Here is a 72,089-nt window from a genome sequence, read left to right on the forward strand (position 1 = left end):
TGCTCCTCCTATTTTTCAGACCGTTTCATGCTCCTCAAATATTAGACACCTTTTGAGTCTCTTCATATTTTTCACACCTTTTCAGGCTCTTCATGTTTTTCAACACCGCTTCATGCTCCTCCTATTTTTGAGACCGTTTCTGCTCCTCATATATTTGATACATTTTGAAGCTCTTTATGTTTTTCACACCTTTTCAAGCTGTTCATGTTTTTCAACACCGCTTCATGCTCCTCCTTTTTTTCAGCCCGTATCATTCTCCTCATATTTTTCACATCTTTTGAAGCTCTTCATATATTACACAACTTTTCAGGCTCTTCATGTTTTTCAACCCCACTTCATGCTCCACCTATTTTTCAGACCGTTTCATGTTGCTCATATTTTTGACACCTTTTGAAGCTCTTCATATATTTCACTCTTTTCAGGCTCTTCATGTTTTTCAACACCGCTTCATGCTCCTCCAATTTTTCAGACCGTTTCATGCTCCTAAAATTTTTGACGCCTTTTTAAGCTCTTCATATATTTCACACCTTTTCAGGCTCTTCATATTTTTCAACACCGCTTCATGCTCCTCCAATTTTTCAGACCGTTTCATGCTCCTAAAATTTTTGACACCTTTTGAAGCTCTTCATATATTTCACAACTTTTCAGGCTCTTCATATTTTTCAACACCGCTTCATTCTCCTGTTTTTCAGAGCGTTTCAGGTTCCTCATATATTTCACGCCTTTTTAAGCTCTTCATATATTTCACACCTTTTCAGGCTCTTCCTGTTTTTCAACACCGCTTCATGCTCCTCCTATTTTTGAGACCGTTTCTGCTCCTCATATATTTGATACATTTTGAAGCTCTTAATATATTTAACACCTTTTCAGGCTCTTCATGTTTTTGAACACCGCTTCATGCACCTCCTATTTTTCAGACTGTTTCATGCTCCTCATATTTTTGAAACATTTTGAAAGTCTTTATATTTTTCACACCTTTTCAGACTCTTCATGTTTTTCAACACCGCTTCTTGCTCCTCCTATTTTCCAGACCGTTTCATGCTCCTCATATTTTTGACACCTTTTGAAGCTCTTCATATTTTTCACACCTTTTCGGGCTCTTCATATTTTTGAACACCGTTTCATGCTCCTTCTATTTTTAAGACCGTTTCATACACCTCATATTTTTGACACCTTTTGAAGCTCTTCATGTTTTTCACACCTTTTAGGGCTCTTCATGTTTTTGAGCACCGCTTCATGCTTCTCCTTTTTTTCAGACCGTTTCATGCTCCTCATATTTTTCACACTCTTTGAAGCTCTTCATATTTTTCACACCTGTCAGGCTCTTCATGTTTTTGAACACCGCTTCATGCACCACCTATTTTTCAGACCGTATCATGCTCCTCATATTTCCCCCACCTTTTCAGACTCTTCATATTTTTGAACACCGCTTCATGCTCCTCCTATTTGTCAGGCCGTTTCATGCTCCTCATATTTTTGACACTTCTTGAAGCTCTTCATGTTTTTCACACCTTTTCAGGCTTTTCAAGTTTTTCAACACCGCTTCATGCGCCTCCTATTTTTCAGACTGTTTCAGGCTCCTAATATTGTTAACACCTTTTCAGGCTCTTCATATTTTTCAACACCGCTTCATTCTCCTCCTGTTTCTCAGAGCGTTTCAGGTTCCTCATATATTTCACGCCTTTTTAAGCTCGTCATATATTTCACACCTTTTCAGGCTCTTCATATTTTTCAACACCGCTTCATTCTCCTCCTGTTTCTCAGAGCGTTTCAGGTTCCTCATATATTTCACGCCTTTTTAAGCTCTTCATATATTTCACACCTTTTCAGGCTCTTCATATTTTTCAACACCGCTTCATGCTCCTCCAATTTTTCAGACCGTTTCATGCTCCTAAAATTTTTGACACCTTTTGAAGCTCTTCATATATTTCACAACTTTTCAGCCTCTTCATATTTTTCAACACCGCTTCATTCTCCTCCTGTTTTTCAGAGCGTTTCAGGTTCCTCATATATTTCACGCCTTTTTAAGCTCTTCATATATTTCACACCTTTTCAGGCTCTTCATGTTTTTCAACACCGCTTCATGCTCCTCCTATTTTTGAGACCGTTTCTGCTCCTCATATATTTGATACATTTTGAAGCTCTTTATGTTTTTCATACCTTTTCAGGCTGTTCATGTTTTTCAACACCGCTTCATGCTCCTCCTTTTTTTCAGCCCGTATCATTCTCCTCATATTTTTCACATCTTTTGAAGCTCTTCATATATTACACAACTTTTCAGGCTCTTCATGTTTTTCAACCCCACTTCATGCTCCACCTATTTTTCAGACCGTTTCATGTTGCTCATATTTTTGACACCTTTTGAAGCTCTTCATATATTTCACTCTTTTCAGGCTCTTCATGTTTTTCAACACTGTTTCATGCTCCTCCTATTTTTCAGACCGTTTCATGCTCCTCATATTTTTGACACTTCTTGAAGCTCTTCATGTTTTTCACACCTTTTAAGGCTTTTCAAGTTTTTCAACACCGCTTCATGCGCCTCCTATTCATTCTCCTCCTGTTTTTCAGAGCGTTTCAGGTTCCTCATATATTTCACGCCTTTTTAAGCTCTTCATATATTTCACACCTTTTCAGGCTCTTCATGTTTTTCAACACCGCTTCATGCTCCTCCTATTTTTGAGACCGTTTCTGCTCCTCATATATTTGATACATTTTGAAGCTCTTAATATATTTAACACCTTTTCAGGCTCTTCATGTTTTTCAACACCGCTTCATGCTCCTCCTATTTTTCAGACCGTTTCATGCTCCTCATATTTTTGACAATTTTTGAAGCTCTTCATATTTTTCACACCTTTTCAGACTCTTCATGTTTTTCAACACCGCTTCATGCTCCTCCTATTTTTGAGACCGTTTCTGCTCCTCATATATTTGATACATTTTGAAGCTCTTAATATATTTAACACCTTTTCAGGCTCTTCATGTTTTTGAACACCGCTTCATGCACCTCCTATTTTTCAGACTGTTTCATGCTCCTCATATTTTTGAAACATTTTGAAACTCTTCATAATTTTCACACATTTTCGGGCTCTTCATATTTTTGAACACCGTTTCATGCTCCTTCTATTTTTAAGACCGTTTCATACACCTCATATTTTTGACACCTTTTGAAGCTCTTCATGTTTTTCACACCTTTTAGGGCTCTTCATGTTTTTGAGCACCGCTTCATGCTTCTCCTTTTTTTCAGACCGTTTCATGCTCCTCATATTTTTCACACTCTTTGAAGCTCTTCATATTTTTCACACCTGTCAGGCTCTTCATGTTTTTGAACACCGCTTCATGCACCACCTATTTTTCAGACCGTATCATGCTCCTCATATTTTCCCCACCTTTTCAGACTCTTCATATTTTTGAACACCGCTTCATGCTCCTCCTATTTGTCAGGCCGTTTCATGCTCCTCATATTTTTGACACTTCTTGAAGCTCTTCATGTTTTTCACACCTTTTCAGGCTTTTCAAGTTTTTCAACACCGCTTCATGCGCCTCCTATTTTTCAGACTGTTTCAGGCTCCTAATATTGTTAACACCTTTTCAGGCTCTTCATATTTTTCAACACCGCTTCATTCTCCTCCTGTTTCTCAGAGCGTTTCAGGTTCCTCATATATTTCACGCCTTTTTAAGCTCTTCATATATTTCACACCTTTTCAGGCTCTTCATATTTTTCAACACCGCTTCATGCTCCTCCAATTTTTCAGACCGTTTCATGCTCCTAAAATTTTTGACACCTTTTGAAGCTCTTCATATATTTCACAACTTTTCAGGCTCTTCATATTTTTCAACACCGCTTCATTCTCCTCCTGTTTTTCAGAGCGTTTCAGGTTCCTCATATATTTCACGCCTTTTTAAGCTCTTCATATATTTCACACCTTTTCAGGCTCTTCATGTTTTTCAACACCGCTTCATGCTCCTCCTTTTTTTGAGACCGTTTCTGCTCCTCATATATTTGATACATTTTGAAGCTCTTTATGTTTTTCACACCTTTTCAAGCTGTTCATGTTTTTCAACACCGCTTCATGCTCCTCCTTTTTTTCAGCCCGTATCATTCTCCTCATATTTTTCACATCTTTTGAAGCTCTTCATATATTACACAACTTTTCAGGCTCTTCATGTTTTTCAACCCCACTTCATGCTCCACCTATTTTTCAGACCGTTTCATGTTGCTCATATTTTTGACACCTTTTGAAGCTCTTCATATATTTCACTCTTTTCAGGCTCTTCATGTTTTTCAACACCGCTTCATGCTCCTCCAATTTTTCAGACCGTTTCATGCTCCTAAAATTTTTGACGCCTTTTTAAGCTCTTCATATATTTCACACCTTTTCAGGCTCTTCATATTTTTCAACACCGCTTCATGCTCCTCCAATTTTTCAGACCGTTTCATGCTCCTAAAATTTTTGACACCTTTTGAAGCTCTTCATATATTTCACAACTTTTCAGGCTCTTCATATTTTTCAACACCGCTTCATTCTCCTGTTTTTCAGAGCGTTTCAGGTTCCTCATATATTTCACGCCTTTTTAAGCTCTTCATATATTTCACACCTTTTCAGGCTCTTCCTGTTTTTCAACACCGCTTCATGCTCCTCCTATTTTTGAGACCGTTTCTGCTCCTCATATATTTGATACATTTTGAAGCTCTTAATATATTTAACACCTTTTCAGGCTCTTCATGTTTTTGAACACCGCTTCATGCACCTCCTATTTTTCAGACTGTTTCATGCTCCTCATATTTTTGAAACATTTTGAAAGTCTTTATATTTTTCACACCTTTTCAGACTCTTCATGTTTTTCAACACCGCTTCTTGCTCCTCCTATTTTCCAGACCGTTTCATGCTCCTCATATTTTTGACACCTTTTGAAGCTCTTCATATTTTCACACCTTTTCGGGCTCTTCATATTTTTGAACACCGTTTCATGCTCCTTCTATTTTTAAGACCGTTTCATACACCTCATATTTTTGACACCTTTTGAAGCTCTTCATGTTTTTCACACCTTTTAGGGCTCTTCATGTTTTTGAGCACCGCTTCATGCTTCTCCTTTTTTTCAGACCGTTTCATGCTCCTCATATTTTTCACACTCTTTGAAGCTCTTCATATTTTTCACACCTGTCAGGCTCTTCATGTTTTTGAACACCGCTTCATGCACCACCTATTTTTCAGACCGTATCATGCTCCTCATATTTTCCCCACCTTTTCAGACTCTTCATATTTTTGAACACCGCTTCATGCTCCTCCTATTTGTCAGGCCGTTTCATGCTCCTCATGTTTTTGACACTTCTTGAAGCTCTTCATGTTTTTCACACCTTTTCAGGCTTTTCAAGTTTTTCAACACCGCTTCATGCGCCTCCTATTTTTCAGACTGTTTCAGGCTCCTAATATTGTTAACACCTTTTCAGGCTCTTCATATTTTTCAACACCGCTTCATTCTCCTCCTGTTTCTCAGAGCGTTTCAGGTTCCTCATATATTTCACGCCTTTTTAAGCTCGTCATATATTTCACACCTTTTCAGGCTCTTCATATTTTTCAACACCGCTTCATTCTCCTCCTGTTTCTCAGAGCGTTTCAGGTTCCTCATATATTTCACGCCTTTTTAAGCTCTTCATATATTTCACACCTTTTCAGGCTCTTCATATTTTTCAACACCGCTTCATGCTCCTCCAATTTTTCAGACCGTTTCATGCTCCTAAAATTTTTGACACCTTTTGAAGCTCTTCATATATTTCACAACTTTTCAGGCTCTTCATATTTTTCAACACTGCTTCATTCTCCTCCTGTTTTTCAGAGCGTTTCAGGTTCCTCATATATTTCACGCCTTTTTAAGCTCTTCATATATTTCACACCTTTTCAGGCTCTTCATGTTTTTCAACACCGCTTCATGCTCCTCCTATTTTTGAGACCGTTTCTGCTCCTCATATATTTGATACATTTTGAAGCTCTTTATGTTTTTCACACCTTTTCAGGCTGTTCATGTTTTTCAACACCGCTTCATGCTCCTCCTTTTTTTCAGCCCGTATCATTCTCCTCATATTTTTCACATCTTTTGAAGCTCTTCATATATTACACAACTTTTCAGGCTCTTCATGTTTTTCAACCCCACTTCATGCTCCACCTATTTTTCAGACCGTTTCATGTTGCTCATATTTTTGACACCTTTTGAAGCTCTTCATATATTTCACTCTTTTCAGGCTCTTCATGTTTTTCAACACCGTTTCATGCTCCTCCTATTTTTCAGACCGTTTCATGCTCCTCATATTTTTGACACCTTTTGAAGCTCTTCATGTTTTTCACACCTTTTCAGGCTTTTCAAGTTTTTCAACACCGCTTCATGCGCCTCCTATTTTTCAGACCGTTTCAGTCTCCTAATATTGTTAACACCTTTTCAGGCTCTTCATATTCTTCAACACCGCTTCATTCTCCTCCTGTTTCTCAGAGAGTTTTAGGTTCCTCATATATTTCACGCCTTTTTAAGCTCGTCATATATTTCACACCTTTTCAGGCTCTTCATATTTTTCAACACCGATTCATTCTCCTCCTGTTTCTCAGAGCGTTTTAGGTTCCTCATATATTTCCCGCCTTTTTAAGCTCTTCATATATTTCACACCTTTTCAGGCTCTTCATATTTTTCAACACTGCTTCATGCTCCTCCAATTTTTCAGACCGTTTCATGCTCCTAAAATTTTTGACACCTTTTGAAGCTCTTCATATATTTCACAACTTTTCAGGCTCTTCATATTTTTCAAAACCGCTTAATTCTCCACCTGTTTTTCAGAGCGTTTCAGGTTCCATATACATTTCACGCCTTTTTAAGCTCTTCATATACTTCACACCTTTTCAGGCTCTTCATGTTTTTCAACACCGCTTCATGCTCCTCCTATTTTTCAGACCGTTTCATGCTCCTCAAATATTAGACACCTTTTGAGTCTCTTCATATTTTTCACACCTTTTCAGGCTCTTCATGTTTTTCAACACCGCTTCATGCTCCTCCTATTTTTGAGACCGTTTCTGCTCCTCATATATTTGATACATTTTGAAGCTCTTTATGTTTTTCACACCTTTTCAAGCTGTTCATGTTTTTCAACACCGCTTCATGCTCCTCCTTTTTTTCAGCCCGTATCATTCTCCTCATATTTTTCACATCTTTTGAAGCTCTTCATATATTACACAACTTTTCAGGCTCTTCATGTTTTTCAACCCCACTTCATGCTCCACCTATTTTTCAGACCGTTTCATGTTGCTCATATTTTTGACACCTTTTGAAGCTCTTCATATATTTCACTCTTTTCAGGCTCTTCATGTTTTTCAACACCGCTTCATGCTCCTCCAATTTTTCAGACCGTTTCATGCTCCTAAAATTTTTGACGCCTTTTTAAGCTCTTCATATATTTCACACCTTTTCAGGCTCTTCATATTTTTCAACACCGCTTCATGCTCCTCCAATTTTTCAGACCGTTTCATGCTCCTAAAATTTTTGACACCTTTTGAAGCTCTTCATATATTTCACAACTTTTCAGGCTCTTCATATTTTTCAACACCGCTTCATTCTCCTGTTTTTCAGAGCGTTTCAGGTTCCTCATATATTTCACGCCTTTTTAAGCTCTTCATATATTTCACACCTTTTCAGGCTCTTCCTGTTTTTCAACACCGCTTCATGCTCCTCCTATTTTTGAGACCGTTTCTGCTCCTCATATATTTGATACATTTTGAAGCTCTTAATATATTTAACACCTTTTCAGGCTCTTCATGTTTTTGAACACCGCTTCATGCACCTCCTATTTTTCAGACTGTTTCATGCTCCTCATATTTTTGAAACATTTTGAAAGTCTTTATATTTTTCACACCTTTTCAGACTCTTCATGTTTTTCAACACCGCTTCTTGCTCCTCCTATTTTCCAGACCGTTTCATGCTCCTCATATTTTTGACACCTTTTGAAGCTCTTCATATTTTTCACACCTTTTCGGGCTCTTCATATTTTTGAACACCGTTTCATGCTCCTTCTATTTTTAAGACCGTTTCATACACCTCATATTTTTGACACCTTTTGAAGCTCTTCATGTTTTTCACACCTTTTAGGGCTCTTCATGTTTTTGAGCACTGCTTCATGCTTCTCCTTTTTTTCAGACCGTTTCATGCTCCTCATATTTTTCACACTCTTTGAAGCTCTTCATATTTTTCACACCTGTCAGGCTCTTCATGTTTTTGAACACCGCTTCATGCACCACCTATTTTTCAGACCGTATCATGCTCCTCATATTTTCCCCACCTTTTCAGACTCTTCATATTTTTGAACACCGCTTCATGCTCCTCCTATTTGTCAGGCCGTTTCATGCTCCTCATATTTTTGACACTTCTTGAAGCTCTTCATGTTTTTCACACCTTTTCAGGCTTTTCAAGTTTTTCAACACCGCTTCATGCGCCTCCTATTTTTCAGACTGTTTCAGGCTCCTAATATTGTTAACACCTTTTCAGGCTCTTCATATTTTTCAACACCGCTTCATTCTCCTCCTGTTTCTCAGAGCGTTTCAGGTTCCTCATATATTTCACGCCTTTTTAAGCTCGTCATATATTTCACACCTTTTCAGGCTCTTCATATTTTTCAACACCGCTTCATTCTCCTCCTGTTTCTCAGAGCGTTTCAGGTTCCTCATATATTTCACGCCTTTTTAAGCTCTTCATATATTTCACACCTTTTCAGGCTCTTCATATTTTTCAACACCGCTTCATGCTCCTCCAATTTTTCAGACCGTTTCATGGTCCTAAAATTTTTGACACCTTTTGAAGCTCTTCATATATTTCACAACTTTTCAGGCTCTTCATATTTTTCAACACTGCTTTATTCTCCTCCTGTTTTTCAGAGCGTTTCAGGTTCCTCATATATTTCACGCCTTTTTAAGCTCTTCATATATTTCACACCTTTTCAGGCTCTTCATGTTTTTCAACACCGCTTCATGCTCCTCCTATTTTTGAGACCGTTTCTGCTCCTCATATATTTGATACATTTTGAAGCTCTTTATGTTTTTCACACCTTTTCAGGCTGTTCATGTTTTTCAACACCTCTTCATGCTCCTCCTTTTTTTCAGCCCGTATCATTCTCCTCATATTTTTCACATCTTTTGAAGCTCTTCATATATTACACAACTTTTCAGGCTCTTCATGTTTTTCAACCCCACTTCATGCTCCACCTATTTTTCATACCGTTTCATGTTGCTCATATTTTTGACACCTTTTGAAGCTCTTCATATATTTCACTCTTTTCAGGCTCTTCATGTTTTTCAACACCGTTTCATGCTCCTCCTTTTTTTCAGACCGTTTCATGCTCCTCATATTTTTGACACCTTTTGAAGCTCTTCATGTTTTTCACACCTTTTCAGGCTTTTCAAGTTTTTCAACACCGCTTCATGCGCCTCCTATTTTTCAGACCGTTTCAGTCTCCTAATATTGTTAACACCTTTTCAGGCTCTTCATATTCTTCAACACCGCTTCATTCTGCTCCTGTTTCTCAGAGAGTTTTAGGTTCCTCATATATTTCACGCCTTTTTAAGCTCGTCATATATTTCACACCTTTTCAGGCTCTTCATATTTTTCAACACCGATTCATTCTCCTCCTGTTTCTCAGAGCGTTTTAGGTTCCTCATATATTTCCCGCCTTTTTAAGCTCTTCATATATTTCACACCTTTTCAGGCTCTTCATATTTTTCAACACTGCTTCATTCTTCTCCTGTTTCTCAGAGCGTTTCAGGTTCCTCATATATTTCACGCCTTTTTAAGCTCGTCATATATTTCACACCTTTTCAGGCTCTTCATATTTTTCAACACCGCTTCATGCTCCTCCAATTTTTCAGACCGTTTCATGCTCCTAAAATTTTTGACACCTTTTGAAGCTCTTCATATATTTCACAACTTTTCAGGCTCTTCATATTTTTCAACACCGCTTCATTCTCCTGTTTTTCAGAGCGTTTCAGGTTCCTCATATATTTCACGCCTTTTTAAGCTCTTCATATATTTCACACCTTTTCAGGCTCTTCCTGTTTTTCAACACCGCTTCTTGCTCCTCCTATTTTTGAGACCGTTTCTGCTCCTCATATATTTGATACATTTTGAAGCTCTTAATATATTTAACACCTTTTCAGGCTCTTCATGTTTTTGAACACCGCTTCATGCACCTCCTATTTTTCAGACTGTTTCATGCTCCTCATATTTTTGAAACATTTTGAAAGTCTTTATATTTTTCACACCTTTTCAGACTCTTCATGTTTTTCAACACCGCTTCTTGCTCCTCCTATTTTCCAGACCGTTTCATGCTCCTCATATTTTTGACACCTTTTGAAGCTCTTCATATTTTTCACACCTTTTCGGGCTCTTCATATTTTTGAACACCGTTTCATGCTCCTTCTATTTTTAAGACCGTTTCATACACCTCATATTTTTGACACCTTTTGAAGCTCTTCATGTTTTTCACACCTTTTAGGGCTCTTCATGTTTTTGAGCACTGCTTCATGCTTCTCCTTTTTTTCAGACCGTTTCATGCTCCTCATATTTTTCACACTCTTTGAAGCTCTTCATATTTTTCACACCTGTCAGGCTCTTCATGTTTTTGAACACCGCTTCATGCACCACCTATTTTTCAGACCGTATCATGCTCCTCATATTTTCACCACCTTTTCAGACTCTTCATATTTTTGAACACCGCTTCATGCTCCTCCTATTTGTCAGGCCGTTTCATGCTCCTCATATTTTTGACACTTCTTGAAGCTCTTCATGTTTTTCACACCTTTTCAGGCTTTTCAAGTTTTTCAACACCGCTTCATGCGCCTCCTATTTTTCAGACTGTTTCAGGCTCCTAATATTGTTAACACCTTTTCAGGCTCTTCATATTTTTCAACACCGCTTCATTCTCCTCCTGTTTCTCAGAGCGTTTCAGGTTCCTCATATATTTCACGCCTTTTTAAGCTCGTCATATATTTCACAGCTTTTCAGGCTCTTCATATTTTTCAACACCGCTTCATTCTCCTCCTGTTTCTCAGAGCGTTTCAGGTTCCTCATATATTTCACGCCTTTTTAAGCTCTTCATATATTTCACACCTTTTCAGGCTCTTCATATTTTTCAACACCGCTTCATGCTCCTCCAATTTTTCAGACCGTTTCATGGTCCTAAAATTTTTGACACCTTTTGAAGCTCTTCATATATTTCACAACTTTTCAGGCTCTTCATATTTTTCAACACTGCTTCATTCTCCTCCTGTTTTTCAGAGCGTTTCAGGTTCCTCATATATTTCACGCCTTTTTAAGCTCTTCATATATTTCACACCTTTTCAGGCTCTTCATGTTTTTCAACACCGCTTCATGCTCCTCCTATTTTTGAGACCGTTTCTGCTCCTCATATATTTGATACATTTTGAAGCTCTTTATGTTTTTCACACCTTTTCAGGCTGTTCATGTTTTTCAACACCTCTTCATGCTCCTCCTTTTTTTCAGCCCGTATCATTCTCCTCATTTTTTTCACATCTTTTGAAGCTCTTCATATATTACACAACTTTTCAGGCTCTTCATGTTTTTCAACCCCCCTTCATGCTCCACCTATTTTTCAGACCGTTTCATGTTGCTCATATTTTTGACACCTTTTGAAGCTCTTCATATATTTCACTCTTTTCAGGCTCTTCATGTTTTTCAACACCGTTTCATGCTCCTCCTATTTTTCAGACCGTTTCATGCTCCTCATATTTTTGACACCTTTTGAAGCTCTTCATGTTTTTCACACCTTTTCAGGCTTTTCAAGTTTTTCAACACCGCTTCATGCACCTCCTATTTTTCAGACCGTTTCAGTCTCCTAATATTGTTAACACCTTTTCAGGCTCTTCATATTCTTCAACACCGCTTCATTCTCCTCCTGTTTCTCAGAGAGTTTTAGGTTCCTCATATATTTCACGCCTTTTTAAGCTCGTCATATATTTCACACCTTTTCAGGCTCTTCATATTTTTCAACACCGATTCATTCTCCTCCTGTTTCTCAGAGCGTTTTAGGTTCCTCATATATTTCCCGCCTTTTTAAGCTCTTCATATATTTCACACCTTTTCAGGCTCTTCATATTTTTCAACACTGCTTCATTCTTCTCCTGTTTCTCAGAGCGTTTCAGGTTCCTCATATATTTCACGCCTTTTTAAGCTCGTCATATATTTCACACCTTTTCAGGCTCTTCATATTTTTCAACACCGCTTCATTCTCCTCCTGTTTCTCAGAGCGTTTCAGGTTCCTCATATATTTCACGCCTTTTTAAGCTCTTCATATATTTCACACCTTTTCAGGCTCTTCATATTTTTCAACACCGCTTCATGCTCCTCCAATTTTTCAGACCGTTTCATGCTCCTAAAATTTTTGACACCTTTTGAAGCTCTTCATATATTTCACAACTTTTCAGCCTCTTCATATTTTTCAACACCGCTTCATTCTCCTCCTGTTTTTCAGAGCGTTTCCGGTTCCTCATATATTTCACGCCTTTTTAAGCTCTTCATATATTTCACACCTTTTCAGGCTCTTCATGTTTTTCAACACCGCTTCATGCTCCTCCTATTTTTGAGACCGTTTCTGCTCCTCATATATTTGATACATTTTGAAGCTCTTTATGTTTTTCACACCTTTTCAGGCTGTTCATGTTTTTCAACACCGCTTCATGCTCCTCCTTTTTTTCAGCCCGTATCATTCTCCTCATATTTTTCACATCTTTTGAAGCTCTTCATATATTACACAACTTTTCAGGCTCTTCATGTTTTTCAACCCCACTTCATGCTCCACCTATTTTTCAGACCGTTTCATGTTGCTCATATTTTTGACACCTTTTGAAGCTCTTCATATATTTCACTCTTTTCAGGCTCTTCATGTTTTTCAACACCGTTTCATGCTCCTCCTATTTTTCAGACCGTTTCATGCTCCTCATATTTTTGACACCTTTTGAAGCTCTTCATGTTTTTCACACCTTTTCAGGCTTTTCAAGTTTTTCAACACCGCTTCATGCGCCTCCTATTTTTCAGACCGTTTCAGTCTCCTAATATTGTTAACACCTTTTCAGGCTCTTCATATTCTTCAACACCGCTTCATTCTCCTCCTGTTTCTCAGAGAGTTTTAGGTTCCTCATATATTTCACGCCTTTTTAAGCTCGTCATATATTTCACACCTTTTCAGGCTCTTCATATTTTTCAACACCGATTCATTCTCCTCCTGTTTCTCAGAGCGTTTTAGGTTCCTCATATATTTCCCGCCTTTTTAAGCTCGTCATATATTTCACACCTTTTCAGGCTCTTCATATTTTTCAACACTGCTTCATGCTCCTCCAATTTTTCAGACCGTTTCATGCTCCTAAAATTTTTGACACCTTTTGAAGCTCTTCATATATTTCACAACTTTTCAGGCTCTTCATATTTTTCAAAACCGCTTCATTCTCCACCTGTTTTTCAGAGTGTTTCAGGTTCCATATACATTTCACGCCTTTTTAAGCTCTTCATATATTTCACACCTTTTCAGGCTCTTCATATTTTTTAAACACCGCTTCATGCTCCTCCAATTTTTCAGACCGTTTCATGCTCCTAAAATTTTTGACACCTTTTGAAGCTCTTCTTATATTTCACAACTTTTCAGGCTCTTCATATTTTTCAACACCACTTCATTCTCCTGTTTTTCAGAGCGTTTCAGGTTCCTCATATATTTCATGCCTTTTTAAGCTCTTCATATATTTCACACCTTTTCAGGCTCTTCATGTTTTTCAACACCGCTTCATGCTCCTCCTATTTTTGAGACCGTTTCTGCTCCTCATATATTTGATACATTTTGAAGCTCTTAATATATTTAACACCTTTTCAGGCTCTTCATGTTTTTGAACACCGCTTCATGCACCTCCTATTTTTCAGACTGTTTCATGCTCCTCATATTTTTGAAACATTTTGAAAGTCTTTATATTTTTCACACCTTTTCAGACTCTTCATGTTTTTCAACACCGCTTCTTGCTCCTCCTATTTTCCAGACCGTTTCATGCTCCTCATATTTTTGACACCTTTTGAAGCTCTTCATATTTTTCACACCTTTTCGGGCTCTTCATATTTTTGAACACCGTTTCATGCTCCTTCTATTTTTAAGACCGTTTCATACACCTCATATTTTTGACACCTTTTGAAGCTCTTCATGTTTTTCACACCTTTTAGGGCTCTTCATGTTTTTGAGCACTGCTTCATGCTTCTCCTTTTTTTCAGACCGTTTCATGCTCCTCATATTTTTCACACTCTTTGAAGCTCTTCATATTTTTCACACCTGTCAGGCTCTTCATGTTTTTGAACACCGCTTCATGCACCACCTATTTTTCAGACCGTATCATGCTCCTCATATTTTCCCCACCTTTTCAGACTCTTCATATTTTTGAACACCGCTTCATGCTCCTCCTATTTGTCAGGCCGTTTCATGCTCCTCATATTTTTGACACTTCTTGAAGCTCTTCATGTTTTTCACACCTTTTCAGGCTTTTCAAGTTTTTCAACTCCGCTTCATGCGCCTCCTATTTTTCAGACTGTTTCAGGCTCCTAATATTGTTAACACCTTTTCAGGCTCTTCATATTTTTCAACACCGCTTCATTCTTCTCCTGTTTCTCAGAGCGTTTCAGGTTCCTCATATATTTCACGCCTTTTTAAGCTCGTCATATATTTCACACCTTTTCAGGCTCTTCATATTTTTCAACACCGCTTCATTCTCCTCCTGTTTCTCAGAGCGTTTCAGCTTCCTCATATATTTCACGCCTTTTTAAGCTCTTCATATATTTCACACCTTTTCAGGCTCTTCATATTTTTCAACACCGCTTCATGCTCCTCCAATTTTTCAGACCGTTTCATGCTCCTAAAATTTTTGACACCTTTTGAAGCTCTTCATATATTTCACAACTTTTCAGCCTCTTCATATTTTTCAACACCGCTTCATTCTCCTCCTGTTTTTCAGAGCGTTTCAGGTTCCTCATATATTTCACGCCTTTTTAAGCTCTTCATATATTTCACACCTTTTCAGGCTCTTCATGTTTTTCAACACCGCTTCATGCTCCTCCTATTTTTGAGACCGTTTCTGCTCCTCATATATTTGATACATTTTGAAGCTCTTTATGTTTTTCACACCTTTTCAGGCTGTTCATGTTTTTCAACACCGCTTCATGCTCCTCCTTTTTTTCAGCCCGTATCATTCTCCTCATATTTTTCACATCTTTTGAAGCTCTTCATATATTACACAACTTTTCAGGCTCTTCATGTTTTTCAACCCCACTTCATGCTCCACCTATTTTTCAGACCGTTTCATGTTGCTCATATTTTTGACACCTTTTGAAGCTCTTCATATATTTCACTCTTTTCAGGCTCTTCATGTTTTTCAACACCGTTTCATGCTCCTCCTATTTTTCAGACCGTTTCATGCTCCTCATATTTTTGACACCTTTTGAAGCTCTTCATGTTTTTCACACCTTTTCAGGCTTTTCAAGTTTTTCAACACCGCTTCATGCGCCTCCTATTTTTCAGACCGTTTCAGTCTCCTAATATTGTTAACACCTTTTCAGGCTCTTCATATTCTTCAACACCGCTTCATTCTCCTCCTGTTTCTCAGAGAGTTTTAGGTTCCTCATATATTTCACGCCTTTTTAAGCTCGTCATATATTTCACACCTTTTCAGGCTCTTCATATTTTTCAACACCGATTCATTCTCCTCCTGTTTCTCAGAGCGTTTTAGGTTCCTCATATATTTCCCGCCTTTTTAAGCTCTTCATATATTTCACACCTTTTCAGGCTCTTCATATTTTTCAACACTGCTTCATTCTTCTCCTGTTTCTCAGAGCGTTTCAGGTTCCTCATATATTTCACGCCTTTTTAAGCTCGTCATATATTTCACACCTTTTCAGGCTCTTCATATTTTTCAACACCGCTTCATTCTCCTCCTGTTTCTCAGAGCGTTTCAGGTTCCTCATATATTTCACGCCTTTTTAAGCTCTTCATATATTTCACACCTTTTCAGGCTCTTCATATTTTTCAACACCGCTTCATGCTCCTCCAATTTTTCAGACCGTTTCATGCTCCTAAAATTTTTGACACCTTTTGAAGCTCTTCATATATTTCACAACTTTTCAGCCTCTTCATATTTTTCAACACCGCTTCATTCTCCTCCTGTTTTTCAGAGCGTTTCAGGTTCCTCATATATTTCACGCCTTTTTAAGCTCTTCATATATTTCACACCTTTTCAGGCTCTTCATGTTTTTCAACACCGCTTCATGCTCCTCCTATTTTTGAGACCGTTTCTGCTCCTCATATATTTGATACATTTTGAAGCTCTTTATGTTTTTCACACCTTTTCAGGCTGTTCATGTTTTTCAACACCGCTTCATGCTCCTCCTTTTTTTCAGCCCGTATCATTCTCCTCATATTTTTCACATCTTTTGAAGCTCTTCATATATTACACAACTTTTCAGGCTCTTCATGTTTTTCAACCCCACTTCATGCTCCACCTATTTTTCAGACCGTTTCATGTTGCTCATATTTTTGACACCTTTTGAAGCTCTTCATATATTTCACTCTTTTCAGGCTCTTCATGTTTTTCAACACCGTTTCATGCTCCTCCTATTTTTCAGACCGTTTCATGCTCCTCATATTTTTGACACCTTTTGAAGCTCTTCATGTTTTTCACACCTTTTCAGGCTTTTCAAGTTTTTCAACACCGCTTCATGCGCCTCCTATTTTTCAGACCGTTTCAGTCTCCTAATATTGTTAACACCTTTTCAGGCTCTTCATATTCTTCAACACCGCTTCATTCTCCTCCTGTTTCTCAGAGAGTTTTAGGTTCCTCATATATTTCACGCCTTTTTAAGCTCGTCATATATTTCACACCTTTTCAGGCTCTTCATATTTTTCAACACCGATTCATTCTCCTCCTGTTTCTCAGAGCGTTTTAGGTTCCTCATATATTTCCCGCCTTTTTAAGCTCTTCATATATTTCACACCTTTTCAGGCTCTTCATATTTTTCAACACTGCTTCATGCTCCTCCAATTTTTCAGACCGTTTCATGCTCCTAAAATTTTTGACACCTTTTGAAGCTCTTCATATATTTCACAACTTTTCAGGCTCTTCATGTTTTTCAACACCGCTTCATGCTCCTCCAATTTTTCAGAGCGTTTCAGGTTCCATATACATTTCACGCCTTTTTAAGCTCTTCATATATTTCACACCTTTTCAGGCTCTTCATATTTTTTAAACACCGCTTCATGCTCCTCCAATTTTTCAGACCGTTTCATGCTCCTAAAATTTTTGACACCTTTTGAAGCTCTTCATATATTTCACAACTTTTCAGGCTCTTCATATTTTTCAACACCACTTCATTCTCCTGTTTTTCAGAGCGTTTCAGGTTCCTCATATATTTCATGTCTTTTTAAGCTCTTCATATATTTCACACCTTTTCAGGCTCTTCATGTTTTTCAACACCGCTTCATGCTCCTCCTATTTTTGAGACCGTTTCTGCTCCTCATATATTTGATACATTTTGAAGCTCTTAATATATTTAACACCTTTTCAGGCTCTTCATGTTTTTGAACACCGCTTCATGCACCTCCTATTTTTCAAACTGTTTCATGCTCCTCATATTTTTGAAACATTTTGAAAGTCTTTATATTTTTCACACCTTTTCAGACTCTTCATGTTTTTCAACACCGCTTCTTGCTCCTCCTATTTTCCAGACCGTTTCATGCTCCTCATATTTTTGACACCTTTTGAAGCTCTTCATATTTTTCACACCTTTTCGGGCTCTTCATATTTTTGAACACCGTTTCATGCTCCTTCTATTTTTAAGACCGTTTCATACACCTCATATTTTTGACACCTTTTGAAGCTCTTCATGTTTTTCACACCTTTTAGGGCTCTTCATGTTTTTGAGCACTGCTTCATGCTTCTCCTTTTTTTCAGACCGTTTCATGCTCCTCATATTTTTCACACTCTTTGAAGCTCTTCATATTTTTCACACCTGTCAGGCTCTTCATGTTTTTGAACACCGCTTCATGCACCACCTATTTTTCAGACCGTATCATGCTCCTCATATTTTCCCCACCTTTTCAGACTCTTCATATTTTTGAACACCGCTTCATGCTCCTCCTATTTGTCAGGCCGTTTCATGCTCCTCATATTTTTGACACTTCTTGAAGCTCTTCATGTTTTTCACACCTTTTCAGGCTTTTCAAGTTTTTCAACTCCGCTTCATGCGCCTCCTATTTTTCAGACTGTTTCAGGCTCCTAATATTGTTAACACCTTTTCAGGCTCTTCATATTTTTCAACACCGCTTCATTCTTCTCCTGTTTCTCAGAGCGTTTCAGGTTCCTCATATATTTCACGCCTTTTTAAGCTCGTCATATATTTCACACCTTTTCAGGCTCTTCATATTTTTCAACACCGCTTCATTCTCCTCCTGTTTCTCAGAGCGTTTCAGCTTCCTCATATATTTCACGCCTTTTTAAGCTCTTCATATATTTCACACCTTTTCAGGCTCTTCATATTTTTCAACACCGCTTCATGCTCCTCCAATTTTTCAGACCGTTTCATGGTCCTAAAATTTTTGACACCTTTTGAAGCTCTTCATATATTTCACAACTTTTCAGCCTCTTCATATTTTTCAACACCGCTTCATTCTCCTCCTGTTTTTCAGAGCGTTTCAGGTTCCTCATATATTTCACACCTTTTTAAGCTCTTCATATATTTCACACCTTTTCAGGCTCTTCATGTTTTTCAACACCGCTTCATGCTCCTCCTATTACTGAGACCGTTTCTGCTCCTCATATATTTGATACATTTTGAAGCTCTTTATGTTTTTCACACCTTTTCAGGCTGTTCATGTTTTTCAACACCGCTTCATGCTCCTCCTTTTTTTCAGCCCGTATCATTCTCCTCATATTTTTCACATCTTTTGAAGCTCTTCATATATTACACAACTTTTCAGGCTCTTCATGTTTTTCAACCCCACTTCATGCTTCACCTATTTTTCAGACCGTTTCATGTTGCTCATATTTTTGACACCTTTTGAAGCTCTTCATATATTTCACTCTTTTCAGGCTCTTCATGTTTTTCAACACCGTTTCATGCTCCTCCTATTTTTCAGACCGTTTCATGCTCCTCATATTTTTGACACCTTTTGAAGCTCTTCATGTTTTTCACACCTTTTCAGGCTTTTCAAGTTTTTCAACACCGCTTCATGCACCTCCTATTTTTCAGACCGTTTCAGTCTCCTAATATTGTTAACACCTTTTCAGGCTCTTCATATTCTTCAACACCGCTTCATTCTCCTCCTGTTTCTCAGAGAGTTTTAGGTTCCTCATATATTTCACGCCTTTTTAAGCTCGTCATATATTTCACACCTTTTCAGGCTCTTCATATTTTTCAACACCGATTCATTCTCCTCCTGTTTCTCAGAGCGTTTTAGGTTCCTCATATATTTCCGGCCTTTTTAAGCTCTTCATATATTTCACACCTTTTCAGGCTCTTCATATTTTTCAACACTGCTTCATGCTCCTCCAATTTTTCAGACCGTTTCATGCTCCTAAAATTTTTGACACCTTTTGAAGCTCTTCATATATTTCACAACTTTTCAGGCTCTTCATATTTTTCAAAACCGCTTAATTCTCCACCTGTTTTTCAGAGCGTTTCAGGTTCCATATACATTTCACGCCTTTTTAAGCTCTTCATATACTTCACACCTTTTCAGGCTCTTCATGTTTTTCAACACCGCTTCATGCTCCTCCTATTTTTCAGACCGTTTCATGCTCCTCAAATATTAGACACCTTTTGAGTCTCTTCATATTTTTCACACCTTTTCAGGCTCTTCATGTTTTTCAACACCGCTTCATGCTCCTCCTATTTTTGAGACCGTTTCTGCTCCTCATATATTTGATACATTTTGAAGCTCTTTATGTTTTTCACACCTTTTCAAGCTGTTCATGTTTTTCAACACCGCTTCATGCTCCTCCTTTTTTTCAGCCCGTATCATTCTCCTCATATTTTTCACATCTTTTGAAGCTCTTCATATATTACACAACTTTTCAGGCTCTTCATGTTTTTCAACCCCACTTCATGCTCCACCTATTTTTCAGACCGTTTCATGTTGCTCATATTTTTGACACCTTTTGAAGCTCTTCATATATTTCACTCTTTTCAGGCTCTTCATGTTTTTCAACACCGCTTCATGCTCCTCCAATTTTTCAGACCTTTTCATGCTCCTAAAATTTTTGACGCCTTTTTAAGCTCTTCATATATTTCACACCTTTTCAGGCTCTTCATATTTTTCAACACCGCTTCATGCTCCTCCAATTTTTCAGACCGTTTCATGCTCCTAAAATTTTTGACACCTTTTGAAGCTCTTCATATATTTCACAACTTTTCAGGCTCTTCATATTTTTCAACACCGCTTCATTCTCCTGTTTTTCAGAGCGTTTCAGGTTCCTCATATATTTCACGCCTTTTTAAGCTCTTCATATATTTCACACCTTTTCAGGCTCTTCATGTTTTTCAACACCGCTTTATGCTCCTCCTATTTTTGAGACCGTTTCTGCTCCTCATATATTTGATACATTTTGAAGCTCTTAATATATTTAACACCTTTTCAGGCTCTTCATGTTTTTGAACACCGCTTCATGCACCTCCTATTTTTCAGACTGTTTCATGCTCCTCATATTTTTGAAACATTTTGAAAGTCTTTATATTTTTCACACCTTTTCAGACTCTTCATGTTTTTCAACACCGCTTCTTGCTCCTCCTATTTTCCAGACCGTTTCATGCTCCTCATATTTTTGACACCTTTTGAAGCTCTTCATATTTTTCACACCTTTTCGGGCTCTTCATATTTTTGAACACCGTTTCATGCTCCTTCTATTTTTAAGACCGTTTCATACACCTCATATTTTTGACACCTTTTGAAGCTCTTCATGTTTTTCACACCTTTTAGGGCTCTTCATGTTTTTGAGCACTGCTTCATGCTTCTCCTTTTTTTCAGACCGTTTCATGCTCCTCATATTTTTCACACTCTTTGAAGCTCTTCATATTTTTCACACCTGTCAGGCTCTTCATGTTTTTGAACACCGCTTCATGCACCACCTATTTTTCAGACCGTATCATGCTCCTCATATTTTCCCCACCTTTTCAGACTCTTCATATTTTTGAACACCGCTTCATGCTCCTCCTATTTGTCAGGCCGTTTCATGCTCCTCATATTTTTGACACTTCTTGAAGCTCTTCATGTTTTTCACACCTTTTCAGGCTTTTCAAGTTTTTCAACACCGCTTCATGCGCCTCCTATTTTTCAGACTGTTTCAGGCTCCTAATATTGTTAACACCTTTTCAGGCTCTTCATATTTTTCAACACCGCTTCATTCTCCTCCTGTTTCTCAGAGCGTTTCAGGTTCCTCATATATTTCACGCCTTTTTAAGCTCGTCATATATTTCACACCTTTTCAGGCTCTTCATATTTTTCAACACCGCTTCATTCTCCTCCTGTTTCTCAGAGCGTTTCAGGTTCCTCATATATTTCACGCCTTTTTAAGCTCTTCATATATTTCACACCTTTTCAGGCTCTTCATATTTTTCAACACCGCTTCATGCTCCTCCAATTTTTCAGACCGTTTCATGGTCCTAAAATTTTTGACACCTTTTGAAGCTCTTCATATATTTCACAACTTTTCAGGCTCTTCATATTTTTCAACACTGCTTCATTCTCCTCCTGTTTTTCAGAGCGTTTCAGGTTCCTCATATATTTCACGCCTTTTTAAGCTCTTCATATATTTCACACCTTTTCAGGCTCTTCATGTTTTTCAACACCGCTTCATGCTCCTCCTATTTTTGAGACCGTTTCTGCTCCTCATATATTTGATACATTTTGAAGCTCTTTATGTTTTTCACACCTTTTCAGGCTGTTCATGTTTTTCAACACCGCTTCATGCTCCTCCTTTTTTTCAGCCCGTATCATTCTCCTCATATTTTTCACATCTTTTGAAGCTCTTCATATATTACACAACTTTTCAGGCTCTTCATGTTTTTCAACCCCACTTCATGCTCCACCTATTTTTCAGACCGTTTCATGTTGCTCATATTTTTGACACCTTTTGAAGCTCTTCATATATTTCACTCTTTTCAGGCTCTTCATGTTTTTCAACACCGTTTCATGCTCCTCCTATTTTTCAGACCGTTTCATGCTCCTCATATTTTTGACACCTTTTGAAGCTCTTCATGTTTTTCACACCTTTTCAGGCTTTTCAAGTTTTTCAACACCGCTTCATGCACCTCCTATTTTTCAGACCGTTTCAGTCTCCTAATATTGTTAACACCTTTTCAGGCTCTTCATATTCTTCAACACCGCTTCATTCTCCTCCTGTTTCTCAGAGAGTTTTAGGTTCCTCATATATTTCACGCCTTTTTAAGCTCGTCATATATTTCACACCTTTTCAGGCTCTTCATATTTTCCCACACCGATTCATTCTCCTCCTGTTTCTCAGAGCGTTTTAGGTTCCTCATATATTTCCTGCCTTTTTAAGCTCTTCATATATTTCACACCTTTTCAGGCTCTTCATATTTTTCAACACTGCTTCATGCTCCTCCAATTTTTCAGACCGTTTCATGCTCCTAAAATTTTTGACACCTTTTGAAGCTCTTCATATATTTCACAACTTTTCAGGCTCTTCATATTTTTCAAAACCGCTTAATTCTCCACCTGTTTTTCAGAGCGTTTCAGGTTCCATATACATTTCACGCCTTTTTAAGCTCTTCATATATTTCACACCTTTTCAGGCTCTTCATGTTTTTCAACACCGCTTCATGCTCCTCCTATTTTTCAGACCGTTTCATGCTCTCAAATATTAGACACCTTTTGAGTCTCTTCATATTTTTCACACCTTTTCAGGCAATTCTTGTTTTACAACACCGCTTCATGCTCCTCCTATTTCTCAGATCGTTTCATGCTCCTCATATTTTTGACACCTTTTGAAGCTCTTCATATATTTCACACTTTTTCAGGCTCGTCATGTTTTTCAACACCGCTTCTTGCTCTGCCTATTTTTCAGACCGTTTCATGCTCCTCATATTTTTGCACTTCTTGAAGCTCTTCATATATTTCACACATTTTCAGGCTCTTCATGTTTGCAACACTGCTTCATGCTCCTCCTATTTTTTCAGACCGTTTCATGCTCCTCATATTTTTGCACCTTTTGAAGCTCTTCATATTTTTCACACATTTTCAGGATCTTCATATTTTTCAAAACCGCTTCATGCTGCTCCTATTTTTCAAACCTTTTCATTCTCTTCAAATTTTTGACACCTTTTGAAGCTCTTCATAATTTTCACACCTTTTCAGGCTCTTCATGTTTTTCAACACCGCTTCATCATCCTACTATTTTTCAGACCGTTTCAGGCTCCTCATATTTTTGACACCTTTTGAAGCTCTTCATATTTTTCACACCTTTTCAGGCTCTTCATATTTTTCAACACAGCTTCATCATCCTACTATTTTTCAGACCGTTTCAGGCTCCTCATATTTTTGACACCTTTTGAAGCTCTTCATATTTTTCACAACTTTTCAGGCTCTTCATGTTTTTGAACACAGCTTCATCATCCTACTATTTTTCAGACCGTTTCATGCTCCTCATATTTTTGACACCTTTTGAAGCTCTTCATATTTTTCACACATTTTCAGGCTCTTCATATTATTCAACACCGCTTCATCATCCTACTATTTTTCAGACCGTTTCAGGCTCCTCATATTTTTGACACCTTTTGAAGCTCTTCATATTTTTCACACCTTTTCAGGCTCTTCATATTTTTCAACACAGCTTCATCATCCTACTATTTTTCAGACCGTTTCATGCTCCTCATATTTTTGACACCATTTGAAGGTCTTCTTATTTTTCACACCTTTTCAGGCTATTCATGTTTTTCAACACCGTTTCATGCTCCTCCTATTTTTCAGACCGTTTCATGCTGCTCCTTTTTTTCAGACCGTTTCATGCTCTTCATAGTTTTGACAACTTTTGAAGCTATTCATATTTTTCACACAATTTCAGGCTCTTCATGTTTTTAAGACCGCTTCATGCTCCTCCTATTTTTCAGACGGTTTCATGCTCCTCATATTTTTCACACGTTTTGAAGCTCTTCATATTTTAAACATCTTTTCAGGCTCTTCATGTTTTTCAACACTGCTTCATGCTCCTCTTGTTTTTCAGACCTTTTCATGCTCCTCATATTTTTCACACCTTCTGAAGAGGTTCATATTTTTCACACATTTACAGGCTCTTCATGTTTTCAACACCGTTTCATGCTCCTCCTATTTTCAGATCGCTTCATGTTCCTCATATTTTTGACACGTTTTGAAGCTCGTCATGTTTTTCACAGCTTTTCATGCTCTTCATGTTTTTGAACACCGTTTGATGCTCCTCCTATTCTTCAGACCGTTTCATGCTCCTCATATTTTTGACACCTTTTGAAGCTCTTCATATTTTTCATACCTTTTCAGGCTCTTCAAGTTTTCAACACGGATACATGCTCCTCCTATTTTTCAGGCCGTTTCATGCTCCTCATATTTTTCACACATTTTCAGGCTCTTCATGTTTTTCAACATTGCTTCATGCTCCTCCTATTGTTCAGACCGTTTCATGCTCCTCATATTTTTGACACCTTTTGAAGATCTTCATATTTTTCACACATTTTCAGGCTCTTCATGTTTTTGAACACAGCTTCATTCTCCTCCTATTTTTCAGACCTTTTCATGCTCCTCATATTTTGACACCTTTTGAAGCTCTTCATATTTTTCACACATTTTCAGGCTCTTCATGTTTTTGGACACCGTTTCATGCTCCTCATATTTTTGACACCTTTTGAAGGTCTTCTTATTTTTCACACCTTTTCAGGCTATTCATGTTTTTCAACACCATTTCATGCTCCTCCTATTTTTCAGACCGTTTCATGCTGCTCCTGTTTTTCAGACCGTTTCATGCTCTTCATAGTTTCGACAACTTTTGAAGCTATTCATATTTTTCACACATTTTCAGGCTCTTCATGTTTTTACGACCGCTTCATGCTCCTCCTATTTTTCAGACGGTTCCATGCTCCTCATATTTTTGACACCTTTTGAAGGTCTTCTTATTTTTAACACCTTTTCAGGCTATTCATGGTTTTCAACAACGCTTCATGCTCCTCCTATATTTCAGACCGTTTCATGCTCCTCATATTTTTGACACCTTTTGAAGCTCTTCATATTTTTCAAACATTTTCAGGCTCTGCATGTTCTTGAAAACCGTATAATGCTCCTCCTATTTTTCTGACAGTTTCATGCTCCTCATACTTTGACACCTTTAGAAGCTCTTACTTAATATTTTTCACTGCTTTTCAGGATCTTCATGTTTTTCAACACCGCTTCATGCTCCTCCAATTTTTCAGACCGTTTCATGCTCGTCATATTTTTGACACCTTTTGAAGCTCTTCAGATTTTTCACACCTTATCAGGCTCTTCATTGTTTCAACACTATTTCATGCTCCTCCTATTTTTCAGACTGTTTCATGCTCCTCATATTATGACACCTTTTGAAGCTCTTCATATTTTTGACACCTTTTGAAGTTCTTCATATTTTTCACACCTTTTCAGGCTCTTCATATTTTTGAACACTGCTTCATGCTCCTCCTATTTTCCAGACCGTTTCATGCTCCTTATATTTTTGACACCTTTTGAAGCTCTTCATATTTTTCACACCTTTTCAGGCTCTTCATGTTTTTGAACACCGTTTCATGCTCCTCCAATTTTTTACACATTTTGAAGCTCTTCATATTTTTCACACATTTTCACTCTTTCCATGTTTTTCAACACCGTTTCATGCTGCTCCTATTTTTCAGAAAGTTTCATGCTACTGATATTTTTGAGACGATTTGAAGCTCTTCATATTTTTCACACCTTTTCACGCTCTTCATGTTTTTCAACACCGCTTCATGCTCCTCCTGTTTTTCAGACCGTTTCATGCTCCTAATTTTTTTGACAACTTTTGAAGCTCTTCATATTTTTCACACCTTTTTAGGCTCTTCATGTTTTTGAACAACGCTTCATGCTCCTCCTACTTTTCAACCGTTTCATGCTCCTCATGTATTTCACACCTTTTGAAGCTCTTCATGTTTTTCAACACAGTTTCATACTCTTACTTTTTTCAGACTGTTTCATGCTCCTCTTATTTTTCAGACCGTTTCATGTTCTTCATATATGTGACACCTTTTGAAGCTCTTCATATTTTTCACACCTTTCATGATCTTCATTTTTTTCAACACCGTTTCATGCTCCTCATATTTTTGACACCTTTTAAAACACCTCATATTTTTCACACCTTTTCATGCTCTTCCTGATTTTCAACGCCGTCTCATGTTCCGCCTATTTTTGACCGTTTCATGCTCCTCATATTTTTGACACCTTTTGCAGCTCTTCATGTTTTTCACACCCTTTCATGCTCTTCATGTTTTTCAACATCGTTTAATGGCCTACTATTTTTCAGAACGTTTCGTGGTCCTCCGATTTTTCAGACCGTTTCTTGCTCCTCATATTTTTGACACCTTTTGAAGCTCTTCATATTTTTCACACCTTTTCAGGCTCTTCATGTTTTTCAACACCACTTCATTCTCCTCCTATTTATCAGAACATTTCATGCTCCTCATATTTTTCACACCTTTTGAAGCTCTTCATATTTTTCACACATTTTCAGGCTCTTCATGTTTTACAACAACGCTTCATGCTCCTCCTATATTTCAGACCGTTTCATGCTCCTCATATTTTTCACACCTTTGGAAGCTCTTCATATTTTTCACACATTTTCAGGCTCTTCATATTTTTGAAAACCGCTTCATGCTCCTCCTATTTTTCTGACCGTTTCATGCTCCTCATACTTTGACACCTTTAGAAGCTCTTACTTAATATTTTTCACTGCCTTTCAGGCTCTTCATGTTTGTCAACACCGCTTCATGCTCCTCCAATTTTTCAGACCGTTTCATGCTCCTCATATTTTTGACACCTTTTGAAGCTCTTCATACTCTTCACACCTTATCAGGCTCTTCATTGTTTCAATACCATTTCATGCTCCTCCTATTTTTCAGACTGTTTCATGCTCTTCATATTATGACACCTTTTGAAGCTCTTCATATTTTTGACACCTTTTGAAGTTCTTCATATTTTTCACACGTTTTCAGACTCTTCATATTTTTGAACACTGCTTCATGCTCCTCCTATTTTTTGACCGGTTCATGCTCCTCATATTTTTGACACCTTTTGAAGCTCTTCATATTTTTCACACCTTTTCAGGCTCTTCATGTTTTTGAACACCGTTTCATGCTCCTCCTATTTTTTACACATTTTGAAGCTCTTCATATTTTTCACACCTTTTCACGCTCTTCATGTTTTTCAACACCGTTTCCTGCTGCTCCTATTTTTCAGAACGTTTCATGCTACTGATATTTTTGAGACGATTTGAAGCTCTTCATATTTTTCACACTTTTTCAGGCTCTTCATGTTTTTCAACACCGCTTCATGCTCCTCCTATTTTTCAGACCGTTTCATGCTCCTAATATTTTTGACAACTTTTGAAGCTCTTCATATTTTTCACACCTTTTTAGGCTCTTCATGTTTTTGGACAACGCTTCATGCTCCTCCTACTTTTCAGACCGTTTCATGCTCCTCATGTATTTCACAGCTTTTGAAGCTCTTCATGTTTTTCAACACAGTTTCATACTCTTACTTTTTTTCAGACTGTTTCATGCTCCTCTTATTTTTCAGACCGTTTCATGTTCTTCATATATGTGACACCTTTTGAAGCTCTTCATATTTTTCACACCTTTTCATGATCTTCACTTTTTTCAACACCGTTTCATGGTCCTCATATTTTTGACACCTTTTAAAAAACCTCATATTTTTCACACCTTTTCATGCTCTTCCTGATTTTCAATGCCATCTCATGTTCCTCCTATTTTTTGACCGTTTCATGCTCCTCATATTTTTGACACCTTTTGCAGCTCTTCATGTTTTTCACACCCTTTCATGCTCTTCATGTTTTTCAACACGGTTTCATGCTCCTCCTATATTTCAGACCGTTTCATGCTCCTCATGTTTTTGACACCTTTTGAAGTTCTTCATGTTTTTGAACACCGTTTCATGCTCCTCCTATTTTTCAAATCGTTTCAGGCTCCTCATATTTTTAAGACCGATCCATGGTCCTCATATTTTTCACACCTTTTGACGCTCCTCATATTTTTCAAAACCGTTTCATGCTCTTCCTACTTTTCAGAACGTTTCATGCTCCTCGTATTTTTTAGGCCATTTCGTGCTCATCATATTTTTGACACCTTTTGACGCTCATCATGTTTTTCACACCTTTTCATGCTCTTCATGTTTTTCAACACCGTTTAATGGCCTACTATTTTTCAGAACGTTTCGTGGTCCTCCGATTTTTCAGACCGTTTCTTGCTCCTCATATTTTTGACACCTTTTGAAGCTCTTCATATTTTTCACACCTTTTCAGGGTCTTCATGTTTTTCAACATCACTTCATTCTCCTCCTATTTTTCAGAACATTTCATGCTCCTCATATTTTTCACACCTTTTGAAGCTCTTCATATTTTTCACACATTTTCAGGCTCTTCATGTTTTACAACAATGCTTCATGCTCCTCCTATATTTCAGACCGTTTCATGCTCCTCATATTTTTCACACCTTTGGAAGCTCTTCATATTTTTCACACATTTTCAGGCTCTTCATATTTTTGAAAACCGCTTCATGCTCCTCCTATATTTCAGACCGTTTCACGCTCCTCATAATTTTGACATCTTTTGAAGCTCTTAATATATTCACACCATTTCAGGCTCTTCATGTTTTTCAACACCGATTCATGCTCCTCCGATTTTTCAGACCGTTTCAAGCTCCTCATATTTGTCACACCTTTATTGGCTCTTCAAGTTTTCAACTCCTTTTCATGCTCCTCCTATTTTTCAGACCGTTTCATGTTCCTCATATTTTTGACAACTTTTGAAGCTCTCATGTATTTCACACCTTTTCAGGCTCTTCATGTTTTTGAACACCGTTTGATACTCCTCCTATTTTTCAGACCGTTTCATGCTCCTCATATTTTTGACACCTTTTTAAGCTCTTCATATTTTTCACACCTTTTCAGGCTGTTCATGTTTCAACACTGCTTCATGCTCCTCCTTTTTTTCAGACCGTTTCATGCTCCGCATATTTTTGACACCTTTCGCAGCGCTTAATATTTTTCACACGTTTCCAGGCTCTTCATGTTTTTCAACACCGCTTCATTCTCCTCCTATTTTTCAGACCGTTTCATGCTCCTCATATTTTTGACACCTTTTGAAGCTCTTCATATTTTTCACACCTTTTCAGTTTCTTCATGTTTTTCAATACCGCTTCATGCTCTTCCTATTTTTCAGAACGTTTCATGCTTCTCTTATTTTTCACACTTTCTGAAGCTCTTCAGATTTTTCACACCTTTTCAGGCTCTTCATGTTTTTCAACACCGCTTCTTGCTCCTCCTATTTTTCAGACAGTTTCATGCTCCTCATATTTTTCAGACTTTCTGAAGCTCTTCAGATTTTTCACACCTTTTCAGGCTGTTCATGTTTTTGAACACCGTTTGATACTCCTCATAATTTTCAGGCCGTTTCATGCTCCTCATATTTTTGACACCTTTTGAAGCTCTTCACGTTTTTCAACACCGTTTCATGCTCCTCTTAATTTTCAGACCATTTGATCCTCCTCTTATTTTTCAGACCGTTTCATGCTCCTCATATTTTTGACACCTTTTGAAGCTCTTCATATTTTTCACACCTTTTCAAGCTCTTCATGTTTTTCAACACCATTTCATGCTCCTCATATTTTTGATAGCTTTTTAAGCTTTTCATATTTTTCACACCTTCTCAGGCTTTTCATGTTTCTGAACACCGTTTCATGCTAATCCTATTTTTCAGACCGTTTCACGCTCCTCATATTTTTGAAACCTTTTGAAGCTCTTCATATTTTTAACACCTTTTCAGGCTCTTCAAGTAATTCAACAACGTTTCATGCTCCTCCTATTTTTCAGACCCATCATGCTCCTGATATTTTTGACACCTTTTGAAGCTCTTCATATTTTTCATACCCTTTCAGGCTCTTCATGTTTGTCAACACCGTTTCATGCCAATCCTATTTTTCAGACCGTTTCACGCTCCTCATATTTTTGACACCATATGAAGCTCTTCATATTTTTATCACCGTTTCAGGCTCTTAAAGTTTTTCAACAACGTTTCATGCTCCTCCTGTTTTTCAGACGTTTACATCCTCCTCATTTTCTTGAAACTTTTTGAAGCTTTTCATATTTTTCACATCTTTTCATGCTCTTCATGTTTTTCAACACGGTTTCATGCTCCTCCTGTTTTTCAGACCGTTTCATGCTCCTCGTATTTTGACACTTTTTGAAGCTCTTCATATTTTTCACAGCTTTTCAGGCTCTTCAGGTTTTTCACCACCGTTTCATGCTGTTCGTATTTTTCAGACCGTTTCATGCTCCTCATACTTTTGACACCTTTTGAAACTCTTCATATTTTTCACACTTTTAATGTTCTTCATGTTTTTCAACACCGTTACATGCTCCTCATATTTTTGACACCTTTTGCAGCTCTTCAAATTTTTCACACCTTTTCATGCTCTTTATGTATACATACAAAGTTTCATGCTCCTCCTATTTTCAGACCCTTTCATGCTCCTCATATTTTTGATAACTTTTGTACCTCTTCATATTTTTCACACCTTTTCATGCTCTTCATGTTTTTCAACACCGTCTCATGCTCCTCCTTTTTTTGAAACCTTTTGAAGCTCTTCATATATTTCACACCTTTTCAGGATCTTCATGTTTTTCAACACCGTCTCATGCTCCTCCTATTTTTTTTATCCGTTTCATGCGACTAATAATTTTGAAACCTTTTGAAGCTCTTCATATTTTTCACACCTTTTCATGCTCTTTATGTTTTTCAACACCGTTTCATACTCCTCCTATATTTCAGACCGTTTCATGATCCTCATATTTTTGACACCTTTTGAAGCTCTTCATATCTTTCACACCTTTTCAGGCTGTTCATGTTTTTCAATACCATTTCATGCTCCTCCTATCTTTCAGACCCATTCATGCTACTGATATTTTTGACACCTTTTGAAGCTCTTCATATTTTTCACACCTTTTCAGGCTCTTCATTTTTTTCAACATCGTTTCATGCTCCTCCTATTTTTCAGACCGTTTCATGCTCCTCATATTTTTGACACCTTTTGGAAATTTTCATATATTTCACACTTTTTCAGGCTCTTCATGTTTTTCAACACCACTTCATGATCCTTCTATTTTTCGACCGTTTCTTGCTCCTCTAATTTTTGACACCTTTTGATGCTCTTCATATTTTTCACACCTTTTGAAACTCTTCATATTTTTCACACGTTTTGAAGCTCTTCATATTTTTCAAACCTTTTCAGGCTCTTCATGTTTTTGAACACTGTTTCATGCTCCTCCTATTTGTGACAACTTTTGAAGCTCTTCATATTTTTCACACCTTTTCAGGCTCTTCATGTTTTTCAACACCACTTCATTCTCCTCGTATTTTTCAGACCGTTTAATGCTCCTCATATTTTTCACACCTTTTGAAACTCTTTATATTTTTCACACCTTTTCAGGCTCTTCATGTTTTTGAACACCGCTTCATGCTCCTCCTATTTTTCAGACCGTTTCATGCTCCACATATTTTTGGCACCTTTTGAAGCTCTTCATATTTTTCACACCTTTTCAGGCTCTTCATGTTTTTGAACACCGTTTCATGCTCCTCATATTTTTGACACCTTTTGAAGCTCTTCATATTTTTCACACCTTTTGAAACTCTTCATATTTTTCACATCTTTTGAAGCTCTTCATATTTTTCACACCTTTTCAGGCTCTTCATGTTTTTGAACACCGTTTCATGCTCCTCCTATTTGTGGCAACTTTTGAAGCTCTTCATATTTTTCACACCTTTTCAGGCTCTTCATGTTTTTGATCACTGTTTCATGCTCCTCGTATATTTCACACCGTTTAACGCTCCTCATATTTTTCACACCTTTTGAAGCTCTTTATATTTTTCACACCTTTTCAGGCTCTTCATGTTTTTGAACACCGCTTCATGCTCCTCCTATTTTTCAGACCGTTTCATGCTCCACATATTTTTGGCACCTTTTGAAGCTCTTCATATTTTTCACACCTTTTCATGTTCTTCATGTTTTTCAACACCGTTTCATGCTCCTCCTGTTTTTCAGACCGTTTCATGCTCCTCGTATTTTTGACACTTTTTGAAGCTCTTCATATTTTTCAACACCGTTTCATGCTTGTCCTATTTTTCAGACCGTTTCATGGTCCTCATTATTTCAGACCGTTTCATGCTTCTCATATTTTTGACACCTTTTGCAGCTCTTCATATTTTTCACACCTTTTCAGGTTCTTCATGTTTTTCAACACCGTTTCATGCTCCTCCTATTTTTCAGATCTTTTCATGCTCCTCATATTTTTGACATCTTTGAAGCTCTTCATGATTTTCCAACCTTTTCAGGTTCTTCATGTTGTTCAACACCGTCTCATGCTCCTCCTATTTTTCAGACCGTTTCATGCTCCTCATATTATTGACACCTTCTGAAGCTCTTCATATTTTTCACAAATTTTCATGCTCTTCATATTTTTCACCACCGTTTCATGCTTGTCCTATTTTTCAGACAGTTTCATGCTCCTCTTTTTTTTGACACCTTTTGAAGCTTTTCATATTTTTCTCACCTTTTCATGCTGTTCATATTTTTCAACACGTTTTCATGCTCCTCCTGTTTTTCAGACCGTTTCATGCTCCTCATATTTTTGACACCTTTTGAAGCTCTTCATATTTTTCACACCTTTTCATTCTCTTCATGTTTTTCAACACCGTTTCATGCTCCTTCTATTTTTCAGACCGTTTCTTGCTCCTCATAATTTTGACAGCTTTTGAAGCTCTTTATATTTTTCACACCTTTAATTGTTTTCATGTTTTTTAACACCGTTTCATGTTCCTCGTATATTTGACTCCTTTTGAAGCTCTTAATATTTTGCACACCTTTTCATGCTCTTCATGTATTTGAATACTGCTTCATGCTCCTCCTATATTTCAGACCGTTTCATGCTCCTAATATTTTTGACACATTTTGAAGCTATTCATATTTCTCACACCTTTTTAGGCTCTTCATGTTTTTCAACATGGTTTCATGCTCCTCCTATTTTTCAGACCGTTTCATGCTCCTCCTATTTTTCAGAACTTTTCATGCTCCTCAAATTTTGGCACCTTTTGAAGCTCTTTATATTTTTAACACTTATCATGCTCTTCATGTTTTTCAACACCGTTTCATGCTCCGCCTATTTTTCAGACCGTTTCATGCTCCTCATATTTTTGACACCTTGAAAGCTCTTCATATATTTCCTGCCTTTTCAGGTTCTTCTTGTTTTTCAACACCATCTCATGCTCCTACTATTTTTGAGACCGTTCCATGCTCCTCATATTTTTGACACCTTTTGAAACTCTTCATATTTTTCACACTTTTAATGTTCTTCATGTTTTTCAACACCGTTACATGCTCCTCATATTTTTGACACCTTTTGCAGCTCTTCAAATTTTTCACACCTTTTCATGCTCTTCATGTATACATATAAAGTTTCTTGCTCCTCCTATTTTCAGTCCCTTTCATGCTCCTCATATTTTTGATAACTTTTGAACCTCTTCATATTTTTCACACCTTTTCATGCTCTTCATGTTTTTCAACACCGTCTCATGCTCCTCCTTTTTTTGAAACCTTTTGAAGCTCTTCATATATTTCACACCTTTTCAGGATCTTCATGTTTTTCAACACCGTCTCATGCTCCTCCTATTTTTTTTACCCGTTTCATGCGACTAATAATTTTGAAACCTTTTGAAGCTCTTCATATTTTTCACACCTTTTCATGCTCTTTATGTTTTTCAACACCGTTTCATTCTCCTCCTATATTTCAGACCGTTTCATCATCCTCATATTTTTGACACCTTTTGAAGCTCTTCATATTTTTCACACCTTTTCAGGCTGTTCATGTTTTTCAATAACATTGCATGCTCCTCCTATCTTTCAGACCCATTCATGCTACTGATATTTTTGACACTTTTTGAAGCTCTTCATATTTTTCACACCTTTTCAGGCTCTTCATTTTTATCAACATCGTTTCATGCTCCTCCTATTTTTCAGACCGTTTCATGCTCCTCATATTTTTGACACCTTTTGGAGATTTTCACATATTTCACACTTTTTCAGGCTCTTCATGTTTTTCAACACCACTTCAAGATCCTCCTATTTTTCAGACCGTTTCTTGCTCCTCTAATTTTTGACACCTTTTGAAGCTCTTCATATTTTTCACACCTTTTGAAACTCTTCATATTTTTCACACCTTTTGAAGCTCTTCATAGTTTTCACACCTTTTCTGGCTCTTCATAATTTTCAACACCGTTTCATGCTCCTCCTATTTTTCAGACCGTTTCATGTTCCTCATATTTTTGACAACTTTTAAAGCTCTTCATATTTTTCACACCTTTTCAGGCTCTTAATGTTTTTCAACACCGCTTCATGCTCCTCTTAATTTTCAGACCGTTTCATGCTCCTCATATTTTTGACACCTTTTGAAAGTCTTCATATTTTTCAAACCTTTCCAGGCTCTTCATGTTTTTAAACACCGTTTCATACTCCTCCTATTTTTCAGACAGTTTCATGCTCCTCTCATTTTTGACACCTTTTGAAGCTCTTCATGTTTTTCACATCTTTTGAAGCTCTTCATATTTTTCAACCTATTGAAGCTCTTCATATTTTACACACGTTTTCAGGCTCTTCATGTTTTTGAACACCGCTTCATGATCCTCCTATTTTTCAGTCCGTTAATGCTCCTCATATTTTTGGCACCTTTTGAAGCCTTCATATTTTTCACACCTGTTCAGACTCTTCATGTTTTTGAACACTGTTTCATGCTCCTCCTACATTTGACACATTTTGAAGCTCTTCATATTTTTCACACCTGTTCAGGTTCTTCATGTTTTTGAACACAGTTTCATGCTCCTCCTATTTGTGACATCTTTTGAAGCTCTTCACATTTTTCACACATTTTCAGGCTCTTCATATTTTTCAACACTGTTTCATTCTCCTCCTATTTTTCAGACCGTTTCATGCTCCTCATTTTTTTGACACGTTTTGTAGCTCTTCATATTTTTCACACCTCTTCAGGCTCTTCATATTTTTCATCAACGTTTCATGCTCCTCCCATTTTTCAGTCCGTTTCATGCCCCTCATATATTTGACACCTTTTGAAGCTCTTCATATTTTTCACACCTTTTCTGGCTCTTCATGTTTTTCAACACCGATTCATGCTCCTCCTATTTTTCAGACCGTTTCATGTTCCTGATATTTTTCATACCTTTTGAAAGTCTTCATATTTTTCACACCTTTTCAGGCTCTTCATGTTTTTCAACACGGCTTCATGCTCCTCCTATTTTTCAGACCGTTTCATGTTCCTGATATTTTTGATACCTTTTGAAGCTCTTCATATTTTTCACACCTTTTCAGGCTCTTCATGTTTTTCGACACGGCTTCATGCTCCTCCTATTTTTCAGACCGTTTCATGCTCCTCATATTTTTGACACCTTTTAAAGCTCTTCATATTTTTCACACCTTTTCAAGCTCTTAATGTTTTCCAACACCGCTTCATGCTCCTCTTATTTTTCAGACCGTTTCATGCTCCTCATATTTTCGACACCTTTTGAAGCTCTTCATATTTTTCACACTTGTCATGCTCTTCATGTTTTCAACACTGTTTCATGCTTCTCCTATTTTTCAAACTGTTTCATGCTCCTCATTTTTTTCACAGCTTTTGAAGCTGTTCATATTTTTCACATCTTTTCAGGCTCTTCATGTTTTGGAACACCGTTTCAAGCCCCTCCTATTTTTCAGACCGTTTCATGCTCCTCATATTTTTGACACCTTTTGAACCTCCTCATTTTTTCACAATTTTGAAGATCCTCATGTTTTTCCACACCATTCCATGCTGCCTCTATTTTTCAGACCGTTTCATGCTACTCCTATTTTTCAAACCGTTTCATTCTCCTCATATTTTTGAAACCTTTTGAAGCTCTTTATGTCTTTCCACACCGTTTCATGCTGCTCCTATTTTTCAGACCGTTTCATGATCCTCCTATTTTTCAGACCGTTCCATGTTCCTCATATTTTTCACACCTTTTGAAGCTCTTCATATTTTTCAAAACTTTTCAGGTTCTTCATGTTTTTGACGACTGCTTCATGCTCCTCCTATTTTTCAGACCGTTTCATGTTCCTTATATATTTGACACCTTGTGAAGCTCTTCCTATTTTTCACACCTTTTCAGGCTCTTCATGTTTTTCAACACCGTTTCATGCTCCTCCTGTTTTTAAGACCGTTTCATGCTCCTCCTATTTTTCAGACCGTTTCATGTTCCTCATATTTTTTCACACCTTTTGAAGCTCTTCATATTTTTCAAAACTTTTCAGGTTCTTCATGTTTTGGATGACTGCTTCATGCTCCTCCTATTTTTCAGACCGTTTCATGCTCCTCATATATTCGACACCTTGTGAAGCTCTTCCTATTTTTCACACGTTTTCAGGCTCTTCATGTTTTTCAACACCGTTTCATGCTCCTCCTATTTTTCAGACCGCTTCAGGCTCCTCATGTATTTCACACCTTTTCAGCTCTTCATATTTTTCACACCTTTTCAGGCTCTTCATGTTTTTGAACACCGCTTCATGCTCCTCCTATTTTTCAGACCGTTTCATGCTCCTCATATTTTTGACACCTTTTGAACCTCCTCATTTTTTTACAACTTTTGAAGCTCTTCATATATTTCACACCTTTTCAGGCACTTCATGATTTTCAGCACAGTTTCTTGCTCCTCCTATTTTTCAGACCGTATCATGCTCCTCATATTTTTCACACGTTTTGAAGCTCATCATATTTTTCACACCTTTCCAGGCTCTTCATGTTTTTGAACACCGCTTCATGCTCCTCCTATTTTTCAGACCGTTTAATCCTCCTCATGTATTTCACACCTTTTGAAGCTCTTCATATTTGTCACACCTTTTCAGGCTCTTCATGTTTTTGAACACTATTTCATGATCCTCCTATTTTGCAGACCGTTTCATTCTCCTCATATTTTTGCCACCTTTTGAAGCTCTTCATATGTTTCACACCTTTCAGGCTTTTCATTTTTTTCAACAACACTTCATGATGCTCCTATTTTTCAGAGCGTTTCATGCTCATCTCATTTTGACACCTTTTGAAGCTTTTCATATTATTCACACCTTTTCAGGCTCTTCATGATTTTCAACACCGCTTCATGCTCCTCCTATTTTTCAGACCGTTTCATGCTCATCTCATTTTTGACACCTTTGGAATCTCTTCATATTTTTCACAACTTTTGAAGCTCTTCATATTTTTAATATTTTTGAAGCTCTTCATATTTTCACAAGTTTTCAGGCTCTTCATGTTTTTCAACACCGCTTCATGCTCCTGCAATTTTTCAGACCGTTTCATGCCCCTATATTTTTGACACGTTTTGAGGCTTTTCCTATGTTTCACACCTTTTCAGGCTCTTCATGATTTTGAACACCGTTTCTTTATCCTCCTTTTTTTCAGACCGTTTCATGCTCCTCATGTTTTTGACACCTTTTGAAGCTCTTCATATTTTTCACACCTTTTCAGGCTCTTCATGTTTTTCAACACAACTTCATGCTCCTCCTTTTTTGCAGACCGTTTCATGCTCCTCATATTTTTGACACTTTTTGAAGCTCTTCATATTTTTCACACCTTTTCTGGCTCTTCATGTTTTTCAACACCGCTTCATGCTCCTGCTATTTTTCAGACTGTTTCATGCTCCTCATATTTTGACACCTTTTGAAGCTCTTCATATTTTTCACATCTTTTCAGGCTCTTCATGTTTTTGAACACCGCTTCATGCTCCTCCTATTTTTCAGAGAATTTCATGCTCCTCATGTATTTCACACCTTTTGAAGCTCTTCATATTTTACACACATTTTCAGGCTCTTCATGTTTTTCAACACCACTTCATGCTCCTCGTATTTTGCAGACCGTTTCATGCTCCTCATATATTTGACACCTTTTGAAGCTCTTCAGATATTTCACACCTTTCCAGGCTCTTCATTTTTTCAACACCACTTCATGCTCCTCCTATTTTTCAGATTGTTTCATGTTCATCTCATTTTGACACCTTTTGAAGCTCTTCATATTTTTGACAGTTTTGAAGCTCTTCATATTTTTCACACCTTTTAAGGCTCTTCATGATTTTCAACACCGCTTCATGCTACTCCTATTTTTCAGACCTTTTCATGCTCATCTCATTTTGACACCTTTTGAGGCTCTTCATATTTTTCACTTTTATGAACCTCTTCATATTTTCCACACGTTTTCAGACTTTTCATGTTTTTCAACACCGCTTCATGCTCCTGCTATTTTTCCGACCGTTTCATACTCCTCATAATTTTGACACGTTTTGAGTCTCTTCATATTTTTCACACATTTACAGGCTCGTCATGCTTTTGAACACCGCTTCATCCTCCTCCTATTTTTCCGACCGTTTCATGCTCCTCATATTTTTGACACCTTTTGAAGCTCTTCATTTATTTCACTCCTTTACTGGCTCTTCATATTTTTCAACACCGCTTCATGCTCCTCCCATTTTTTAGACCGTTTCATGTTCCTCATATATTACACCCTTTTGAAGCTCTTCATAATTTTCACACCTTTCCAGGCTCTTCATGTTTTTGAACAACGTTTCATGCTCCTCCTATTTTTCAGACCGTTCCTGCTCCTAATATTTTTGACACCTTTTGAAGCTCTTCATATTTTTCACACCTTTTCAGGCTCTTCATGTTTTTGAACACCGCTTCATGGTCCTCCTATTTTTCAGACCGTTTCATGCTCCTCATATTTTTCACACCTTTTGAAGCTCTTCATATTTTTCACATCTTTTCAGGCTCTTCATGTTTTGAACACTGCTTCATGATCCTCCTATATTTCAGACCGTTTCATGCCCCGCATATATTTCTCACCTTTTGAAGCTCTTCATATTTTTCACACCTTTTCTGGTTCTCATGTTTTTAAACACAGCTTCATGCTTCTCCTATTTTTCAGACCGTTTCATGCTCCTCATATTTGACACGTTTTGAAGCTCTTCATATATTTCACACTTTTTCAGGCACTTCATGTTTTTCAACACGGCTTCATGCTCCTCCTAATTTTCAGACCGTTTCATGCTCCTCATATTTGACAAGTTTTGAAGCTCTTCATATATTTCACACCTTTTCAGGCTCCTATGTTTTTCAAAACCGCTTTATGCTCCTCCTACTTTTCAGAACGTTTCATGCTCCTCATATTTTTGATACCTTTTGAAGCTCTTCATATTTTTCACACCTTTTCATGCTCTTCATGTTTTCAACACCGATTCTTGCTCCTCCTATTTTTCAGACCGTTTCATGCTCCTCCTATTTTTCAGGCCGTTTCATGCTCCTCATATTCTGACACATTTTGAAGCTCTTCATATTTTTCACACCTTTTCATGCTGTTCATGTTTTTGAACACGGCTTCATGCTCCTCCAATTTTTCAGACCGTTTCCTGCTCATAATATTTTTGACACCATTCGAAGCTCTTCATATTTTTGACACCTTTTGAAGCTCTTCATGATTTTCAACACCACTTCATGCTCCTCATCTTTTTCAGACCGTTTCATGCTCCTCATATTTTTGACACCTTTTGAAGCTCTTCATATATTTCACACCTTTCCAGGCTCTTCATGTTTTTGAACCCCGCTTCATGCTCCTCCTATTTTTCAGACCGTTTCATGCTCCTCATATTTTTCACACCTTTTGAAGCTCTTCATATTTTCCCACCTTTTCAGTCCCTTCATGTTTTGAACACCGCTTCATGATACTCCTATTTTTCAGACAGTTTAATTCTCAGCATATATTTCACACCTTTTGAAGCTCTTCATATTTTTCACACCTTTTCTGGTTCTCATGTTTTTGAACAAAGCTTCTTGCTCCTCCTATTTTTCAGACCGTTTCATGCTCCTCATATTATTGACACCTTTTGAAGCTCTTCATATTTCACGTTTTTGAAGCTCTTCATATTTTTCACACCTTTTCAGGTTCTTCATGTTTTTGAACACCGTTTCATGCTCCTCCAATTTTTCAGACTGTTTCATGCTCCTCATATTTTTGACACCTTTTGAAGCTCTTCATATTTTTCACACCTTTTGAAGCTCTTCATATATTTCACACCTTTCCAGGCTATTCATGTTTTCAACACCAATTCATGCTACTCCTATTTTTCAGACCGTATCATGCTCCTCATATTTTTGACTCCTTGTGAAGCTTTTCATATTTTTCACACCTTTTCAGGTTCTTCATGGTTTTCAAGACCACATCATGCTGCTCGTATTTTTCAGACCGTTTCATGCTCCTCATATTTTTGACACCTTTTGAAACTCTTCATATAAATCACACCATTTCAGGCTCTTCATTTTTTGAACACCATTTCATGCTCCTCCTATTTTTCATACCGTTTCATGCTCATCTCATTTTTGACACCTTTTGAAGCTGTTCATATATTTCACACCTTTTCAGGCACTTCATGTTTTTCAACACAGCTTCATGCTCCTCCTAATTTTCAGACCGTTTCATGCTCCTCATATTTGACAAGTTTTGAAGCTCTTCATATATTTCACACCTTTTCAGGCTCTTATGGTTTTCCAAACCGCTTTATGCTCCTCCTACTTTTCAGAACGTTTCATGCTCCTCATATTTTTGATACCTTTTGAAGCTCTTCATATTTTTCACACCTTTTCATGCTCTTCATGTTTTCAACACCGATTCTTACTCCTCCTATTTTTCAGACCGTTTCATGCTCCTCCTATTTTTCAGGCCGTTTCATGCTCCTCATATTCTGACACATTTTGAAGCTCTTCATATTTTTCACACCTTTTCATGCTGTTCATGTTTTTGAACACGGCTTCATGCTTCTCCTATATTTCAGACCGTTTCATGCTCCTCCTATTTTTGACACCTTTTGAAGCTCTTCATATTTTTGACACCTTTTGAAGCTCTTCATGTTTTTCAACACCACTTCATGCTCCTCCTTTTTTTCAGACAGTTTCATTCTCCTCCTATTTTTGACACCTTTTGAAGCTCTTCATATATTTCACACTTTTTCAAACTCTTCATGTTTTTGAACACTGCTTCATGCTCCTCCTATTTTTTAGACCGTTTCATGCTCCTCATAGTTTTGACACCTTTTGAAGCTCTTCATATATTTCACACTTTTTCAAACTCTTCATGTTTTTGAACACTGCTTCATGCTCCTCCTATTTTTGAGACCGTTTCATGCTCCTCATATTTTGACACCTTTTGAAGCTCTTCATATTTTTCACACCTTTTCAGGCTCATCATGTTTTTCAACACCGCTTCATGCTCCTCCTATTTTTCAGACCGTTTCATGCTCATAATATTTTTGACACCACTCGAAGCTCTTCATATTTTTGACACCTTTTGAAGCTCTTCATGATTTTCAACACCGCTTCATGCTCCTCATCTTTTTCAGACCGTTTCATGCTCCTCATATTTTTGACACCTTTTGAAGCTCTTCATATATTTCACACCTTTTCAGGCTCTTCATGTTTTTCAATACCGCTTCATGCTCTTCCTATTTTTCAGACCATTTCTTGCTTCTCATATTTTTGACAACTTTTGAAGCTCTTCATATATTTCACTTCTTTACAGGCTCTTCATGTTTTTCAACACTGCTTCATGCTCCTCGTATTTTTTAGACCGTTTCATGTTCCTCATATATTACACACCTTTTGAAGCTCTTCATAATTTTCACACCTTTCCAGGCTCTTCATGTTTTTGAACCCCGCTTCATGCTCCTCCTATTTTTCAGGCCGTTTCATGCTCCTCATATATTTCACACCTTTTGAAGCTCTTCGTATTTTTCACACCTTTTGAGGCTCTTCATTTTATTCACACGTCTTCAGGCTCTTCATGTTTTTCAACACCGCTTCATTCTCCTCCTATTTTTCAGACCGTTTCATGCTCCTCATATTTTTGACACGTTTTGGGGCTCTTCATATTTTTCAGACATTTTCAGGATCTTCATGGCTTTGAATACCATTTCATGCTCCTCCAATTTTTTAGACCGTTTCATGCTCCTCATGTATTTCACTCCTTTTGAAGCTCTTCATATATTTAACACCTTTTCAGACTCTTCATTTTTTTCTTCAACGCTTCATGCTCCTCCTCTTTTTCAGACCGTTTCATGCTCATCTCAATTTTGACACCTTTTGAAGCTCTTCATATTTTTCACACTTTTTGAATCTCTTCATATATTTCACACCTTTTCAGACTCTTCATGTTTTTGAACACCGTTTCATGCTCCTCATATTTTTCAGACCGTTTCAATCTCCTCATATTTTTGACACATTTTGAAGTTCTTCATATTTTTCATGCCATTTCAGCCTCTTCATGTTTTTCAACACTGCGTCATGCTCTTCCTATTTTTTAGATCGTTTCATGCTCCTCAATGTTTGACAGGTTATGAAGCTCTTTATATTTTTCACACCTTTTGAGGCTCTTCATGTTTTGAACAACGTTTCATGCTCCTCCTATTTTTCAGAAAATATCATGCTCCGCATATATTAGAGACCTTTTAAAGCTCTTCATATTTTTCACAGCTTTTCAGCTCTTCATGTTTGTCAACACCACTTCATGCTCCTCCTATTTTTCAGACCGTTTCATTCTCCTCATATATTTGACACCTTTTGAAGCTCTTCATATATTTCACACATTTTCAGGCTCTTCATCTTTTTGCACACCGCTTCATGCTCCTCCTATTTTTCACACCGTTTCATGCTCCTCTTAATATTGACACATTTCGAAGCTATTCATATTTTTCACACCTTTGGAAGCTCTTCATATTTTTCACACATTTTCAGGCTTTTCATGTTTCAACACCGCTTCATACTCCTCCTTTTTTACAGACCGTTTCATGCTCCTCATAATTTTGACACCTTTTAATGCTCTTCATATTTTTCACACCTTTTCAGGCTCTTCATGTTTTTCAACACCGCTTCATGCTCCTCCTATTTTTCAGACTGTTTCATGCTCCTCTTATTTTTGACACCTTTTGAAGCTCTTCATATTTTTCACACCTTTTCAGGCTCTTCATGTTTTTCAACCGTGCTTCATGTTCCTCCTATTTTTCAGACCGTTTCATGCTCCTCATATTTTGACACCTTTTAAAGATCTTAATATTTTTCACACCTTTTCAGGCTCTTCATGTTTTTGAACACCATTTCATGCTTCTCCTTTTTTTTGACACATTTTGAAGGTCTTCATAATTTTCACAGCTTTTCAGGCTCTTCATGTTTTTCAACACCATTTCATGCTCCTCCTATTTTTCAGATCATTTCATGCTCCTCATATATTTCACATCTTTTGTAGCTCTTCATTTTTTTCACACCTTATAAGTCTCTTCAGTTTTCTCAACATCACTTCATGCTTCTCCTATTTTTCACACCGTTTCATGCTCCTCATATTTTTGACACCTTTTCAAGCTCTTTATATATTTCCCCCCTTTTCAGGCTCTTAATGTTTTCAACACCTCTTCATGCTCATCTTATTTTTCGGACCGCTTCATGCTCCTCATATTTTTGACATCTTTTGAAGCTCTTCATATTTTTCACAGCTTTTCAGGCTCTTCATGTTTTCAACACCGCTTCATGCTCATCCTATTTTTCGGACCGCTTCATGCTCCTCATATTTTTAACACCTTTTGAAGCTCTTCATATTTTTCACACCTTTTCATGCTCTTCATGGTTTTGCACACCGCTTCATGCTCCTCCTATTTTTCACACCGTTTCATGCTCCTCTCATTATTGACACATTTCGAAGCTATTCATATTTTTCACACCTTTGGAAGCTCTTCATATTTTTCACACATTTTCAGGCTTTTCATGTTTTCAACACCGTTTCATGCTCCTCCTTTTTTTCAGACCGTTTCATGCTCCTCATATTTTTGACACCTTTTAATGCTCTTTATATTTTTCACACTTGTCATGCTCTTCATGTTTTCAACACTGTTTCATGCTTCTCCTATTTTTCAAACTGTTTCATGCTCCTCATTTTTTTCACAGCTTTTGAAGCTGTTCATATTTTTCACATCTTTTCAGGCTCTTCATGTTTTGGAACACCGTTTCAAGCCCCTCCTATTTTTCAGACCGTTTCATGCTCCTCATATTGTTGACACTTTTTGAAGCTCTTCATATTTTTCACAACTTTTCAGGCTCTTCATGTTTTTCAACACCGCTTCATGCTCCTGCTATTTTTCAGACCGTTTCATGCTCCTCATATTTTGACACCTTTTGAAGCTCTTCATATTTGTCACATCTTTTCAGGCTCTTCATGTTTTTGAACACCGCTTCATGCTCTTCCTATTTTTCAGAGAATTTCATGCTCCTCATGTTTTTCACACCTTTTGAAGCTCTTCATATTTTACACACATTTTCAGGCTCTTCATGTTTTTCAACACCGCTTCATGCTCCTCGTATTTTGCAGACCGTTTCATGCTCCTCATATTTTGACACCTTTTGAAGCTGTTCATATTTTTCACATCTTTTCAGGCTCTTCATGTTTTTGAACACCGTTTCAAGCCCCTCCTATTTTTCAGACCGTTTCATGCTCCTCATATTTTTGACACCTTTTGAACCTCCTCATTTTTTCACAATTTTGAAGATCCTCATGTTTTTCCACACCATTCCATGCTGCCTCTATTTTTCAGACCGTTTCATGCTACTCCTATTTTTCAAACCGTTTCATTCTCCTCATATTTTTGAAACCTTTTGAAGCTCTTTATGTCTTTCCACACCGTTTCATGCTGCTCCTATTTTTCAGACCGTTTCATGATCCTCCTATTTTTCAGACCGTTTCATGTTCCTCATATTTTTCACACCTTTTGAAGCTCTTCATATTTTTCAAAACTTTTCAGGTTCTTCATGTTTTTGACGACTGCTTCATGCTCCTCCTATTTTTCAGACCGTTTCATGTTCCTTATATATTTGACACCTTGTGAAGCTCTTCCTATTTTTCACACCTTTTCAGGCTCTTCATGTTTTTCAACACCGTTTCATGCTCCTCCTGTTTTTAAGACCGTTTCATGCTCCTCCTATTTTTCAGACCGTTTCATGTTCCTCATATTTTTCACACCTTTTGAAGCTCTTCATATTTTTCAAAACTTTTCAGGTTCTTCATGTTTTGGATGACTGCTTCATGCTCCTCCTATTTTTCAGACCGTTTCATGCTCCTCATATATTTGACACCTTGTGAAGCTCTTCCTATTTTTCACACGTTTTCAGGCTCTTCATGTTTTTCAACACCGTTTCATGCTCCTCCTATTTTTCAGACCGCTTCAGGCTCCTCATGTATTTCACACCTTTTCAGCTCTTCATATTTTTCACACCTTTTCAGGCTCTTCATGTTTTTGAACACCGTTTCATGCTCCTCCTATTTTTCAGACCGTTTCATGCTCCTCATATTTTTGACACCTTTTGAACCTCCTCATTTTTTCACAACTTTTGAAGCTCTTCATATATTTCACACCTTTTCAGGCACTTCATGATTTTCAGCACAGTTTCTTGCTCCTCCTATTTTTCAGACCGTTTCATGCTCCTCATATTTTTCACACGTTTTGAAGCTCATCATATTTTTCACACCTTTCCAGGCTCTTCATGTTTTTGAACACCGCTTCATGCTCCTCCTATTTTTCAGACCGTTTAATCCTCCTCATATATTTCACACCTTTTGAAGCTCTTCATATTTGTCACACCTTTCAGGCTTTTCATTTTTTTCAACAACACTTCATGATGCTCCTATTTTTCAGAGCGTTTCATGCTCATCTCATTTTGACACCTTTTGAAGCTTTTCATATTATTCACACCTTTTCAGGCTCTTCATGATTTTCTACACCGCTTCATGCTCCTCCTATTTTTCAGACCGTTTCATGCTCATCTCATTTTTGACACCTTTGGAATGTCTTCATATTTTTCACAACTTTTGAAGCTCTTCATATTTTTAATATTTTTGAAGCTCTTCATATTTTCACAAGTTTTCAGGCTCTTCATGTTTTTCAACACCGCTTCATGCTCCTGCAATTTTTCAGACCGTTTCATGCCCCTATATTTTTGACACGTTTTGAGGCTTTTCCTATGTTTCACACCTTTTCAGGCTCTTCATGATTTTGAACACCGTTTCTTTATCCTCCTTTTTTTCAGACCGTTTCATGCTCCTCATGTTTTTGACACCTTTTGAAGCTCTTCATATTTTTCACACCTTTTCAGGCTCTTCATGTTTTTCAACACAACTTCATGCTCCTCCTTATTTTTCAGACCGTTTCATGCTCCTCATATTTTTGACACCTTTTTAAGCTTTTCATATTTTTCACACCTTTTCAGCCTCTTCATGTTTTTCAACACCACTTCATGCTCCTCCTTTTTTGCAGACCGTTTCATGCTCCTCATATTTTTGACACTTTTTGAAGCTCTTCATATTTTTCACAACTTTTCAGGCTCTTCATGTTTTTCAACACCGCTTCATGCTCCTGCTATTTTTCAGACCGTTTCATGCTCCTCATATTTTGACACCTTTTGAAGCTCTTCATATTTTTCACATCTTTTCAGGCTCTTCATGTTTTTGAACACCTCTTCATGCTCCTCCTATTTTTCAGAGAATTTCATGCTCCTCATGTATTTCACACCTTTTGAAGCTCTTCATATTTTACACACATTTTCAGGCTCTTCATGTTTTTCAACACCGCTTCATGCTCCTCGTATTTTGCAGACCGTTTCATGCTCCTCATATATTTGACACCTTTTGAAGCTCTTCAGATATTTCACACCTTTCCAGGCTCTTCATTTTTTCAACACCACTTCATGCTCCTCCTATTTTTCAGATTGTTTCATGTTCATCTCATTTTGACACCTTTTGAAGCTCTTCATATTTTTGAAAATTTTGAAGCTCTTCATATTTTTCACACCTTTTAAGGCTCTTCATGATTTTCAACACCGCTTCATGCTACTCCTATTTTTCAGACCTTTTCATGCTCATCTCATTTTGACACCTTTTGAGGCTCTTCATATTTTTCACTTTTATGAACCTCTTCATATTTTCCACACGTTTTCAGACTTTTCATGTTTTTCAACACCGCTTCATGCTCCTGCTATTTTTCCGACCGTTTCATACTCCTCATAATTTTGACACGTTTTGAGTCTCTTCATATTTTTCACACCTTTACAGGCTCGTCATGCTTTTGAACACTGCTTCATCCTCCTCCTATTTTTCCGACCGTTTCATGCTCCTCATATTTTTGACACCTTTTGAAGCTCTTCATTTATTTCACTCCTTTACTGGCTCTTCATATTTTTCAACACCGCTTCATGCTCCTCCCATTTTTTAGACCGTTTCATGTTCCTCATATATTACACCCTTTTGAAGCTCTTCATAATTTTCACACCTTTCCAGGCTCTTCATGTTTTTGAACAACGTTTCATGCTCCTCCTATTTTTCAGACCGTTCCTGCTCCTAATATTTTTGACACCTTTTGAAGCTCTTCATATTTTTCACACCTTTTCAGGCTCTTCATGTTTTTGAACACCGCTTCATGCTCCTCCTATTTTTCAGACCGTTTCATGCTCCTCATATTTTTCACACCTTTTGAAGCTCTTCATATTTTTCACACCTTTTCAGGCTCTTCATGTTTTGAACACTGCTTCATGATCCTCCTATATTTCAGACCGTTTCATGCTCCGCATATATTTCACACCTTTTGAAGCTCTTCATATTTTTCACACCTTTTCTGGTTCTCATGTTTTTGAACACAGCTTCATGCTTCTCCTATTTTTCAGACCGTTTCATGCTCCTCATATTTGACACGTTTTGAAGCTCTTCATATATTTCACACTTTTTCAGGCACTGCAGGTTTTTCAACACGGCTTCATGCTCCTCCTAATTTTCAGACCGTTTCATGCTCCTCATATTTGACAAGTTTTGAAGCTCTTCATATATTTCACACCTTTTCCGGCTCCTATGTTTTTCAAAACCGCTTTATGCTCCTCCTACTTTTCAGAACGTTTCATGCTCCTCATATTTTTGATACCTTTTGAAGCTCTTCATATTTTTCACACCTTTTCATGCTCTTCATGTTTTCAACACCGATTCTTGCTCCTCCTATTTTTCAGACCGTTTCATGCTCCTCCTATTTTTCAGGCCGTTTCATGCTCCTCATATTCTGACACCTTTTGAAGCTCTTCATATTTTTCACACCTTTTCATGCTGTTCATGTTTTTGAACACGGCTTCATGCTCCTCCTATTTTTCAGACCGTTTCCTGCTCATTATATTTTTGACACCATTCGAAGCTCTTCATATTTTTGACACCTTTTGAAGCTCTTCATGATTTTCAACACCGCTTCATGCTCCTCATCTTTTTCAGACCGTTTCATGCTCCTCATATTTTTGACACCTTTTGAAGCTCTTCATATATTTCACACCTTTCCAGGCTCTTCATGTTTTTGAACCCCGCTTCATGCTCCTCCTATTTTTCAGACCGTTTCATGCTCCTCATATTTTTCACACCTTTTGAAGCTCTTCATATTTTCCCACCTTTTCAGTCCCTTCATGTTTTGAACACCGCTTCATGATACTCCTATTTTTCAGACAGTTTAATTCTCAGCATATATTTCACACATTTTGAAGCTCTTCATATTTTTCACACCTTTTCTGGTTCTCATGTTTTTGAACAAAGCTTCTTGCTCCTCCTATTTTTCAGACCGTTTCATGCTCCTCATATTATTGACACCTTTTGAAGCTCTTCATATTTCACGTTTTTGAAGCTCTTCATATTTTTCACACCTTTTCAGGTTCTTCATGTTTTTGAACACCGTTTCATGCTCCTCCAATTTTTCAGACTGTTTCATGCTCCTCATATTTTTGACACCTTTTGAAGCTCTTCATATTTTTCACACCTTTTGAAGCTCTTCATATATTTCACACCTTTCCAGGCTATTCATGTTTTCAACACCAATTCATGCTACTCCTATTTTCCAGACCGTATCATGCTCCTCATATTTTTGACTCCTTGTGAAGCTTTTCATATTTTTCACACCTTTTCAGGTTCTTCATGGTTTTCAAGACCACATCATGCTGCTCGTATTTTTCAGACCGTTTCATGCTCCTCATATTTTTGACACCTTTTGAAACTCTTCATATAAATCACACCTTTTCAGGCTCTTCATTTTTTGAACACCATTTCATGCTCCTCCTATTTTTCAGACCGTTTCATGCTCATCTCATTTTTGACACCTTTTGAAGCTGTTCATATATTTCACACCTTTTCAGGCACTTCATGTTTTTCAACACGGCTTCATGCTCCTCCTAATTTTCAGACCGTTTCATGCTCCTCATATTTGACAAGTTTTGAATCTCTTCATATATTTCACACCTTTTCAGGCTCTTATGGTTTTCCAAACCACTTTATGCTCCTCCTACTTTTCAGAACGTTTCATGCTCCTCATATTTTTGATACCTTTTGAAGCTCTTCATATTTTTCACACCTTTTCATGCTCTTCATGTTTTCAACACCGATTCTTACTCCTCCTATTTTTCAGACCGTTTCATGCTCCTCCTATTTTTCAGGCCGTTTCATGCTCCTCATATTCTGACACATTTTGAAGCTCTTCATATTTTTCACACCTTTTCATGCTGTTCATGTTTTTGAACACGGCTTCATGCTTCTCCTATATTTCAGACCGTTTCATGCTCCTCCTATTTTTGACACCTTTTGAAGCTCTTCATATTTTTGACACCTTTTGAAGCTCTTCATGTTTTTCAACACCACTTCATGCTCCTCCTTTTTTTCAGACAGTTTCATTCTCCTCCTATTTTTGACACCTTTTGAAGCTCTTCATATATTTCACACTTTTTCAAACTCTTCATGTTTTTGAACACTGCTTCATGCTCCTCCTATTTTTTAGACCGTTTCATGCTCCTCATAGTTTTGACACCTTTTGAAGCTCTTCATATATTTCACACTTTTTCAAACTCTTCATGTTTTTGAACACTGCTTCATGCTCCTCCTATTTTTGAGACCGTTTCATGCTCCTCATATTTTGACACCTTTTGAAGCTCTTCATATTTTTCACACCTTTTCAGGGTCATCATGTTTTTCAACACCGCTTCATGCTCCTCCTATTTTTCAGACCGTTTCATGCTCATAATATTTTTGACACCACTCGAAGCTCTTCATATTTTTGACACCTTTTGAAGCTCTTCATGATTTTCAACACCGCTTCATGCTCCTCATCTTTTTCAGACCGTTTCATGCTCCTCATATTTTTGACACCTTTTGAAGCTCTTCATATATTTCACACCTTTTCAGGCTCTTCATGTTTTTCAATACCGCTTCATGCTCTTCCTATTTTTCAGACCATTTCTTGCTTCTCATATTTTTGACAACTTTTGAAGCTCTTCATATATTTCACTTCTTTACAGGCTCTTCATGTTTTTCAACACTGCTTCATGCTCCTCGTATTTTTTAGACCGTTTCATGTTCCTCATATATTACACACCTTTTGAAGCTCTTCATAATTTTCACACCTTTCCAGGCTCTTCATGTTTTTGAACCCCGCTTCATGCTCCTCCTATTTTTCAGACCGTTTCATGCTCCTCATATATTTCACACCTTTTGAAGCTCTTCGTATTTTTCACACCTTTTGAGGCTCTTCATTTTATTCACACGTCTTCAGGCTCTTCATGTTTTTCAACACCGCTTCATTCTCCTCCTATTTTTCAGACCGTTTCATGCTCCTCATATTTTTGACACGTTTTGGGGCTCTTCATATTTTTCAGACATTTTCAGGATCTTCATGGCTTTGAATACCATTTCATGCTCCTCCAATTTTTTAGACCGTTTCATGCTCCTCATGTATTTCACTCCTTTTGAAGCTCTTCATATATTTAACACCTTTTCAGACTCTTCATTTTTTTCTTCAACGCTTCATGCTCCTCCTCTTTTTCAGACCGTTTCATGCTCATCTCAATTTTGACACCTTTTGAAGCTCTTCATATTTTTCACACTTTTTGAATCTCTTCATATATTTCACACCTTTTCAGGCTCTTCATGTTTTTCAACACCGCTTCATGCTCCTGCAATTTTTCAGACCGTTTCATGCCCCTATATTTTTGACACGTTTTGAGGCTTTTCCTATTTTTCACACCTTTTCAGGCTCTTCATGATTTTGAACACCGTTTCTTTATCCTCCTTTTTTTCAGACCGTTTCATGCTCCTCATGTTTTTGACACCTTTTGAAGCTCTTCATATTTTTCACACCTTTTCAGGCTCTTCATGTTTTTCAACACAACTTCATGCTCCTCCTTATTTTTCAGACCGTTTCATGCTCCTCATATTTTTGACACCTTTTTAAGCTTTTCATATTTTTCACACCTTTTCAGCCTCTTCATGTTTTTCAACACCACTTCATGCTCCTCCTTTTTTGCAGACCGTTTCATGCTCCTCATATTTTTGACACTTTTTGAAGCTCTTCATATTTTTCACAACTTTTCAGGCTCTTCATGTTTTTCAACACCGCTTCATGCTCCTGCTATTTTTCAGACCGTTTCATGCTCCTCATATTTTGACACCTTTTGAAGCTCTTCATATTTTTCACATCTTTTCAGGCTCTTCATGTTTTTGAACACCTCTTCATGCTCCTCCTATTTTTCAGAGAATTTCATGCTCCTCATGTATTTCACACCTTTTGAAGCTCTTCATATTTTACACACATTTTCAGGCTCTTCATGTTTTTCAACACCGCTTCATGCTCCTCGTATTTTGCAGACCGTTTCATGCTCCTCATATATTTGACACCTTTTGAAGCTCTTCAGATATTTCACACCTTTCCAGGCTCTTCATTTTTTCAACACCACTTCATGCTCCTCCTATTTTTCAGATTGTTTCATGTTCATCTCATTTTGACACCTTTTGAAGCTCTTCATATTTTTGAAAATTTTGAAGCTCTTCATATTTTTCACACCTTTTAAGGCTCTTCATGATTTTCAACACCGCTTCATGCTACTCCTATTTTTCAGACCTTTTCATGCTCATCTCATTTTGACACCTTTTGAGGCTCTTCATATTTTTCACTTTTATGAACCTCTTCATATTTTCCACACGTTTTCAGACTTTTCATGTTTTTCAACACCGCTTCATGCTCCTGCTATTTTTCCGACCGTTTCATACTCCTCATAATTTTGACACGTTTTGAGTCTCTTCATATTTTTCACACCTTTACAGGCTCGTCATGCTTTTGAACACTGCTTCATCCTCCTCCTATTTTTCCGACCGTTTCATGCTCCTCATATTTTTGACACCTTTTGAAGCTCTTCATTTATTTCACTCCTTTACTGGCTCTTCATATTTTTCAACACCGCTTCATGCTCCTCCCATTTTTTAGACCGTTTCATGTTCCTCATATATTACACCCTTTTGAAGCTCTTCATAATTTTCACACCTTTCCAGGCTCTTCATGTTTTTGAACAACGTTTCATGCTCCTCCTATTTTTCAGACCGTTCCTGCTCCTAATATTTTTGACACCTTTTGAAGCTCTTCATATTTTTCACACCTTTTCAGGCTCTTCATGTTTTTGAACACCGCTTCATGCTCCTCCTATTTTTCAGACCGTTTCATGCTCCTCATATTTTTCACACCTTTTGAAGCTCTTCATATTTTTCACACCTTTTCAGGCTCTTCATGTTTTGAACACTGCTTCATGATCCTCCTATATTTCAGACCGTTTCATGCTCCGCATATATTTCACACCTTTTGAAGCTCTTCATATTTTTCACACCTTTTCTGGTTCTCATGTTTTTGAACACAGCTTCATGCTTCTCCTATTTTTCAGACCGTTTCATGCTCCTCATATTTGACACGTTTTGAAGCTCTTCATATATTTCACACTTTTTCAGGCACTGCAGGTTTTTCAACACGGCTTCATGCTCCTCCTAATTTTCAGACCGTTTCATGCTCCTCATATTTGACAAGTTTTGAAGCTCTTCATATATTTCACACCTTTTCCGGCTCCTATGTTTTTCAAAACCGCTTTATGCTCCTCCTACTTTTCAGAACGTTTCATGCTCCTCATATTTTTGATACCTTTTGAAGCTCTTCATATTTTTCACACCTTTTCATGCTCTTCATGTTTTCAACACCGATTCTTGCTCCTCCTATTTTTCAGACCGTTTCATGCTCCTCCTATTTTTCAGGCCGTTTCATGCTCCTCATATTCTGACACCTTTTGAAGCTCTTCATATTTTTCACACCTTTTCATGCTGTTCATGTTTTTGAACACGGCTTCATGCTCCTCCTATTTTTCAGACCGTTTCCTGCTCATTATATTTTTGACACCATTCGAAGCTCTTCATATTTTTGACACCTTTTGAAGCTCTTCATGATTTTCAACACCGCTTCATGCTCCTCATCTTTTTCAGACCGTTTCATGCTCCTCATATTTTTGACACCTTTTGAAGCTCTTCATATATTTCACACCTTTCCAGGCTCTTCATGTTTTTGAACCCCGCTTCATGCTCCTCCTATTTTTCAGACCGTTTCATGCTCCTCATATTTTTCACACCTTTTGAAGCTCTTCATATTTTCCCACCTTTTCAGTCCCTTCATGTTTTGAACACCGCTTCATGATACTCCTATTTTTCAGACAGTTTAATTCTCAGCATATATTTCACACATTTTGAAGCTCTTCATATTTTTCACACCTTTTCTGGTTCTCATGTTTTTGAACAAAGCTTCTTGCTCCTCCTATTTTTCAGACCGTTTCATGCTCCTCATATTATTGACACCTTTTGAAGCTCTTCATATTTCACGTTTTTGAAGCTCTTCATATTTTTCACACCTTTTCAGGTTCTTCATGTTTTTGAACACCGTTTCATGCTCCTCCAATTTTTCAGACTGTTTCATGCTCCTCATATTTTTGACACCTTTTGAAGCTCTTCATATTTTTCACACCTTTTGAAGCTCTTCATATATTTCACACCTTTCCAGGCTATTCATGTTTTCAACACCAATTCATGCTACTCCTATTTTCCAGACCGTATCATGCTCCTCATATTTTTGACTCCTTGTGAAGCTTTTCATATTTTTCACACCTTTTCAGGTTCTTCATGGTTTTCAAGACCACATCATGCTGCTCGTATTTTTCAGACCGTTTCATGCTCCTCATATTTTTGACACCTTTTGAAACTCTTCATATAAATCACACCTTTTCAGGCTCTTCATTTTTTGAACACCATTTCATGCTCCTCCTATTTTTCAGACCGTTTCATGCTCATCTCATTTTTGACACCTTTTGAAGCTGTTCATATATTTCACACCTTTTCAGGCACTTCATGTTTTTCAACACGGCTTCATGCTCCTCCTAATTTTCAGACCGTTTCATGCTCCTCATATTTGACAAGTTTTGAATCTCTTCATATATTTCACACCTTTTCAGGCTCTTATGGTTTTCCAAACCACTTTATGCTCCTCCTACTTTTCAGAACGTTTCATGCTCCTCATATTTTTGATACCTTTTGAAGCTCTTCATATTTTTCACACCTTTTCATGCTCTTCATGTTTTCAACACCGATTCTTACTCCTCCTATTTTTCAGACCGTTTCATGCTCCTCCTATTTTTCAGGCCGTTTCATGCTCCTCATATTCTGACACATTTTGAAGCTCTTCATATTTTTCACACCTTTTCATGCTGTTCATGTTTTTGAACACGGCTTCATGCTTCTCCTATATTTCAGACCGTTTCATGCTCCTCCTATTTTTGACACCTTTTGAAGCTCTTCATATTTTTGACACCTTTTGAAGCTCTTCATGTTTTTCAACACCACTTCATGCTCCTCCTTTTTTTCAGACAGTTTCATTCTCCTCCTATTTTTGACACCTTTTGAAGCTCTTCATATATTTCACACTTTTTCAAACTCTTCATGTTTTTGAACACTGCTTCATGCTCCTCCTATTTTTTAGACCGTTTCATGCTCCTCATAGTTTTGACACCTTTTGAAGCTCTTCATATATTTCACACTTTTTCAAACTCTTCATGTTTTTGAACACTGCTTCATGCTCCTCCTATTTTTGAGACCGTTTCATGCTCCTCATATTTTGACACCTTTTGAAGCTCTTCATATTTTTCACACCTTTTCAGGCTCATCATGTTTTTCAACACCGCTTCATGCTCCTCCTATTTTTCAGACCGTTTCATGCTCATAATATTTTTGACACCACTCGAAGCTCTTCATATTTTTGACACCTTTTGAAGCTCTTCATGATTTTCAACACCGCTTCATGCTCCTCATCTTTTTCAGACCGTTTCATGCTCCTCATATTTTTGACACCTTTTGAAGCTCTTCATATATTTCACACCTTTTCAGGCTCTTCATGTTTTTCAATACCGCTTCATGCTCTTCCTATTTTTCAGACCATTTCTTGCTTCTCATATTTTTGACAACTTTTGAAGCTCTTCATATATTTCACTTCTTTACAGGCTCTTCATGTTTTTCAACACTGCTTCATGCTCCTCGTATTTTTTAGACCGTTTCATGTTCCTCATATATTACACACCTTTTGAAGCTCTTCATAATTTTCACACCTTTCCAGGCTCTTCATGTTTTTGAACCCCGCTTCATGCTCCTCCTATTTTTCAGACCGTTTCATGCTCCTCATATATTTCACACCTTTTGAAGCTCTTCGTATTTTTCACACCTTTTGAGGCTCTTCATTTTATTCACACGTCTTCAGGCTCTTCATGTTTTTCAACACCGCTTCATTCTCCTCCTATTTTTCAGACCGTTTCATGCTCCTCATATTTTTGACACGTTTTGGGGCTCTTCATATTTTTCAGACATTTTCAGGATCTTCATGGCTTTGAATACCATTTCATGCTCCTCCAATTTTTTAGACCGTTTCATGCTCCTCATGTATTTCACTCCTTTTGAAGCTCTTCATATATTTAACACCTTTTCAGACTCTTCATTTTTTTCTTCAACGCTTCATGCTCCTCCTCTTTTTCAGACCGTTTCATGCTCATCTCAATTTTGACACCTTTTGAAGCTCTTCATATTTTTCACACTTTTTGAATCTCTTCATATATTTCACACCTTTTCAGGCTCTTCATGTTTTTCAACACCGCTTCATGCTCCTGCAATTTTTCAGACCGTTTCATGCCCCTATATTTTTGACACGTTTTGAGGCTTTTCCTATTTTTCACACCTTTTCAGGCTCTTCATGATTTTGAACACCGTTTCTTTATCCTCCTTTTTTTCAGACCGTTTCATGCTCCTCATGTTTTTGACACCTTTTGAAGCTCTTCATATTTTTCACACCTTTTCAGGCTCTTCATGTTTTTCAACACAACTTCATGCTCCTCCTTATTTTTCAGACCGTTTCATGCTCCTCATATTTTTGACACCTTTTTAAGCTTTTCATATTTTTCACACCTTTTCAGCCTCTTCATGTTTTTCAACACCACTTCATGCTCCTCCTTTTTTGCAGACCGTTTCATGCTCCTCATATTTTTGACACTTTTTGAAGCTCTTCATATTTTTCACAACTTTTCAGGCTCTTCATGTTTTTCAACACCGCTTCATGCTCCTGCTATTTTTCAGACCGTTTCATGCTCCTCATATTTTGACACCTTTTGAAGCTCTTCATATTTTTCACATCTTTTCAGGCTCTTCATGTTTTTGAACACCTCTTCATGCTCCTCCTATTTTTCAGAGAATTTCATGCTCCTCATGTATTTCACACCTTTTGAAGCTCTTCATATTTTACACACATTTTCAGGCTCTTCATGTTTTTCAACACCGCTTCATGCTCCTCGTATTTTGCAGACCGTTTCATGCTCCTCATATATTTGACACCTTTTGAAGCTCTTCAGATATTTCACACCTTTCCAGGCTCTTCATTTTTTCAACACCACTTCATGCTCCTCCTATTTTTCAGATTGTTTCATGTTCATCTCATTTTGACACCTTTTGAAGCTCTTCATATTTTTGAAAATTTTGAAGCTCTTCATATTTTTCACACCTTTTAAGGCTCTTCATGATTTTCAACACCGCTTCATGCTACTCCTATTTTTCAGACCTTTTCATGCTCATCTCATTTTGACACCTTTTGAGGCTCTTCATATTTTTCACTTTTATGAACCTCTTCATATTTTCCACACGTTTTCAGACTTTTCATGTTTTTCAACACCGCTTCATGCTCCTGCTATTTTTCCGACCGTTTCATACTCCTCATAATTTTGACACGTTTTGAGTCTCTTCATATTTTTCACACCTTTACAGGCTCGTCATGCTTTTGAACACTGCTTCATCCTCCTCCTATTTTTCCGACCGTTTCATGCTCCTCATATTTTTGACACCTTTTGAAGCTCTTCATTTATTTCACTCCTTTACTGGCTCTTCATATTTTTCAACACCGCTTCATGCTCCTCCCATTTTTTAGACCGTTTCATGTTCCTCATATATTACACCCTTTTGAAGCTCTTCATAATTTTCACACCTTTCCAGGCTCTTCATGTTTTTGAACAACGTTTCATGCTCCTCCTATTTTTCAGACCGTTCCTGCTCCTAATATTTTTGACACCTTTTGAAGCTCTTCATATTTTTCACACCTTTTCAGGCTCTTCATGTTTTTGAACACCGCTTCATGCTCCTCCTATTTTTCAGACCGTTTCATGCTCCTCATATTTTTCACACCTTTTGAAGCTCTTCATATTTTTCACACCTTTTCAGGCTCTTCATGTTTTGAACACTGCTTCATGATCCTCCTATATTTCAGACCGTTTCATGCTCCGCATATATTTCACACCTTTTGAAGCTCTTCATATTTTTCACACCTTTTCTGGTTCTCATGTTTTTGAACACAGCTTCATGCTTCTCCTATTTTTCAGACCGTTTCATGCTCCTCATATTTGACACGTTTTGAAGCTCTTCATATATTTCACACTTTTTCAGGCACTGCAGGTTTTTCAACACGGCTTCATGCTCCTCCTAATTTTCAGACCGTTTCATGCTCCTCATATTTGACAAGTTTTGAAGCTCTTCATATATTTCACACCTTTTCCGGCTCCTATGTTTTTCAAAACCGCTTTATGCTCCTCCTACTTTTCAGAACGTTTCATGCTCCTCATATTTTTGATACCTTTTGAAGCTCTTCATATTTTTCACACCTTTTCATGCTCTTCATGTTTTCAACACCGATTCTTGCTCCTCCTATTTTTCAGACCGTTTCATGCTCCTCCTATTTTTCAGGCCGTTTCATGCTCCTCATATTCTGACACCTTTTGAAGCTCTTCATATTTTTCACACCTTTTCATGCTGTTCATGTTTTTGAACACGGCTTCATGCTCCTCCTATTTTTCAGACCGTTTCCTGCTCATTATATTTTTGACACCATTCGAAGCTCTTCATATTTTTGACACCTTTTGAAGCTCTTCATGATTTTCAACACCGCTTCATGCTCCTCATCTTTTTCAGACCGTTTCATGCTCCTCATATTTTTGACACCTTTTGAAGCTCTTCATATATTTCACACCTTTCCAGGCTCTTCATGTTTTTGAACCCCGCTTCATGCTCCTCCTATTTTTCAGACCGTTTCATGCTCCTCATATTTTTCACACCTTTTGAAGCTCTTCATATTTTCCCACCTTTTCAGTCCCTTCATGTTTTGAACACCGCTTCATGATACTCCTATTTTTCAGACAGTTTAATTCTCAGCATATATTTCACACATTTTGAAGCTCTTCATATTTTTCACACCTTTTCTGGTTCTCATGTTTTTGAACAAAGCTTCTTGCTCCTCCTATTTTTCAGACCGTTTCATGCTCCTCATATTATTGACACCTTTTGAAGCTCTTCATATTTCACGTTTTTGAAGCTCTTCATATTTTTCACACCTTTTCAGGTTCTTCATGTTTTTGAACACCGTTTCATGCTCCTCCAATTTTTCAGACTGTTTCATGCTCCTCATATTTTTGACACCTTTTGAAGCTCTTCATATTTTTCACACCTTTTGAAGCTCTTCATATATTTCACACCTTTCCAGGCTATTCATGTTTTCAACACCAATTCATGCTACTCCTATTTTCCAGACCGTATCATGCTCCTCATATTTTTGACTCCTTGTGAAGCTTTTCATATTTTTCACACCTTTTCAGGTTCTTCATGGTTTTCAAGACCACATCATGCTGCTCGTATTTTTCAGACCGTTTCATGCTCCTCATATTTTTGACACCTTTTGAAACTCTTCATATAAATCACACCTTTTCAGGCTCTTCATTTTTTGAACACCATTTCATGCTCCTCCTATTTTTCAGACCGTTTCATGCTCATCTCATTTTTGACACCTTTTGAAGCTGTTCATATATTTCACACCTTTTCAGGCACTTCATGTTTTTCAACACGGCTTCATGCTCCTCCTAATTTTCAGACCGTTTCATGCTCCTCATATTTGACAAGTTTTGAATCTCTTCATATATTTCACACCTTTTCAGGCTCTTATGGTTTTCCAAACCACTTTATGCTCCTCCTACTTTTCAGAACGTTTCATGCTCCTCATATTTTTGATACCTTTTGAAGCTCTTCATATTTTTCACACCTTTTCATGCTCTTCATGTTTTCAACACCGATTCTTACTCCTCCTATTTTTCAGACCGTTTCATGCTCCTCCTATTTTTCAGGCCGTTTCATGCTCCTCATATTCTGACACATTTTGAAGCTCTTCATATTTTTCACACCTTTTCATGCTGTTCATGTTTTTGAACACGGCTTCATGCTTCTCCTATATTTCAGACCGTTTCATGCTCCTCCTATTTTTGACACCTTTTGAAGCTCTTCATATTTTTGACACCTTTTGAAGCTCTTCATGTTTTTCAACACCACTTCATGCTCCTCCTTTTTTTCAGACAGTTTCATTCTCCTCCTATTTTTGACACCTTTTGAAGCTCTTCATATATTTCACACTTTTTCAAACTCTTCATGTTTTTGAACACTGCTTCATGCTCCTCCTATTTTTTAGACCGTTTCATGCTCCTCATAGTTTTGACACCTTTTGAAGCTCTTCATATATTTCACACTTTTTCAAACTCTTCATGTTTTTGAACACTGCTTCATGCTCCTCCTATTTTTGAGACCGTTTCATGCTCCTCATATTTTGACACCTTTTGAAGCTCTTCATATTTTTCACACCTTTTCAGGCTCATCATGTTTTTCAACACCGCTTCATGCTCCTCCTATTTTTCAGACCGTTTCATGCTCATAATATTTTTGACACCACTCGAAGCTCTTCATATTTTTGACACCTTTTGAAGCTCTTCATGATTTTCAACACCGCTTCATGCTCCTCATCTTTTTCAGACCGTTTCATGCTCCTCATATTTTTGACACCTTTTGAAGCTCTTCATATATTTCACACCTTTTCAGGCTCTTCATGTTTTTCAATACCGCTTCATGCTCTTCCTATTTTTCAGACCATTTCTTGCTTCTCATATTTTTGACAACTTTTGAAGCTCTTCATATATTTCACTTCTTTACAGGCTCTTCATGTTTTTCAACACTGCTTCATGCTCCTCGTATTTTTTAGACCGTTTCATGTTCCTCATATATTACACACCTTTTGAAGCTCTTCATAATTTTCACACCTTTCCAGGCTCTTCATGTTTTTGAACCCCGCTTCATGCTCCTCCTATTTTTCAGACCGTTTCATGCTCCTCATATATTTCACACCTTTTGAAGCTCTTCGTATTTTTCACACCTTTTGAGGCTCTTCATTTTATTCACACGTCTTCAGGCTCTTCATGTTTTTCAACACCGCTTCATTCTCCTCCTATTTTTCAGACCGTTTCATGCTCCTCATATTTTTGACACGTTTTGGGGCTCTTCATATTTTTCAGACATTTTCAGGATCTTCATGGCTTTGAATACCATTTCATGCTCCTCCAATTTTTTAGACCGTTTCATGCTCCTCATGTATTTCACTCCTTTTGAAGCTCTTCATATATTTAACACCTTTTCAGACTCTTCATTTTTTTCTTCAACGCTTCATGCTCCTCCTCTTTTTCAGACCGTTTCATGCTCATCTCAATTTTGACACCTTTTGAAGCTCTTCATATTTTTCACACTTTTTGAATCTCTTCATATATTTCACACCTTTTCAGACTCTTCATGTTTTTGAACACCGTTTCATGCTCCTCATATTTTTCAGACCGTTTCAATCTCCTCATATTTTTGACACATTTTGAAGTTCTTCATATTTTTCATGCCATTTCAACCTCTTCATGTTTTTCAACACTGCGTCATGCTCTTCCTATTTTTTAGATCGTTTCATGCTCCTCAATGTTTGACAGGTTATGAAGCTCTTTATATTTTTCACACCTTTTGAGGCTCTTCATGTTTTGAACAACGTTTCATGCTCCTCCTATTTTTCAGAAAATATCATGCTCCGCATATATTAGAGACCTTTTAAAGCTCTTCATATTTTTCACAGCTTTTCAGCTCTTCATGTTTGTCAACACCACTTCATGCTCCTCCTATTTTTCAGACCGTTTCATTCTCCTCATATATTTGACACCTTTTGAAGCTCTTCATATATTTCACACATTTTCAGGCTCTTCATCTTTTTGCACACCGCTTCATGCTCCTCCTATTTTTCACACCGTTTCATGCTCCTCTTAATATTGACACATTTCGAAGCTATTCATATTTTTCACACCTTTGGAAGCTCTTCATATTTTTCACACATTTTCAGGCTTTTCATGTTTCAACACCGCTTCATACTCCTCCTTTTTTACAGACCGTTTCATGCTCCTCATAATTTTGACACCTTTTAATGCTCTTCATATTTTTCACACCTTTTCAGGCTCTTCATGTTTTTCAACACCGCTTCATGCTCCTCCTATTTTTCAGACTGTTTCATGCTCCTCTTATTTTTGACACCTTTTGAAGCTCTTCATATTTTTCACACCTTTTCAGGCTCTTCATGTTTTTCAACCGTGCTTCATGTTCCTCCTATTTTTCAGACCGTTTCATGCTCCTCATATTTTGACACCTTTTGAAGATCTTAATATTTTTCACACCTTTTCAGGCTCTTCATGTTTTTGAACACCATTTCATGCTTCTCCTTTTTTTTGACACATTTTGAAGGTCTTCATAATTTTCACAGCTTTTCAGGCTCTTCATGTTTTTCAACACCATTTCATGCTCCTCCTATTTTTCAGATCATTTCATGCTCCTCATATATTTCACATCTTTTGTAGCTCTTCATTTTTTTCACACCTTATAAGTCTCTTCAGTTTTCTCAACATCACTTCATGCTTCTCCTATTTTTCACACCGTTTCATGCTCCTCATATTTTTGACACCTTTTCAAGCTCTTTATATATTTCCCCCCTTTTCAGGCTCTTAATGTTTTCAACACCTCTTCATGCTCATCCTATTTTTCGGACCGCTTCATGCTCCTCATATTTTTGACATCTTTTGAAGCTCTTCATATTTTTCACAGCTTTTCAGGCTCTTCATGTTTTCAACACCGCTTCATGCTCATCCTATTTTTCGGACCGCTTCATGCTCCTCATATTTTTAACACCTTTTGAAGCTCTTCATATTTTTCACACCTTTTCATGCTCTTCATGGTTTTGCACACCGCTTCATGCTCCTCCTATTTTTCACACCGTTTCATGCTCCTCTTATTATTGACACATTTCGAAGCTATTCATATTTTTCACACCTTTGGAAGCTCTTCATATTTTTCACACATTTTCAGGCTTTTCATGTTTTCAACACCGCTTCATGCTCCTCCTTTTTTTCAGACCGTTTCATGCTCCTCATATTTTTGACACCTTTTAATGCTCTTTATATTTTTCACACTTGTCATGCTCTTCATGTTTTCAACACTGTTTCATGCTTCTCCTATTTTTCAAACTGTTTCATGCTCCTCATTTTTTTCACAGCTTTTGAAGCTGTTCATATTTTTCACATCTTTTCAGGCTCTTCATGTTTTGGAACACCGTTTCAAGCCCCTCCTATTTTTCAGACCGTTTCATGCTCCTCATATTTTTGACACTTTTTGAAGCTCTTCATATTTTTCACAACTTTTCAGGCTCTTCATGTTTTTCAACACCGCTTCATGCTCCTGCTATTTTTCAGACCGTTTCATGCTCCTCATATTTTGACACCTTTTGAAGCTCTTCATATTTGTCACATCTTTTCAGGCTCTTCATGTTTTTGAACACCGCTTCATGCTCTTCCTATTTTTCAGAGAATTTCATGCTCCTCATGTTTTTCACACCTTTTGAAGCTCTTCATATTTTACACACATTTTCAGGCTCTTCATGTTTTTCAACACCGCTTCATGCTCCTCGTATTTTGCAGACCGTTTCATGCTCCTCATATTTTGACACCTTTTGAAGCTGTTCATATTTTTCACATCTTTTCAGGCTCTTCATGTTTTTGAACACCGTTTCAAGCCCCTCCTATTTTTCAGACCGTTTCATGCTCCTCATATTTTTGACACCTTTTGAACCTCCTCATTTTTTCACAATTTTGAAGATCCTCATGTTTTTCCACACCATTCCATGCTGCCTCTATTTTTCAGACCGTTTCATGCTACTCCTATTTTTCAAACCGTTTCATTCTCCTCATATTTTTGAAACCTTTTGAAGCTCTTTATGTCTTTCCACACCGTTTCATGCTGCTCCTATTTTTCAGACCGTTTCATGATCCTCCTATTTTTCAGACCGTTTCATGTTCCTCATATTTTTCACACCTTTTGAAGCTCTTCATATTTTTCAAAACTTTTCAGGTTCTTCATGTTTTTGACGACTGCTTCATGCTCCTCCTATTTTTCAGACCGTTTCATGTTCCTTATATATTTGACACCTTGTGAAGCTCTTCCTATTTTTCACACCTTTTCAGGCTCTTCATGTTTTTCAACACCGTTTCATGCTCCTCCTGTTTTTAAGACCGTTTCATGCTCCTCCTATTTTTCAGACCGTTTCATGTTCCTCATATTTTTCACACCTTTTGAAGCTCTTCATATTTTTCAAAACTTTTCAGGTTCTTCATGTTTTGGATGACTGCTTCATGCTCCTCCTATTTTTCAGACCGTTTCATGCTCCTCATATATTTGACATCTTGTGAAGCTCTTCCTATTTTTCACACGTTTTCAGGCTCTTCATGTTTTTCAACACCGTTTCATGCTCCTCCTATTTTTCAGACCGCTTCAGGCTCCTCATGTATTTCACACCTTTTCAGCTCTTCATATTTTTCACACCTTTTCAGGCTCTTCATGTTTTTGAACACCGTTTCATGCTCCTCCTATTTTTCAGACCGTTTCATGCTCCTCATATTTTTGACACCTTTTGAACCTCCTCATTTTTTCACAACTTTTGAAGCTCTTCATATATTTCACACCTTTTCAGGCACTTCATGATTTTCAGCACAGTTTCTTGCTCCTCCTATTTTTCAGACCGTTTCATGCTCCTCATATTTTTCACACGTTTTGAAGCTCATCATATTTTTCACACCTTTCCAGGCTCTTCATGTTTTTGAACACCGCTTCATGCTCCTCCTATTTTTCAGACCGTTTAATCCTCCTCATATATTTCACACCTTTTGAAGCTCTTCATATTTGTCACACCTTTCAGGCTTTTCATTTTTTTCAACAACACTTCATGATGCTCCTATTTTTCAGAGTGTTTCATGCTCATCTCACTTTGACACCTTTTGAAGCTTTTCATATTATTCACACCTTTTCAGGCTCTTCATGATTTTCAACACCGCTTCATGCTCATCCTATTTTTCAGACCGTTTCATGCTCATCTCATTTTTGACACCTTTGGAATCTCTACATATTTTTCACAACTTTTGAAGCTCTTCATATTTTTAATATTTTTGAAGCTCTTCATATTTTCACAAGTTTTCAGGCTCTTCATGTTTTTCAACACCGCTTCATGCTCCTGCAATTTTTCAGACCGTTTCATGCCCCTATATTTTTGACACGTTTTGAGGCTTTTCCTATTTTTCACACCTTTTCAGGCTCTTCATGATTTTGAACAACGTTTCTTTATCCTCCTTTTTTTCAGACCGTTTCATGCTCCTCATGTTTTTGACACCTTTTGAAGCTCTTCATATTTTTCACACCTTTTCAGGCTCTTCATGTTTTTCAACACAACTTCATGCTCCTCCTTATTTTTCAGACCGTTTCATGCTCCTCATATTTTTGACACCTTTTTAAGCTTTTCATATTTTTCACACCTTTTCAGCCTCTTCATGTTTTTCAACACCACTTCATGCTCCTCCTTTTTTGCAGACCGTTTCATGCTCCTCATATTTTTGACACTTTTTGAAGCTCTTCATATTTTTCACAACTTTTCAGGCTCTTCATGTTTTTCAACACCGCTTCATGCTCCTGCTATTTTTCAGACCGTTTCATGCTCCTCATATTTTGACACCTTTTGAAGCTCTTCATATTTTTCACATCTTTTCAGGCTCTTCATGTTTTTGAACACCTCTTCATGCTCCTCCTATTTTTCAGAGAATTTCATGCTCCTCATGTATTTCACACCTTTTGAAGCTCTTCATATTTTACACACATTTTCAGGCTCTTCATGTTTTTCAACACCGCTTCATGCTCCTCGTATTTTGCAGACCGTTTCATGCTCCTCATATATTTGACACCTTGTGAAGCTCTTCAGATATTTCACACCTTTCCAGGCTCTTCATTTTTTCAACACCACTTCATGCTCCTCCTATTTTTCAGATTGTTTCATGTTCATTTCATTTTGACACCTTTTGAAGCTCTTCATATTTTTGACAATTTTGAAGCTCTTCATATTTTTCACACCTTTTCAGGCTCTTCATGATTTTCAACACCGCTTCATGCTACTCCTATTTTTCAGACCTTTTCATGCTCATCTCATTTTGACACCTTTTGAGGCTCTTCATATTTTTCACTTTTATGAACCTCTTCATATTTTCCACACGTTTTCAGACTTTTCATGTTTTTCAACACCGCTTCATGCTCCTGCTATTTTTCCGACCGTTTCATACTCCTCATAATTTTGACACGTTTTGAGTCTCTTCATATTTTTCACACCTTTACAGGCTCGTCATGTTTTTGAACACCGCTTCATCCTCCTCCTATTTTTCCGACCGTTTCATGCTCCTCATATTTTTGACACCTTTTGAAGCTCTTCATTTATTTCACTCCTTTACTGGCTCTTCATATTTTTCAACACCGCTTCATGCTCCTCCCATTTTTTAGACCGTTTCATGTTCCTCATATATTACACCCTTTTGAAGCTCTTCATAATTTTCACACCTTTCCAGGCTCTTCATGTTTTTGAACAACGTTTCATGCTCCTCCTATTTTTCAGACCGTTCCTGCTCCTAATATTTTTGACACCTTTTGAAGCTCTTCATATTTTTCACACCTTTTCAGGCTCTTCATGTTTTTGAACACCGCTTCATGCTCCTCCTATTTTTCAGACCGTTTCATGCTCCTCATATTTTTCACACCTTTTGAAGCTCTTCATATTTTTCACACCTTTTCAGGCTCTTCATGTTTTGAACACTGCTTCATGATCCTCCTATATTTCAGACCGTTTCATGCTCCGCATATATTTCACACCTTTTGAAGCTCTTCATATTTTTCACACCTTTTCTGGTTCTCATGTTTTTGAACACAGCTTCATGCTTCTCCTATTTTTCAGACCGTTTCATGCTCCTCATATTTGACACGTTTTGAAGCTCTTCATATATTTCACACTTTTTCAGGCACTTCATGTTTTTCAACATGGCTTCATGCTCCTCCTAATTTTCAGACCGTTTCATGCTCCTCATATTTGACAAGTTTTGAAGCTCTTCATATATTTCACACCTTTTCAGGCTCCTATGTTTTTCAAAACCGCTTTATGCTCCTCCTACTTTTCAGAACGTTTCATGCTCCTCATATTTTTGATACCTTTTGAAGCTCTTCATATTTTTCACACCTTTTCATGCTCTTCATGTTTTCAACACCGATTCTTGCTCCTCCTATTTTTCAGACCGTTTCATGCTCCTCCTATTTTTCAGGCCGTTTCATGCTCCTCATATTCTGACACATTTTGAAGCTCTTCATATTTTTCACACCTTTTCATGCTGTTCATGTTTTTGAACACGGCTTCATGCTCCTCCTATTTTTCAGACCGTTTCCTGCTCATAATATTTTTGACACCATTCGAAGCTCTTCATATTTTTGACACCTTTTGAAGCTCTTCATGATTTTCAACACCGCTTCATGCTCCTCATCTTTTTCAGACCGTTTCATGCTCCTCATATTTTTGACACCTTTTGAAGCTCTTCATATATTTCACACCTTTCCAGGCTCTTCATGTTTTTGAACCCCGCTTCATGCTCCTCCTATTTTTCAGACCGTTTCATGCTCCTCATATTTTTCACACCTTTTGAAGCTCTTCATATTTTCCCACCTTTCAGTCCCTTCATGTTTTGAACACCGCTTCATGATATTCCTATTTTTCAGACAGTTTACTTCTCAGCATATATTTCACACATTTTGAAGCTCTTCATATTTTTCACACCTTTTCTGGTTCTCATGTTTTTGAACAAAGCTTCTTGCTCCTCCTATTTTTCAGACCGTTTCATGCTCCTCATATTATTGACACCTTTTGAAGCTCTTCATATTTCACGTTTTTGAAGCTCTTCATATTTTTCACACCTTTTCAGGTTCTTCATGTTTTTGAACACCGTTTCATGCTCCTCCAATTTTTCAGACTGTTTCATGCTCCTCATATTTTTGACACCTTTTGAAGCTCTTCATATTTTTCACACCTTTTGAAGCTCTTCATATATTTCACACCTTTCCAGGCTTTCATGTTTTCAACACCAATTCATGCTACTCCTATTTTTCAGACCGTATCATGCTCCTCATATTTTTGACTCCTTGTGAAGCTTTTCATATTTTTCACACCTTTTCAGGTTCTTCATGGTTTTCAAGACCACATCATGCTGCTCGTATTTTTCAGACCGTTTCATGCTCCTCATATTTTTGACACCTTTTGAAACTCTTCATATAAATCACACCTTTTCAGGCTCTTCATTTTTTGAACACCATTTCATGCTCCTCCTATTTTTCAGACCGTTTCATGCTCATCTCATTTTTGACACCTTTTGAAGCTTTTCAGATATTTCACAACTTTTCAGGCTCTTCATGTTTTTGAACAACACTTCATGCTCCTCCTATTTTTCAGAGAGTTTCATGCTCCTCATATATTTCACACCTTTTGAAGCTCTTCATATATTTCACACCTTTTCAGGCTCTTCATTTTTTTCAACACCGCTTCATGCTCGTCCTATTTTTCAGACCGTTTCATGCTCATCTCATTTTTGACACATTTTGAAGCTCTTCGTATTTTTCACACCTTTTGAAGCTCTTCTTATTTTTCACACCTTTTCAGGCTCTTCATGTTTTTCAACACTGCTTCCTGCTCCTCCTATTTTTCAGAACGTTTCATGATCCTCATATTTTTGACACCTTTTGAAGTTCTTCATATTTTTCACACCTTTTCAGGTTCTTCATGTTTTTCAACATCGTTTTATGCTCCTCCTATTTTTGAGACCGTGGCATGCACCTCATATTTTTCACACCTTTTAAAACTCTTCATATTTTTCACATTTTTGAAGCTCTTCATATTGTTCACACGTTTTCAGACTCTTCATGTTTTTCACCAACGCTTCATGCTCCTGCTATTTTTCAGACCGTTTCATACTCCTCATATTTTTCACACTTTTTGAAGCTCTTCATATTTTTCACATTTTTGAAGCTCTTCATATTTTTCACAGCTTTTCAGGCTCGTCATGTTTTTCACACGTTTTCAGACTCTTCATGTGTTTCAACACCGCTTCATGCTCCTGCTATTACTCAGACACTTTCATGCTCCTCATATTTTTCACACCTTTTGAAGCTCCTCATATTTTTCACATTTTTGAAGCTCTTCATATTTTTCACACCTTTTCAGGCTCTTCATGTTTTTCAACACCGCTTCATGCTCCTCCTATTTTTCAGACCGTTTCATGCTCCTCATATTTTTGACACCTTTTGAAGCTCTTCATATTTTTCTCACCTTTTCAGGCTCTTCATGTTTTTGAACACCGCTTCATGATCCTCCTATATTTCAGACCATTTCATGCTCCTCATATTTTTGACGTCTTTTGAAGCTTTTTATATTTTTCACACCTTTTCAGGCTCTTCATGTTTTTCAACACCACTTCATGCTACTCCATGTTTGCAGACCGTTTCTTGCTGCTCATATTTTTCACATTTTTGAAGCTCTTCATATTTTTCACACCTTTTCAGGCTCTTCATGTTTTTGAACACCGCTTCATGATCCTCCTATTTTTCAGACCGTTTCATGCTCCTCATATTTTTGACACCTTTTGAAGCTCTTCATATTTTTCTCACATTTTCAGGCTCTTCATGTTTTTGAACACCGCTTCATGCTCCTCCTATATTTCAGACCGTTTCATGCTCCTCATATTTTTGACATCTTTTGAAGCTTTTCATATTTTTCACACCTTTTCAGGCTCTTCATGTTTTTCAAAAAAGCTTCTTGCTCCTCCTATTTTTCAGACCCTTTCATGCTCATCTCATTTTTGACACTTTTTGAAGCTCTTGATATTTTTCACAGCTTTTGAAGCTCTTCATATTTTTCACACCTTTTCAGGCTCTTCATGTTTTTCAACACCGCTTCTTGCTACTCCTATTTTTCAGACCGTTTCATGCTCCTCATATTTTTGACACCTTTAGAAGCTCTTCATATTTTTGACACCTTTTGAAGCTCTTCATGATTTTCAACACCTCTTCATGCTCCTCATCTTTTTCAGACCGTTTCATGCTCCTCATATTTTTGACACCTTTTGAAGCTCTTCATATATTTCACACCTTTCCAGGCTCTTCATGTTTTTGAACCCCGCTTCATGATACTCCTATTTTTCAGACAGTTTAATTCTCAGCATATCTTTCACACATTTTGAAGCTCTTCATATTTTTCACACCTTTTCTGGTTCTCATGTTTTTGAACACAGCTTCTTGCTCCTCCTATTTTTCAGAGCGTTTCATGCTCCTCATATTATTGACACCTTTTGAAGCTCTTCATATTTCACGTTTTTGAAGCTCTTCATATTTTTCACACCTTTTCAGGTTCTTCATGTTTTTGAACACCGTTTCATGCTCCTCCAATTTTTCAGACTGTTTCATGCTCCTCATATTTTTGACATCTTTTGAAGCTCTTCATATTTTTCACACCGTTTGAAGCTCTTCATATATCACACCTTTCCAGGCTATTCATGTTTTCAACACCAATTCATGCTACTCCTATTTTTCAGACCGTATCATGCTCCTCATATTTTTGACTCCTTGTGAAGCTTTTCATATTTTTCACACCTTTTCAGGTTCTTCATGGTTTTCAAGACCACATCATGCTGCTCGTATTTTTCAGACCGTTTCATGCTCCTCATATTTTTGACACCTTTTGAAACTCTTCATATAAATCACACCTTTTCAGGCTCTTCATTTTTTGAACACCATTTCATGCTCCTCCTATTTTTCAGACCGTTTCATGCTCATCTCATTTTTGACACCTTTTGAAGCTTTTCAGATATTTCACAACTTTTCAGGCTCTTCATGTTTTTGAACAACACTTCATGCTCCTCCTATTTTTCAGAGAGTTTCATGCTCCTCATATATTTCACACCTTTTGAAGCTCTTCATATATTTCACACCTTTTCAGGCTCTTCATTTTTTTCAACACCACTTCATGCTCGTCCTATTTTTCAGACCGTTTCATGCTCATCTCATTTTTGACACATTTTGAAGCTCTTCATATTTTTCACACCTTTTGAAACTCTTCATATTTTTCACACCTTTTCAGGCTCTTCATTGTTTTCAACACAGCTTCATGTTCCTCCTATTTTTCAGAACGTTTCATGCTCATCTCATTTTTGACACCTTTTGAAGCTCTTCATATTTTTCACACCTTTTGAAACTCTTCATATTTTTCACACCTTTTCAGGGTCTTCATGTTTTTCAACACCGCTTCATGCTCCTCCTATTTTTCAGACCGTTTCAAGATCCTCATATTTTTGACACGTTTTGAGGCTCTTCATATTTTTCCAACATTTCCAGGCTCTTCATGTTTTTGAACACCGTTTCATGCTCTTCCTAATTTTCAGACCGTTTCATGCTCGTCATATTTTTGACAGCTTTTGAAGTTCTTCATATTTTTCACAGTTTTTCACGCTCTCTATGTTTTTGAACACCGCTTCATGCTCCTCCTATTTTTGAGACCGTTTCATGCTCCTCATATTTTTGACATCTTTTGAAGCTCTTCATATTTTTCACACCTTTTCAGGCACTTCATGTTTTTGAGCACACCTTCTTGGTCCACCTATTTTTCAGACCGTTTCTTGCTCCTCATGTATTTCACACAATTTGAAGCTCTTCATATTTTTCACACCTTTTCAGTCTCTTCATGTATTTGCACACCATTTCATGCTCCTCCTATTTTTCAGACCGTTTCATGCTCCTCATAGTTTTGACACGTTTTGAAGCTCTTCCTATTTTTCACACCTTTTCAGGCTCTTCATATTTTTGAACACCGCTTCATGCTCCTCCTATTTTTCCGACCGTTTCATGCTTCTCATATTTTTCA

Source organism: Dama dama, chromosome 8 (assembly GCF_033118175.1).
Source record: "Dama dama isolate Ldn47 chromosome 8, ASM3311817v1, whole genome shotgun sequence".
NCBI lineage: Eukaryota > Metazoa > Chordata > Mammalia > Artiodactyla > Cervidae > Dama > Dama dama.